This window comes from Rhineura floridana, chromosome 1 (assembly GCF_030035675.1).
Source record: "Rhineura floridana isolate rRhiFlo1 chromosome 1, rRhiFlo1.hap2, whole genome shotgun sequence".
NCBI classification, from domain to species: Eukaryota; Metazoa; Chordata; class Lepidosauria; order Squamata; family Rhineuridae; genus Rhineura; species Rhineura floridana.
The window spans coordinates 147,000,267-147,057,661 of record NC_084480.1 but is presented as its reverse complement, the minus strand read 5'-3'; the positions used below and the strand labels follow the sequence as shown (position 1 = coordinate 147,057,661).

The window sequence follows — 57,395 nt, the reverse complement described above, 5'->3', positions numbered from 1 at the left end:
GAGAGGAGCCTTCTAACAAGCTTCCTTGTCCTTTCCTGCTGAATGGAGTGAAAGGAGGTGAGTCAGCCACAGAGACGACTCTTCTCAGTAGCTAACACTTTCCCCTTTCATGCTGATTGACTCCTAGGGATGTCTCCTAGGATCTCATTCTCAACCCAGTAGCAAAAATGGGGGAAGGGGTGTTGCTGTGACTATAATGAAGGGACTCTGCACTTCTGGATTTGTGACTGGGTTTTGGCATGTGGCTGTGTGAAAGTTTTTGTCTAGGACAGTGATTCTCAAACGGTGCGCTGCGGCACACTGGTGCGCCACAAAAGGTGACTAGGTGTGCCGCGAATATTATGAAAGTATATTTTAAAAATGAGAAGAAACCCATTTGTATAGAGATTTATTACATCCATGATCAATTAATGTATTAATATATGTATATATTTTTAATTTTGTACACCAAGTGCGCCAGAAAATTTTTATATGTTTTACAGTGCGCCGCGAACCAAAAAAGTTTGAGAACCACTGGTCTAGGAAGTGGCAATCAGGTGGGATTGCAAAGAATTTCAGGGGTGAGATGATGTGAACTTCTGTTACCTGAGGATTAGCCACAACTATTTACGCACTTTAGTCACTCCCTATGCTGTTATCTAGCCTAGCAAGAAAGTCTTGTTCTGAAGCAACTTACTTGGAAAGGGTAATAGTGCCCTCTAGTGAATGTTGCTTGCCTCAAGTGAACTTATATTTGTCTGTAATGTTTTGGTTCACTCTTCGTGTATGGGAGCCAGTAGACTCTGTTCTCTGCCTTTATAAATAATATGGACAATTTTTCTGGAGGTGGGAAATAAGTGTAGTAACAAATATATAATATGTGACTGCCCACTCTTTTGAAATCAGCAGGAGACTCTCTTCTCTGTGCCTTACTGATCATGGAGGTCTGACTGGATGGGATGTGAGAGAGGACCTTCCCTGTGGTTGCACCACAGTTATCAAGCTTCCTGCCTTGTGGGGTAGGCCTGCTGGACCTATTCTCTCTTGATCTCCTTCAAATTGGGCTGCAATCCAGTACATGTCTACTCAGAAGTAAGCTCCATTGGGTTCAATGGGATCCCAAGTAAGTGTGTGTTGGATTTCAGCCTTAGTCAAAGCATTTTTTTCACAGCAGACATTTAGCCTGCCAGATTGATAGGTTTGTAGCAGACTGAACCCTTCTTTTTGGCTTATTTTAATATACTGCTACTGTTTCATGCTCATGTTGTATGATTGTATTGCTAATGTATTGTGAATGTATCCTGTACTTCATGTTTAAAATGTGTTGCCAGCTGCCCTGAGTATTGTAACTTGTTTTCATTTGTTTTTAAGGATGTACTTTAAATTGTTGTAACCTATTCTGGGACCTCATCAGGACAGGCTGCAAAGGGCGGCCAGGTGGGACCCTGGCTGAGGGCCCCTGGGGCTACTGGGGCCTCTGAGGGGCCCCTCCGCTCCCCTTCTGTGATTTGCAGCAGGATTGCTGCCACGGATCGCATGGTGAGAGCTCCAGAGCCCCCGCCATACCTTTCTCGGCTGTGGTGTGTGGTTGCGCACACAGCGCTGCCCTTAACCAATATGGCGGCCCTAAGGGGCTGAAGCCTCTGCCGCCATCTTGGCTGATGACATGCATGCGTACTACATGCGTGCATCCCTGAATCTAGACAGAAGATTTCTCTTTTTTTAAAGCTCAGATTCAATCATTTTGTGCTGTGATGCTTTCTTGTCCCAATAAAATCCTTGTTAAGAATATCATATTGGATATTTCTGCCCTTATCATAATATTGAGAGCTTCACATGACTTTGTCAGCAAATAGGTCTCCATGCTCTAGAATTATTCCTTCATATGAGAAACATTGTTGAATACTGTGTGGGGAGTAGCAGAAGACGCATGGGGAATGCCTTTGGAAGGGGAAGGAGAAATTGATATACTCGATCAGGGTCTGGGATTCTGGGGAGCTTGGACTACTTAATCTACTTCTCACATTTTTATTACTCACTTTTTACAGCACCTAATGTAATTAAACTTTGGCATGACTTGAATGTTTGAACTGCCCAAATGTTATTTTTTAACTGCCCACTTTTTTCTGTCTGCCTATTTTAGGGTCTCTCTCGCTGCTCTGCTCTGTGTAGCGTTACTTAGTGCTACCATAATCCTAAATTCTTCAAAAAGAAACTTAATAACAGATTTTGCAAAGGCCAATACAGAGAATAGGAGATACTGATCAAGGCTTTTTTATATGCTCTTCTTGACCAATGAGAGTTCTTGAACAACCAGTGGAAACCCCACTTCCTCTGTTGGGTGCAAGAAGCAAGCGCTTGAGTCGAGCAACCCTTCTCTCTCGCTGCTGGCTGTTATAATAAGGTAGCAATGTTGTTCACTGGCTGGAATGTGGCCATTTTTTGCGTTCTTCTTCTCTGTGATGTAGCTGGTAGTGCAACTGGTAAGATCAGAAAGTAACTTGAATACTCTCAGTATTTGCTTGTGTGTGTTAAGTATTATCAGGTGAGAGAGACCACTACTTTGTTTTACTAAAGTCCAGTATGTAGTCTGGCACTGGATGGATTTTGTGTGTGTTTTAATCAAGGGCTAAAATTCCTTTGTCAAAGAGAGGTTGTTGCAAGGGTTCTTAGTAGCAGTTAAGTCAAACCTGGGATTTTCAAATGTTTTATTTTAAAACGGGAATAGAGGTGCCACCTGCATTTACTGGCTTTGCTCCTTTGCAAACCCCCTGCAACAGAAATTTAGCAGGTGAATTTTCGCCACTGGCTTCACCTGCTAACTACCTGAATGTCAGTCTGCTCTTAAAGATTCTGGAGGAGGACTGAAAACATAATGCTGAGGTTCTTTGTTTATTGAGATGCGAACGCACAGAAAAAGCAAGTGGGGGTTCTCAAAAACTGCCTGCTGCTAGATAAAGTGAAATCTTTTTCTTTCCATTGTGGTTTATGTTCCGAGTGGTGAAGCAGCTAAGAGAAGATTTAACCCTGGGGGTGCTGGCGTTGTTTTAGGAGTTGAAATAATTAATATTAATCATTAAAATAGAGCTGTTTTTAATGTTTCTGGGAGGAGATGTACTGAAGCATATGGAGCTCTCTGATATTAATCCTAGTAATGAGATGCCAACCAAATGGCAGGGATTTTTGAAAATTTGTTCAGCTTGCCATTGAGAGAATGGAATTGTAAAACATACCCCCCCAAAAGGAGGAAACCATGGAAGAAGATTGACCTACAAAATGCTGCTATCACAATGGCCACTATGAATGAAGACACAATTAATCCTTGAGGGCTTCCCATAGTCTTCCATTTGGCTGTGATACGCTCTGAATGTGTGTTCATTTTCAAACCACTTCCTCTATTGCACTTCAGAATGTGTGTCTAGCCGTACTAGAGTTGTATGTAACATTCTGCTCTAACTGTGTGTTCAGTTTCAAACCACTTCCTCTATCTCACTTTAGAATGCATGTACGTATAGCCCTAGTAGACCTATACATATATTCTTAACTGTGATTATATATTTCATTCTAATTTAGGAAATGTTTCCTTAAAAAACACAATTTAAACGATTTAATAAATACAAATAATTTCAAATCCAGTGCAGATGCAGACAGGGATAAAAATCGCTTGAAAAGCTTGTTGAAAAAGATGGTGGTGTTCAGGCAGTATTGCTGCCATACAGCACAACATTAGAGTGGGGTTGTGCTGATGAGCAACCCCTGATGATGTGCACATTAGGTAGCCCTTCCTCCTGGCATTCATGCATACAGAGCAAACTTCTGCTGGGAGGAGGCTGTGCACATACAGCTGTACGTGTGAAGGCTGTATCCCTGCAGATGCACATGCCGTATGCACAGATGCCAGGGAGAGGGGGCTACACTGTGGTGTCAGGATGGAGCAGCGCTACTTAATGTGCCCCTAATTTGGTGTTGCTCTACATGGGGGCAATCGCAGCTGAATAGGGCTCAAGGCATTTTGTTTTCAGGGCCGGGAATATGTGTTCAAACTTCTTCCCATGATCACACAGTGAATGCCGTATTCACCCTAGGTCAGTGGTGGCTGGTGCCCACTGGGACTGGGAGGGCAGTAGGCAAGGAGACCAACAGCAGGTGGAGACAGAGCCAATTGCGAGCAGAGCTCTGATTGTAAGTAACACAGCAGACAGGTGTGGCCGGCTGAGAGCAGACAGAGGGCAAATGGAGCAATGCCCCACCAAACGAATAGACTAGCCTCTAATGCCCTAGCTCTGCACTGGCTGAGATACTTTTATTCTTTTCTGTTCTGTGTGTGTGTGTGTCTCTCCCAGGTGAAAGACCATGGGCTCCTCCAACTTATATTACTTTTGTTTGAGGTTATTCAGATTGCCTTCTCCTCCCTTCCCTTCAGTGCCCACGAGGCACTTCAGCTGGAGAACTATGGTCAGATTTGCTCTTACACTTGCTTGCAAACATCTTAAACATCACGATGTTTGAGCATTTGTGCATTTTTCTATATATACACACAAAACACGATTTTAACTTTCCAGTTTCTCTTCTTGCCACATGATCATATCCGGGCTGTATTGGATGAGGGTAGTGGGGATAGTAGTCCAAAGCATCTGGAGGACACCAGGTTGGACAAGGCTGATGTAGATAAACAGAAAAATAGATTAGTCCAAATCTCTCCACGCTGTTTCAAGTTTATGTGCCTGCTTCATGCTTGTCTTAGCTAAATAGTTAAATTGTTGCGTATAAGGTACTGTAGAAATTAGAAATCAAGTATGAGGAAGAGTGTGAGAGCTATTTCACACATGCATATATCCCTTGATTTCTCTAGCCTCAATAAATTTGTACTTGCAGTGATCATATGAATATGAATGTCTGAATCTACCCATGCTGCTCAAGAGATAACAACTACATAATTAATCTGTATAATTGCCTTTTCAATTACACAAGTGCAGAACCAGGACTTCACGGGCTTGCAGGGTGTCTGTCCAAGTCCTACAGTCCAGTCTGAAACCTGACCTGTTGTTTAAGTGCATTGCTATGTGAAGTTTTCATTCTGGAAAAGTTTGCCGTTTTGACACTTCCCAGTGTCCTGTGAGGCAACTTGTGATTGCAGAGTGACGTTAAACCACAGAATGAAAGGAAGAAGGGTCTGGTTCCTCCTCATGTGACAACAGCTTTGAATGCTAGTCAGTTTTTCATTCTAAATTCACCAAATAGCAAGCAACGTGTGTCTTTGATAAATTTAGGAGCGTAGATAGGTAGCACGTGATGTTGGTGCTGGGACTATTTCATATGAATGGCAAACTAACTTACAATGTGTCTGGCTCCTGATGACTTGTCCAAACTTTAATTGTGGTGAAATTTGCCCAACAGTTTCATTCATATGAAAAATAAAATTATTCCCCAGAGTAGGGAGGTGGGGGCATGGAGAGAAATTCCACTCTTGAGTGCTACGATCTGTAATATCTTAGCCACGCCAAAGCATATGCAGCATCAACATTAAGCCTTTACTAATTCAGCCCCATCCACAACATACAGTGAAAGCAGTATCATACCATTTGAAATAGTCATGGCTTCCCCAAAGAAACCTGGTAGAATACTGCTTTCAATGTGTAGTCCAGATGGGCCCTTTATTATATAGCTTGACTTCCTATGAGTCTTGGGTTATGTGACAAAATGCATTTCTGACCCCTGACCCAGAGTCTGGCGTACAGAGATCACAGAAGCTGGCTATCCCTTTTCTAGTTCTTTTATTAATCTCTTTCCAGCAGCTGAGTAGCTGAAATTTCCAGTTCTGAGACCAAGGCAGCTGTTATGCAAACATTTTGGTGTCCTGGCCCAGGCCCATTAATTGCCTGGCAGAGTAACTGAAAAGATTTCTAGGAGTCAATATATTCATCACCATTATCCTGAAATGATAAAGGCTAGCTGTCTCCCGGGTCATGGGTACATGCAGGTATTGGCTCTCACACTACTTCCTCCCTCTGGAATCTTCTGTGACATCACAGTGCGCTTTGGGCTGCAGTCTCGGGACCAAATTGAACAAGATATTAATTGTGTGAATTCAGTTATTATGCATTTCTTCAATACGTAATTGCAACAGTGAAGCTTCAAGCAGCAGACGTACTACAGGAGGTGGTAGGGAGATTAACCGCCCCTCCACACACACCTTGCCCCAAACATCGCTGAGTTCCAGTGAAAATTGCCTGCCTTAAGATGCCATTTGCATAGTGACAGAAGTCTCCAGTGGCATCAGTGTGGCTGCTATTAACATTTCTTTAAAACCTATATGCTAAATGCATTCAAACAATATCACGTTTTGTTTGGCTGCTGTGTAGTTTGTTTCATTTCTCTGATGTTGCGTCCCAAACTATGTCACAAAGCCCAGATCCCTTGCTATATGTCTGTAGGTCCTCAGGGGAACTTTAACTCTTTAAGTTTATCAATTGTGCCAAATGTAACGGTATATTGTTTTTATATTGTAAACCGCCTAGAGAGCTTCGGCTATGGGGCGGTATAAAAGTGAAATAAATAAATAAATAAAAAGTTTAATATTGTACTTTAAATTTCTGAAACATGCCCTAGGACCTAATGGTGACGGGCGGGTAGTAATAATAATAAGTTGTTCAAGCTCTTCCTGTGTTATTGCTTAGTCAGGAGCCTTGCTCTGTGCTGAGCTCGCTTTGGAGACAGCTACTGTCAGGAGAGTTGCGATCTGGAAATGTCTTAGAGCCCCAAAATCTCACCCCTGATCTGCCTTGTGCATTTGGATTGGTTTTTAAAATTTAATTTCTGCCTCCTTAAGATGAAGGTGAAGCTGGGAGAACGAAGATGGGTGTCAATGCATACAGGATTGGTCTAACCATGCAGGGGTTGCCAACATTTTTAGACCAGTGGGAATATTTCAATCAGCTGTGGGTGCCATTCACAACATGGCTGCTGTGGGGGCATGGCATAACACAACATGGCTGCCGTGGGGATGTGACATAATATAAAATTAGAAGTATAATTGCTGCTCCCAACCCCAGATAACCTCAAGTTTACCACCATTAACTTTTTATTAATGACTTGGATGAGAAGGTACAGAGTATGCTTATCAAATTTGCAGATGATACAAAATTGGGGGGCACAGCTCATACCATGGAAGACAGAAAGAAAATTCAAAGGGACCTTGATAGGCTGGAGCATTGAGCTAAAAACAACAGAATGAAATTCAACAGGAATAAATGCAAAGTTCTACACTTAGAAAAAAGAAACCAAATGCACAGTTATAAGATGGGGAATACTTGGCTCAGCAATATGACATGTGAGAAGGATCTTGGAATTGTCATTGATCACAAGCTGAATATGAGCCAACAGTGTGATCTGGCTGCAAAAAAGGCAAATGCTATATTAGGCTCCATTAACAGAAGTATAGTTTCCAAATCGCATGAAGTATTAGTTCCCCTCTATTCAGCACTGGTTGGGCCTCATCTTGAGTACTGCGTCCAGTTCTGGTCTCCGCACTTCAAGAAGGATGCAGACAAACTGGAACAGGTTCAGAGGAGAGCAACAAGGATGATCAGAGGACTGGAAACCAAGCCCTATGAGAAGAGACTGACGGAACTGGGCATGTTTAGCCTGGAGAAGAGAAGACTGAGGGGAGATATGATAGCACTCTTCAAGTACATCAAAGGTTGTCACACAGAGGATCTCTTCTCGATCGTCCCAGAGTGCAGGACACAGAATAATGGGCTGAAGTTGCAGGAAGCCAGATTTCGACTGGACATCAGGAAAAACTTCCTAACTGTTAGAGCCATATGACAATGGAACCAATTACCTAGGGAGGTAGTGGGCTCTCTGACACTGGAGGCATTCAAGAGGCAGCTGGACAGCCATCTGTCGGGAATGCTTTGATTTGGATTCTTGCATTGTGCAGGGGGTTGGACTTCATGGCCTTATAGGCCCCTTCCAACTCTGCTATTCTATGGAAAGTCAGCTATATCCTGCTGGTCTTGATTGTGGAGATCACACAGTATTGATTTCTCTCTCTCTCTCTCTCTCTCTTTCATGTTGTTGCTGTCTAATAGCAACAGGGAACATTCCCCGGTACCAGGAAAATATATGCATGGTGGCCACACCACATTCAGTCTCTTTCTCACATACACACATCTTCCTCTCTCTCACAGACCACACCTGGTTTAAAAGCTGTGTAGGGGGAAGGGAGAATTCCACCTTGTGGTTTTTCCCATTACAGTGTTGCAAGAACACCGGCACTTGGCTGACTTTCTCTTCTCCTAAAGATACAGGATCAGTCTCAGGCCCTGAACCTGGCAACCCTACTTCCCACCTACCACTTGTTTCAAACACATCCAGAAAAGTATGTCTCTTAAATTCTAGGTCTGACAGCACATTCCTTTCATAGGTAAAAATTAATCTGCAATCCTATATAGCTATTTAACTCAATGAGGCTTAATTTGGAGTAGACGTATATAGGACTGGACTCACACAAGAACACATTGCAGCATTTCAGGGGTTATACTTTATTAATGCTGTACACAGACACAGATCTGGCTGCCTGGCTCTTTGGTCTGTTTGGCTCCTCCTCTCATCCCCATCAGCTGCTGGGCAGGAAAAGAGAGGCATCGCCTGCTGGTGGATTGGCTGCAATATCAATTCCACATGAAAGTACTAGAGCTTGCTCCTCTCCCTCCCTTCACACCTATCAGCCCAAAGAAGCTCAGTTAAAAACCTCCTCCTTTAAACTTGGTTTTCAATGAATTGTGTAATATTGCAAAATAGCTTTTAAGTGGAAATATTATTCATTAAACGTTTGCTTTTACATTTGATTGCAAAACAGTAGTTTTTTGAAAACACCAATATGATACACTTACAGAAGCCAGAAGGAGGAAGTGCCCCAGTTCAGTACCGGAAGCAGGAATGAACTGTAAGAAAGGAGGAGGAGGCATGGACAGAGGGTGGATCCAACTTCAGTGCTGGAAATGCAACTCGCTATTAGAGGGGAAGGAGACAGGGGGCTTGGCATATGGTGGAGGAACACCCATGGACTGCCTATTGCAGGAAAGTCTGTGGCATTGCGTCGAAGCGCACAGATGTTAATGTGATTGATTATCCATACAGGAAAGCATATTGGTTTTTCGGTGGTATTTCTAATGCTGATTTGTGAATGCGAAAATCTTCTGGCAATGTCATATGAATTAATGAGAACACAAAGCAATAACATTGCAGATTATACAGTTGTATGGATGGGCCCACAGCTGATGGGTGAGACTTCTGGATCAGAGGTTGGATGGAGCCAGTAGGAGAAGATTTGGATAGATGGAGCTGAGGGAAGGTGTGGTGGACTTTGCAGGGTGATTGTGTGACACCACTACTTTTTGGAGACATCAGCCATCCCTGATCATTCTGCCCACTTGTGTGGCTTCTATCTGCATAAATAACCAGGTTGACAAGGGGTTGCTACAGAGAAATGGTTCCTTTGCCAGGCCATTAATTGGGTTTAAGATCTTAACTGATACACCACAAGGGTTATTTCCTTGTGTAACACGTGCTGTCACAGGACAACGTTTCTAAATAATTGTTCATTTGTGATTCGTACTTGTACAGGTAGGCAATTGCCTAATTCAACGATTAAACCTGGGTCTCCTATCCCTGTCAAAACCAATGATCCAGGAGTTCAGAGAGCTGCTAGATTTGGTGTTTACCGATACAACAACAGTTCAAACGACATCTTTCTATTCAAAGAATCTCATATAAACAAAGCCATGATGCAGGTAAGAACTGTCTGGCTGTTATGGCAACAAACGCAGCAATGAGGCAAAACCTGCCCTTTTTTTGTGCCAGTGCAAGATGGACTGTTGCTCAGGTTGTGTTATAATTCTAGTTGTTCTGATGGCCAGAGTGGTGAAGTGAGCTATTATTACTTGCATCTTGGGCCCCATCTGCACTATACATTTCAAGCAGTATCATGCCACTTTCAACAGTCATGGCTTTTCCCCAGAGAATCCTAGGAATTTTAGTTTGTTTAAGGGGGTTGAGAGTTGTTAGGAAACCCCTATTCCCTTCACAGAGCTACAGCCCTCAGCACCCTTAATAATCTAAAGTTCCCAGTATTCTTTCGGGGAAGCCATGACTTTCTAAAATGATGTGAATACTACTTTAAATTTATAGTGCAGATGTTCAGCTGCTCTTGCAGCTCTGCTGATGGCTAAATAAGCCCATGTGGAAGGTGTACATTTCTCCTGCAATCACTTCTGGATTGTGAAATGTGAAACCAAAAACTGATGTTCCATCCTTCACTCAAGATTTTTGAGAGCATGCTGGATGCAATTTGTCTCAGCTTTTTTTGTTCAATAGAGTAGCTGCCTGTTCTTGCTGTCAGGCACCCAGGTTGATGGCTCTTCCTCCCTTTATACTGGTAACTGATTTACCCTTGGGTAAGCCAAACTATATTTTTCTTTATTAGGGCAATCTTCCCCAACCTGATGCCCTCCAGATGTTTTGGACATCTCCCATCTTTCCTGTTGCCTGGGGCTGATGAGAGTTGTAGTCCACCACCATCTGAAGAGCACTAGACTGGGAAAAGTTGAGTTGGGGTGAGCAGAAGGAAGATCAGGATCTACTGATAGATCTCGGGGTGATCTGAAGGTCAACAAGGATTTCTAACTCCCATCTGTTTAAACCACAAAATGACTCCCCAAATCAGAGTGCATGCAGAAGAACTGTGAGTTCATCTCTGGTACTGAAAATGAATTCCTAGGGTCAGAATTCTTCTAACTCTTAAGTGTGTGCCTTTTGCCCGACTCTGGTTGGTGGATCTTGGGGTTCTAGTAAAAAATGAAATAGATCCTGCAAGCCCGAAGTCTGCCTTAAGTGCCCTGATTTAGAGTCTCACTAGGCCATAATCTGAAAGTCTCCAGTAAAATGTAGACCAAATCTCAACCCACAATATTTTTCAGGAAGGTGGTTTGATAGACTTTATCGCCCATTGTAGATATACTAATTTCTTTTATTTTTTCTTAAAGTAATATCTGGTCAGATAGGTTTAACAGTTCCCTCCCCCCTTCAAAACTGGTAACACAGGGATGAATATACAAACTACACACACCAATATCATGCTACTTTCAACCCTTTGGAAAAAAGACACAATACCCTTGAAAAAACCTAGGCTCCAGTATACAGTAAGCTCCCTCTGGTCTCTGTTTTGTCCTTATTATGTGGTGTTTAATGATAATGGAAACTGTTCTCTCTAGGTTGTGAGAGGGATGAAATACAGACTTGATGTTGATATCAGCCGGACAGTGTGCAGCAAAAGAATACATCCCAACTTGGACAGATGTGATTTCCAGAAGAAAAAGGCACTGATACAAGTAAAATGTGTTCAGATTTCTCCCTGATTTTCTTATCGACTAATTTTGAATTTTATAGGATCTGAGGCACTGTCCTTATTGGTATAATTTCACTGTGACTTTATTGCATAGCCTGTCAATGTCTATGAGTTTCGAAATGCCAAAGGTACAGTTAAATGTATGCAAAATAAGCCTGATGATCAATGCAAAATGCATTTGATAAGCCTGACTCTAGTCAACGAAAGCTTTTGCCAGCCTTCTCTAACCTGGGGGTCTTCAGTTGTTTTGGACTTCTTCTTGCGCCATCCCAGACCGTTGGCCATGTTGGCTGGGGCTGATGGGAGTTGTAGTCCAAACATATTATTATGCCATAATAATAAATGTGTTAGTCTTTGAGATGCCACAAGTTGGTTGCTTTTGCTGCAACAAACTAATATGTCTACCCCTCTGGGAGTTATAAATCAGGAGTGGAGGAACCTGTTGCCCTCCAGATGGTGATGGACTACAACTTCCTGCCCAGTGGCCATGCTGGCTAGGGCTGAAGTGAGTAAGAGTCCAACTAAATCTGGAAGACAACAGATTCCACATCCCTGTTATAAAACAAGCCCATTAGAAAAACTATGCACGATATAGACACAGTGGTGTGTAGAAAAATGTTTCATCTCTTCAGCAAACACTTTCCCATGCTGACTGGTCTACTGTAGAACCCATCCATATTGCAAAAGATGCTGGTGGGTTATGCCAGACAACATGCTCAGTTCATGCAGTGCACTGGCCAATCCAGTCTGTTGCCTTGCACCCTAGAACTCACCCAGGTGCTTCCTTGTGGCCACACTTTGTTAGGATAACCAGTAGTGGTGAACAAGCTGTCTCAGAGTAGCCTTGGGTGCATGGGATAATGTTCTGTTGCGCAAGGAGAAATCCTTGCCTTGATGGAGTGATTTGCTTAGCACTGTGTTGAATGCAACCTGATGATTATTAATTTTATGTATGGGAAGCTCAGAAAGGCTCTTCCTGAGGGTATGGGCAATCCTAATTTAAGACACAGTATTCTAGGACAGTGTAGTTTTCACACTGAGTTCTGGAGGACTCTGGGGTTCCTTACAAGCTTACTGGGGGTCCTCACTGAGAAGATAAGTAATGGAGAGGAAGTCCTATCACACTGCACTAGCGCAATTATTTAATGGAATACTGCCCAGAGTACTAACTACCGCTGAAGGACTGGAGGATAAAAATCCAAGCATTGTGTTCAACATACATTTCCTTTCCTAGCACTGGAAGTAGCTTTACCAAGTGAATCTAAATGTACCTGTTTAAAGGTTTTGTGTACATTATGCAGTATGAAGTGGCAGATCTCTGGGTGTTACTGTTTTAAAAGGCAGGTAGATGATGGTGGTTATATATGTATTTAATACTATTCCAGCTTAGGCTGGTTCTTTAGGGCAAATGGAGCACTGTCCCATGAACCTCATTTTGCCATCAGACAACCCCCACCTGCCTGCCTTCTTTATTTACAACCAGTCCAGGGGGTGGCAATGTCTATCGGCTTCCTCCTCTCTCGTCTCACTGTTGCCTGTGTTGAACTCAACAGAAAAGAGAATTAGATGGGGACAAAACTAAAATTAGTTGCCTTTGCCTATCATTGACTCTGGCTCCACCGCTGTTGGTCTCCCTGCCTTCCGCCCTGCCATTGCTAATTAGCATCAGCCACGACTGATACTCTGAGATAGAAAATGCTGTTCTCAAATAGTAGACATACAAAAATCACATTGGGGAGATCATAGAATCGTAGAATAGTAGAGTTGGAAGGGGCCTATAAGGCCATGAAGTTCAACCCCCTGCGCAATGCAGGAATCCAAATCAAAGCATTCCCGACAGATGGCTGTCCAGCTGCCTCTTGAATGCCTCCAGTGTTGGAGAGCCCACTACCTCTCTAGGTAATTGGTTCCATTGTCGTATGGCTCTAACAGTTAGGAAGTTTTTCCTGATGTCCAGTCGAAATCTGGCTTCCTGCAACTTCAGCCCATTATTCTGTGTCCTGCACTCTGGGACGATTGAGAAGAGATCCCGGCCCTCCTCTGTGTGACAACCTTTGATGTACTTGAAGAGTGCTATCATATTTCCCCTCAGTCTTCTCTTCTCCAGGCTAAACATGCCCAGTTCCATCAGTCTCTTCTCATAGGGCTTGGTTTCCAGTCCCCTGATCATCCTTGTTGCTCTCCTCTGAACCTGTTCCAGTTTGTCTGCATCCTTCTTGAAGTGCGGAGACCAGAACTGGACGCAGTACTCAAGATGAGGCCTAACCAGTGCTGAATAGTGGAGAACTAATACTTCATGCGATTTGGAAACTATACTTCTGTTAATGCAGCCTAATATAGCATTTGCCTTTTTTTGCAGCCACATCACACTGTTGGCTCATATTCAGCTTGTGATCAACGACAATTCCAAGATCCTTCTCACATGTTGTATGGCTGAGCCAAGTATTCCCCATCTTATAACTGTGCATTTGGTTTCTTTTTCTTAAGTGTAGAACTTTGCATTTATCCCTGTTGAATTTCATTCTGTTTTCAGCCCAATGCTCCAGCCTATCAAGGTCCCTTTGAATTTTCTTTCTGTCTTCCACGGTATGAGCTATGCCCCCAATTTTGTATCATCTGCAGATTTGATAAGAGTGCTCTGTTCCTCCTCATCCAAGTCATTAATAAAAATGTTGAAGAGCACTGGGCCCAGGATCGAGCCCTGTGGTACCCCACTCGTTACTTCCACCCAGTTTGGGAAGGAACCATTGATAAGCACTCTTTGAGTACGATTCTGGAGCCAGCTGTGGATCCACCTGATAGTTGTTCCATCCAGCCCACATTTAGCTAGCTTGCTAATCAGAATATCATGGGGCACTTTGTCAAAAGCTTTGCTGAAGTCAAGATATATTATGTCCACAGCATTCCCACAGTCTACAAGGGAGGTTTACCCGATCAAAAAATGAGATAAGATTAGTTTGGCAGGATTTGTTCTTCATAAATCCGTGTTGGCTCCTAGTAATCACTGCATTGTTTTCAAGGTGCTTACAGACTGACTGCTTTATAATCTGCTCCAGAGTTTTTCCAGGGATTGATGTTAGGCTGACTGGTCTGTAGTTCCCCTGTTCCTCCTTTTTGCCCTTTTTGAAGATAGGGACAACATTAGCTCTCCTCCAGTCATCCAGCACTTCACCAGTCTTTCACGATTTCGCGTCTGATCCAGTAGGGCTCTTCTGTTTTTAAGTGCCATGGATGGGACAGTGGAACAAATGGGGATAGCTGTGATTAAGTCTTATCTCTCCAACTCCCTGATGCTGCTAATTTATTACACCCTGGGAGCATTCGTGTCTAGGAGCTTTAAAATTCCCTCCCTGTTGCAATCTGGTAGTCTTAAAAACCTTCCTTCATAGAGTACCTTAGGTAATGTGAGGAGCATTTGGCAATGTGGAGGAATCAGCACTATGGCTTTTTCCTTTATCTACATTAGTTATGTTGTTCCCAGGCCTGGTGTTTGTACTTCTGGCAATTGCCCTGGAGCCCCTGCCTCTCTAGGCAGGAAGCGGCTGCAAATGGCCATTTTGAATTGCCCACAGTGCTCTAGAGTGACCATGCAGGGTGTTCAGGACACTGTGGAAAAACTGATTTCTGCTTGTGTACATACAAAGGGGAGTGAATCTTCCTTGCTGATGCAGAATCTTTTTGCATAGGTGATTCTTGTAATGTGTGGTCGTATCAGATAGAGAAAGCCCTGCAAGAAAGACTGCCGTTTCCTTAGTCAGAATATTGCATCAGGCCTTGGTTCTTTATCATGTTGGGCATGAGGCTAGCACAGGAGTTGCACATAAATGCTGCAGGAATTGTGAGATCTCCTTGCCTTAGGGTTGCAAAAGAGGAAGCTGGAACAACTGTATGTTCTCTTTTTGAAATACCTGGTCAGGTTACTGAACAAGCTCTTGGGTAATGACACAGGACTACTTTCTGGGTTTCACCTTTGAGCTGATTTTAATATTAATCTTTATTTCTTTCTCCCCCTCAGACATTCAGATGCTATTTTGAAGTCTGGATTACCCCCTGGCTGCACCAAGTCCAAGTGCCAATCTCCCTCTGTCAATGAATTATCCCCAATAAAAGCAATGGACTCTACATTTTTGGCTTTGTATTAGTTGTTCTAATTGTCAGTAAAGACACTGTTCTGTAAACAATTGTGTGGTTTTGTTTTCCCCCATGACTAATTCTGCACCCTGGAGGTGAAGTCAGGCAAGATGCTGGGGGGGTGGGGAGGGACAGTAAGGTGCAAAATGGCATAGCTGGATCAGGCTGCTAAGGAAGTATGTTCAGTGCAGCTAAGGGCAAACACACCAAACAGGACTTGAGGCAGATTCAGGGGAGGCGGTCAAGCACCACCCACAAGGAGATATAAGCAAGATCTGTTAACCATCCTCCCCGCAGCAGCCTCTTCCTTTTATAAGGACTGCTGGGAGCCTGGAGCCAATGTGATTCAATCAGTGTCTTCCTTGTGTCACTGGCTTTCTCCGCATGTCTCATTTTCTGACTCTCCTCTTAGTTCCACGTATTGTTAAGTAATCAGGGAAGCTTCTATTGCACCCAATCTATAGATATAATGGGAACAGATACAGACCAATTGTGAGAATTGCCTGGTTTTGAGTGAGAAACAGAGGACTGTCCTGCCCAATTATTTCTGGAAAGGAGGTGGACTCAACCCCAGAGTAGTTCTTGCTCTTAAACATACACACTAAGGCTGCAATCCTAACCCACTGAACTCAAGGGGTGGCATTCGACTAAATCCTTGCACTAGCACAATGGGATTTGCCTCTCTCTCCTGCCCCTGTGTGCAACCAGCACCATCCCCAGATCTGCTCCAGAGGGGTTGGGGTGGGGGAGAGGGGGATAATGTTCTGTAGTGCAAGGAGAAATCTTCTTAGCACTAGGCTGAATACAACCCAGTAGGGCTTACTTCTGAGTAAATTCAGATTGGCAACTTTATTAAAACTTTTGCGCAAAATGGTACCCCCCCCGATGATCAGAATGGCAGCTGACTCTCACTTCCACAATGACGACCAGACAAGTGTACCCTGTGGCATCTGAAGGCAGCAGACTGGTGCACACAAGCCATCCTGGTGCACATAAATCCAACACCTTGTTGCTGCTCCTTCAGCATCTACTGAGGTGGCCTCCTTCCTCTGCTGAATGGTAGGGCCAGCCCTCTTTTTGTAGCACTGTTAAGCACAGACTAACAAATAAAGCACTGGGTGCCTACACAGCATACATCTAAAACACATTTAAAGCACATGGCTTTCCCCAAAGGTTCCTGGGAACTATAATTTACCTCTCACGGTACTACAATTCCTAGCAGCTTTAAGAAATTACAATTCCCAGGTTTCTTGTACAGTGCGGACCCAATCCGCTACAATCCTTTTTTTTAAAAAGCCTTTATTTCCCCTCCTCTTTTTAGGTGCAAGAGTGGAATGCAATTCCAATTTTGATAATGGGCGTAAAGGAGGAGAAAGCATGCCCCAATTATCCGAAGTTTTCTTGTTAGTCCAATCCATGTAAGGATAGTTCCAGCCACAGGTTTCTACACGTGGAAGAGATCCCTAGGATTGTGTACAAAGTGGTCCCCTTTAATTGCAAAACAACAAGTATAGCAAAAAGCTGCATAACTAGCACTATGCTTGCAGAGCTTCCCTCAGCTGATAGTGCTGATCATTTGTCTTTGAAGCTCTGAATTGGAGTGAATTTGTGTGAAAGGATGCACTCTAAAAATATTCTATAGCAGGGGGCACCAACACCTTTTATTTTTTCCAGCTGAATTGTCTGTATCCACGAAATAGCCTGTTGCTTCCTTGTCCAGCGATCTCAGTTTCTGGTTGCTGTTAAAATGTGTGCAGAGGCTTATACTTAGCCAGGTTTTAGAGAACTGGTCGTCTTGTCAGTTAATTAGGATGGGCAGGGCAGTGCTTCTTCAGCATGGTAGTATCTCTTAAATAATAATTTAAAAATGTGTTTTTAAAGTTGTATATTTGTTTTTAATGTTTTTAATTGTTGTAAACTGCTCAGAGAGCTCCGGCTATGGGGCGGTATACAAATGCAATAAATAAATAAATAGAACTTTGACCAAAAATCCTCCAGTAGGAAGGGAGTTAACGGTCCAACAAGGAGCAAACCAGTTTACGCAAAAGGCGGAGTTTTCACACGCAGCTCCTCCCCCATTTCCCGGGCAGATTTTGTGCGGAGCCTTCGCTTTGAGTGGCTCCTCTCTGTGGCTGTTTACTGAGCGACTGACGACCTGGAGCCAACCAGAGCTGTGACCAGCCTAGCTGGGCGGAGCCCAAGATGAGCCGTCCCACCCTTGGCTCGCCCGGTGTGGGACCCAGAGGGGGAGGGGGGGATGCGGTGGCCGCGCCCGTGTTTCTCCGTCGCCGTAGCTGCCTTCCTTCCTGCTACTAGAGCCGCCGCCGCCGCCATGGCCCAACTCCGCGCTTCTTCTTCTTCTTCCTTCTCGTCGGCGGCCACAGCCTTTGACTACCTGGTGTTGGGGGGCGGCTCGGGCGGGCTGGCCAGCGCTCGGCGGGCGGCGGAGCTCGGAGCTCGGGTTGCTGTGGTCGAAAGAGGGCGGCTCGGGGGCACCTGCGTGAGTCGGGGAGAGGGAAGGCAGAGGCGTGTCCGTGTCTGGTTTCCTCGATGTGGCTGCCGTCCTCCTAGCGCTTATTGGGGAGCAAGTCCTGTAAAAACTTACTTGGACTTTGGTAAACCCAGGCTTGGGCTGCACATCTCTCTTTGGTGTTCACTTCGCCACTCCCCACGTAGGGCGACCCGGAGGGCTGGCGAGGTGTAGTAAGCTCATTTGTTATTTCCTTGAGCACGCACACAAAGTGACCTCGGAAGAAGGAAAAGAACACGTGGGCGTGCATTCCAGAGAGAGTGAAGTTCGCTGTGCGTAGCGGCACTAGATCTAGAAATGCCGAAATTATTGCTTAAACCTTAGGAAGTGCCATACTCCATCCTCATGCAGTAGCCCCAGTAGGAGGTGGGCCCTCCTACCTGCAGGGCCCTTACCAGAAAGCATCTCTAGGAGATTGCTTGCCTCCGTGGTTTTTGGGCTGTGGCCTCCCACAAGGGTCCGTTCAGTCTTCTGTACTGGTTAACATCTATATGAAACCGTTGGGAGCTGTCCCCTAGGGATTTGGAGCATGGTGTCCTCAGTATGATGATGACACGCAGCTCTCCCTCTCCGTTCCATCTGAATCAGGAGAGGCTGTGAAGGTGTTGGACAGGTATTCTGGAAGCAATGATGAGCTGGATGGGGGCCAATAAACTGAGGCTGAATCCTGGTAAGACAGAAGTGCTGTGGGTGAGTGGTTCCTGTGTCCTGGAATTAGGTGTATCACCTGTTCTGAGGGGTTGTCCTGAGGGAACAGGTTGGTAGTGTGGGAGTACTTCTGGATTCCAACTTGTCACTAAAATCCCAAGTGGCTTCTGTGGCTAGGAGTGCTTTTGCCCATTTGAGGCTGATTTACCAGCTATGTCCACTCCTGGACTGGGATAGCCTGGCCTTAATTGTCCATGCCCTGGTGACTTCCTGTCTGGACTGTTGTAATGCACTTTGTGTGGGGCTGCCCTTGAAGACGGTCTGGAGGTTGAAGCTAATGTAGAATGTGGCTGCTAGTCTGGTAAGTGGGGCAGCCTGTTGGGACCATATGTCGCCAGTCCTGAAAGCACTGAACTGGCTGCCAGTGAGCTACCGGGCCCAATTTGAGTAATAGTACTAGCATATAAATCCCTAAATGGTTTGGGACCCAAGTATCTAAAAGAGCGCCTTCCCCAGTATCAACCATCTTGGACCCTATGATCGGCAGTTGAGGCTTTGTTGGTGGTGCTGCCACAGAGCACTGCCCAGCTGGCACTGACCCATGATAAGGCCTTTTCAGTGGTGCCTCCCTGTTTGTGCAACCAACCCCCTCCCCGTAAGGTGTGTCTGTCTCTGTCACTGTTGACTTTCAGGAGGAATTTAAAAACATTACTGTTTAGCCAGGTATTTGGTGGCTGAAGGGGATTCCTGGCAACCTGAAGATCACTGTTGAAAGAATATTTTTAACTGTGTTTTGGAATGTTTTTAATTGTTTTTAGTTTGCTTTTCTTTTTCTTGTTAAATTGTTTTATGTTTGCTGCTCTGGCCTCCTCCAGGAGGAAGGGGAGGATATATTCTATTATTATTATTATCATCATCATCAACCACCACCACCACCACCACTTTGTTTCACATGGCTCATGGAAGAAGGTCCAAATATCTTCAAAGTTTGAATCTATTGGAAGAGCTCTTTCACTGTTTCCTAGATGCCAAACATCATTTCCCACCACCCTAAAAATAAGGAATGCTTCACAATTTTTGGGCCAAATGTCAGTCACTGCCTTTCAGCCTACCTTACTTTGCAGGGTTGTTGTAAGGATAAAATGGGGAGGAAGAAAACTATCCTTGAGCTCCTTGGAGGAAAGGCATGGTATAAATGTAATAAAAATGAAAATGGTGATGTGTGTGGAGGGATACATTGCCTTACCTTCTGGATTCTCTGTTTGTGAGGACAGGTTACCCACTGTGTAGGGTAGATTTTACTCTTACTGTACTGTGCCCAAGTGTCACTATTTTCCCTGTTGGAATTGAATGGCTACAACCATTTAATTATATGGAAGAAAGAAAAGGACCTGTATGGGGACACTACATAGTAGTGGAGTACTAAACTTGCTATCTTTCTCTAATGACCACTCCTGTTAAAAATCAGCTCCTTGGGAATCTGTTTCTTCATGCATAGCTCCCCATCCTGTGTTCTGTTTCTTGGTCACCTTAGAGTGTGACAGAATGTAAGGAACCCATCAATGCACTTCCACTTCCCAGGACCTTCCAACCTAATTTCAACCATGGAGGAGGCTACAGCTACAAATAATAATAGTGATACTTCATATTTATTGTAGGGTATGTTGAGTTTATTTCTTAAATGTATAGGCAGCTTTTTAGCCAAAGCTCTTGAAGTAATTAATTATTAAAACGTGCAAAGATGTAGTCCAGCATCTTGTTTGTTATTCTAAGAATTTTTACCTCACTTTTCAACTGCAAAGGCTCCCAGAGCAGCTGACAAAAAACAGTTGTATTTCCCACAGTGGCCAGAGGGATGCTTCTAGGAAGTCAACAAGCAAGGCATGAAAGCAAAAGTCTCTCCCATCCCACCCCCCAACTGTTGCCTTCCAGCAACTGGAATTCACTGGCATAAACATTAAAGTTCCTTTAGTTATCGTGGTTCATAGAGGAGGAGAAGTCTATAACAGCTATGAAATTGTCAAATCCAGGATATCCAACATGGTGCCCTCCAGATGTTGGTGGACTGCATTTCCCATTGGCCCAAGCAAGCATGGCCAGTGGTCAGGAATAATGGGAGTCTAACAACATCTGGAAGGCACCTTATTGACTACCCCTGCTCTAATCCCTCTATAAAGTCATCTGGGCTAGTGGCCATCACATCTTGCGGCAGTGAAAACCTAAATGGTTAGGATTGTAGTGCTAATCTTAGTCCCAAGTGGTCAAGGCTGCCTGGAAGCGTTGTCTCCTATGGCTGTGTTTACAGCGTGGACAAAACACTTAATATCATATCCAGCCTGTTAAAAGGTGACCTAAAGGGGCAGGAGACATCAACCAAATACAACCTTGTTTTAGAATGACATTACAAAGGGTTATTTTTGTGCATGGAGACCCAGTGTGGTGTAGTGGTTAAGGTGTTGGACTAGGACCTGGGAGACCAGGGTTTGAATCCCCACACAGCCATGAAGCTCACTGGGTGACCTTGGGCCAGTCACTACCTCTCAGCCTCAGAGGGAGGCAATGGTAAACCACCTCTGAATACTGCTTACCATGAAAACCCTATTCATAGGGTCCCCGTAACTCGGGATCGACTTGAAGGCAGTCCATTTCCATTAAGATCAAAATACTGGCTTAGTATATTTTACTTCCTGCCTTTTATTTTTATTTATTACATTTATAGCCCGCCTTTCTTTTCCCTATTAGAAATGCAAGCCAGCTTACATATGGTTCCCAAGCGGTCTCCCATCCAGGCACTGACCAGACCTGACCCTGCTTACCTTCAGCAGGGCGCTGTCCTTATGTGCCGTCAGACCATAGCTAAACCTGAGGAAAGGGGGGCTCTTGGGCCATCCTCCATCCAGGTGCTAACATCTGCTAACTTCCAAGTTGACACCTGCTAAGCAAGTATTAAGTTGGTGCAGCAAGTTACCTTTACAAAACTCAGTTTCCAATATTCTATCAAATGGTCCCATGACCAAGAAACTGTACCTAGGATGAGACAATGCAGATAGGGGCTGGCTTGGTTTTTAAGGACTACAGTCACCAATGCCAGAGGAGAGGTGAGGTTTAGCCCCAATCCCAATGGTGACCCTGAGTCCGTCCCTTTAGTTCTGTACAAGCGCCATTCATTCCAGTGGAAAATTTAAAGTGCTGCGCTCCCTGCTGGGGACAGGCACAGGCAGTAGACATGGAACACTAGGCTGTTTGAAAGCCCTTTTGCAAACAGCCCAGCACGGCTCTTTTTTGTTGGTTCAAAGAGCAGTGTGGGGCTGTTTGCAGAAGAGCTTTCAAAGAGTCCTGACAGTCACATTTGGGCCTCCAGAGGTGGGGAGATAAGGATCTGCCCACTGGCCAGAAAAGGTTCCCCACCCCTGCAGTAAAGAAAAGCTTGCCTTCCATCCTCAATCACAGTTATTCAGGGGTTTGCAACGGGTCTCTGTGCATCGTGCCCAGAGACAGAACACACCACCACCTGGCAAGGGACCTTACAATATGCAAGGTATCCATGCATTTATGTGTACCACCAGTCAGAATGATGAGCATTTGACTAGTGTAATAAATAATGTAAAAATCCATATCAAATAAACTTCTAATCTGGTTGTGCATGTTTGCTAAATATTTGCTTGTCCTCGAAATGCTGGCATTTGACACAGTTTCTTGCTCTTTTATAGGTGAATGTTGGATGTGTTCCTAAAAAGGTAAAAAAACAAACAACAATCTTTTAACATGTTGCTGTGATTTTGTCTTTTTTTTTTTTTAATTCTTGTTTGAAGTGAAAACTCAGTGACACCAAAAGCTAGAAACAGTCTAAAAATCTGTTTTTGGGGCTTTGCATATGTGTGTGTACCTACCCTGATTTGCTATGTAGAACAAGTGCAGAAGAAGACAATTGCCTTCTAATTCTGTGGATCGGTACAAGAAAATTACCAACGCCTTCCTGTTTGCTTACACGTACCTTTGTGTCACAGGCCCCTTTGCGCAGTGTGGTCTGGCATGGTGCTTCTCATCCTCTCCCGATGTTGATGATTGGAGGGATGCTAGGATGGCATATAGAGGACCCTACATGCCACTGTGCTTCACTGTCCTCTGGACCTGCTGGTGCTTATCCTACCAGTGGTGGGCAGCAAGCCCTGAAATGGGTTGGAGTGCCAGAGAATTGGGATCTGCTGGATTCTAAGCCTCACAGTTCCCTTGAGGGGCCCTCCCCAGCTATGCCCGCCTGGAGTAGGTGTAGCAAATAAAGAACAACTGTCCTTCCACTATGGTTGGTGCAAGCTGGCAGGGCTTTGTATGCTGCAGCGGATCTGTCGCTCTGCTGTTCCTCTGCCCCATTCAGGATTGCTCTGTTGCTCCTGCTATAAGTGGCTCGTTTCCCAAGGCTGTTCTAACCAATACTATTCTGAGGAGCTGAAATAATAACATTGCAATATATGAAGCAAGTGTTCTTTATTGTTAGAAAGAAAACATTATTAATTTCTCTCACCTTTTCCATTAATGTGCTAAAGTTGGCTCAAAATGTTCTGTTAACACAATCAAAATAGCCTAAAGCAATTACACTAAATTGATATTAAAAATGGTAAAAATAAAGATGGAAAAATCTTTGGATGATAGATCATAATTATTTAATAGAAAACTGAAGGCTGGTGCCTCCCATCTGCTGCTGACAATGGATGATTCTAAGCAGCTGTGGCAGGGGTGGCAAATGCAGGCTGCCCTTGGTCCAGTTGCCATTGTCTGGGTAAGTAGACACAATGGTCAATGAAGGGCTGACCTGGCTCCTCCTCCTCCTGTAGGTGGTACACTGAAGATACAGGTCTCCTTTCCCATCACTTGGGGGGGGGGAATCTTTCAAAATATTCTTGATAAAAGGTGGTAGTTACTGGCAGAGGGCCTGATTGAGACAAGGACTGAAGAAAGAAGAGTATGTCAAATGAAACTTGATACGGTGAAGACAGAATTGCTGATCTTTTCTCCTAAGCTGTCCTCACAATATACATTTTCCATCACTATTAACAACATCCTTCTGTTTCTTGTAGAGGAAGCACATCGTCTTGGTTTTACTTTTGACTTTATTTTGTTTCCAGCATTAAGGCTGTAGCAAAGTCCTGTCGTTTGTCCCTCTATAATATTGCTAGAATCGGACCTTTTTTTTTTTGTCTCTTCTGCAAAGGCGTTAGTTCATGCTTTAGTTATTTCTCACCTTGACTAGTGCAGTCCCCTTTTGACTGGTCTTTCATGAAGTCGTCTCAGTCCCTTGGTTTCCATTCAACACTCCGCTGCCAAGGTCATTTATTTAGCCTGTCTTTTTGACTGTTGCTCCACTTTTGAAGCCCCTTCACTGGCTCTCTATTTCAGGATTCAAGACAAGCTTCTTGTTTTAACTTTTAAAGCTTTACATGACCTGGCTCCTCCTCCTCTCTCATTTCTCCTTCTAGCCCTGCTCGGGATCTCTGCTCCTCAAGCTCTGTGCTTCTTACCCATCCCAGGGTTGTTCGGCCTTTAGTTTGACTTCACCCATTTTCTCCTGCAGCTCCATATTCCTGGGATTGTCTCCTGGACCACTTGCGGACTGCTCCCTCAATTTCCGTTTTTAAGTCTTTCTTTAAAAACTTCCTTTTTTCCAAAGCATTTGGGATTTCTGCTTAGGCTTTTCATTTTCTATAATTTGGATACCTCGAGTATGTGTATTTGAAGTCCTCATTTTGTCCTCTATTTGTGTCTCCTCCCTTCCTTTGTTTTCCTCATTTTATTTTATTTAGATTGTATTCCTTTGGGGGCAGGGACTTCTTTTTATTGTTTTATGTACAGTGCCATGTGCATCTGATGGCGCTATATAAATATATGATGATTAGAAGTAGTAGTACTTGGCAGGCTGCAGTACATGGCTAGTGAGTGTGGGCCTGATCTGTCCCAAGGTAAGATCCTTCATTCATTACGCCTCTCCTTCCACATACAAAAAGGTTTACCCACTGTGCTGTGTACCACTATAAATAGTGGTGTTTATTTTTTCCTTTATTTTTATATTAAACCATGGATGTTCTCCCCATCCCACCCCAAACAGGTGATGTGGAACACCGCTGTCCATTCAGAATTCATCCATGATCACGTGGATTATGGTTTTCAAGGAGCTGATGTGAAGTTCAATTGGCGGTAAGTCAGGGTGAAATTGTTTTCTAGGGTAAATCAGTGTGCACCATCTGTTAATAACAATCTAAACACTTGTGGGAGAAGTTACAATGTCAAGGAAAGAACCCTGGATGTAGCTTCTTGTCCCTTTTATGGTTCTGTGTATGATGCCTTGACTACCCAGAGGTCTCTGATTGGAGCTTCATTCTTGCCATCTTACAAGACCTTCTCTGGTTATAGAATCACCTGATTGGAGAGGGACTGAAATTATGAAAAATCAAAACCGTGTGTGTTAGTTTAAAAGCTGAAGTGGCTAAGAGGTTCTTCACAGTTTATGTGGCAAGTAATATTGGCCTTGTGATACTAGTGTGTCTTTGCAGTATGCTCTTAAAAGTATGGCATTTATAGATATACAGTGTATAGACACCCAGAGTGCAGTCAGAGCTCTGTAGTGCATGTACACTGGTGTATAGGAATGTGTATCTGCCACTTGTGTGTTAGCTATAGAAGACATTGGTTTAGTTGCAGCAATTTGGATTGCCACATAAAGTGTGAAATGGCCATAAGTCTAGTAATTAGAGTAGGTCTTTAAACGGTCAGATTTCCATGCAGTAAATATAGAAGTGGGACCCTGATCTCACTTCTCACTGTTTCCAGATTTGCTGGTCAGGAGCCGAGCCACTGAAATTCAAGGTTAAGAGACCTGGCTATAGCTGTGGATTTTCAGCATCATTAAGAGTCGGGGAATGGAGGAAAAACGTATCTGATGAGTGGGGTACAATCTGCTAGGAGAGTCTTATATGCTTGTCCCATTGAAATGAGTGGGAGATGTGCAAGACTGTCTTGTGACATCACAGCAGCTCAGCCAATGGTAATAGGAGGGCTCCACTTCCAAACAGTTTAGAGTTAATGAAGAAAAAGTCATGAAGCTGTTAAAATAAAAGGTTCATTTTCCAGTTTTACTGTATTGTGCCTGGCTTTATAAACAGTTCCATATACCTAATATACATCCCTCTTGCTTTGTATTGTATTTCTGACACAATATTTTACACTTCCCTGGGAATTTATTTGAAGTCTGGGATGTAAATTTCTATAATAATTCATGAGGGAATTTAAAAGGAGGCACAAGTTTTTGAACTATGGTTGTGTTAGTGCAAGAGAATTTTTTCACATAAATCTTCATTTCGTTACAGAGTAATTAAAGAAAAACGTGATGCTTATGTGAAGCGACTGAATGAAATCTATCAAAATAATTTGAATAAGGTTGGCAAATGTTTCTGTTTTGCATCTCAACCTATCTTAAGCCTCCAGAACTCCTTCCTCGTGTTGTAAATGAGGAGTTTCACAAAATAAAATAGGGGTCTCTCTGCTGGTTTATCATCTTATTCCTTTTGAGACAGCGAGCTTTGGCTTAGTTTCACAGCAAATCACTTTTGTAAAACTTCTCTCATCAGTCCCCAGCTGCTTTAAGATTTATAGTATTGTTTGGAGAGGATCAGAAAAGGATCTTGTGGTGATACACAGCAGTGATATGCAGCCCCTCCTCTGAGGATGTCTTAGCCCTATCTACACTGCAAACTTACATTGATTTTATACCATTTTTAAATTGTCACAGTGCTCAGTTCTGTCTGCTCTTCCATTTTAAAAAAATATTTGAATTGATGACAAAATATATTGGAGACCTTTGGGTGACCCAAATTGCTCAGTTATCTAAATTCATCAGACAGTTGACAAATGAGAGAAGTTGGTACACCAGCAATGTACCACTATGATGGCAGAGGAAATGGCTAAAATATCATATGAAATTTGTTCTCTTTCTAGTATTTGACTTGATTTATAGACTGACTGTTCAATCTGAACTTGACTTTACTAGGCCCGTGTAGAAACTATTCTTGGTCATGCATCGTTCACACCCGATTGCAAATCTACGATTGAAGTTGATGGTAAAAAATACACAGCACCCCATATCTTGATTGCTACTGGTGGGCAGCCTTTGATTCCCAGCGAAACTGAGGTAGCGGGTAAGACTTCTCATAGCCATAGTCAATTCTCAAAGCAGTTCGCATAAACTGTCTAAATACAACAACACAGTTGTGATACATTTTTAAAAATTACAATATCCCTACAGTGTAGCACTAAAATTCAACAATTAGAAGTTCTTTTAACATATATCAAAGTTTAAGCAAGCATAAAGTTCACCGATAGATCAAGTAACAATGTTCAGTAGTGGCCCCAAAGCTTATGACATTAGTACCTAGTGCCCCCCTCAAATCTATTATACGTCAGTTCAAAAGGCCAGACAGAAAGTCTCCTCAGAGTTCTTCTGAAGGCACCTAGGGCTGGAGGGTGGGGTAAAGCATGTAGAAAAGCTATCCCCAGATGGCAAATACAGAGTTTCTCTCCCCTCAATAGGGCTGTCTTGGTCCTGTGGTTTGGAAAGATCTCGGCTGAAAGATGAGTTGTCAGTTGAGCTTTTTGCCTTAGAATCTTCAAAAGATTTAGTACTACTTTTCCTTGCCTCATAACATAAATCCTGGGCAAATGCAATTGTCCTCATCATACTCATTTTGTTTGCTGATCTTTGGGGATTGCATGCATTTTTCTGGAATGTTACTTTTCCTGTTTGCAGTAGAAACTGGATTTGTCCAGTGCTGATTGGCTGAGCCAGTCATGAAGCCGCTTCTACCCTTCTTCAGGCAGCACTGTTTGGCTTGCCCTTCTGTCCTATTGATGCCTATTAGGCTTGGTTTCTCATATTGTCACTAAATCTAGGGCCATTCCACCTATTACATACTAGGAAACTTAGGTTTACCACCAAGTCTACAATAGATGAGGAGCTGATGCCAATCCTGTCTCTCTGATGAATGTTATAAGTTTTGTCTCATTTATATTTTTTTTTAGGTATGTACTTCAATATATAATGTATGAAGTGGGCCTGTATTAGTGAATGATCTGTAAGAAAAGTTGAACATTTTCATAATTGAAATCTATTTATGTGTATATCTAATGAACCTTAATATTCAGGGTAGTGTCTCATTGCTTTGCAGGAGCCAGCTTGGGAATGACAAGTGATGGGTTTTTCGAACTTGAAGAATTGCCCAAGTAAGTTGCCAATCTAGTGTGAACCTGTTCTCGATTTCCACATTACAATGGAGATAATTTGATAAGTAGAGTGTGTTGATAATGGGTTACTGTCTGATATAGATGCACAAATGTCAAGTATGCAAGTGCAGGGGAAAAGTTAATGAGTGAATGCCACAGTTACTGTTGCAAGTTGCCGACTTGCTAAAGATGTTCCATATGACATCTGGTAAATCCTGATGTGCATTTTAAGTATTGGCCAACATCTGAGCTAGAATCAGAGCATTGTTTGCTCCTTTTGTTGCTTGAGAAAACCCATAGGCAAAATCCAGCCAAATTAAAGGGCTAACTAATTTTAATAGAAAGCAATTTAGGAAGTATGTACCATTGAATTAAATGGGGATTACTTCAACAAGGTAAGTAGGTATAAGATTGCCGTCAAAGTTTCCAATTGAAAACAGCGGGATTTACAAGTGCTTCACAGTGGCTGGATTGTGCCTAGGTTATTTGTCCCAATGTGCATCATTTTAGACTTACTTATGCTTACTTACTGTCAGACATTGGTCCATCAATCCTGGTACAGATCATTTGGACTCATGATGGCTCTCCAAGGTCCGAGTCAAAAGTCTTGCCATTTCTGCTGAGAATTTTTACTGGCGGGCTAGAGTTTTTACACTATGGGATATGCCTGTGTGTGTATATATAGACAGATACTAGCAGCATTGTATTTGGCATTGCTTGGAAATTACAGGAAATGAGAAAGGTCAGTGCAGTTTTGGAAGTTTCAGTCTTCTATCATAATTCAGAATTGGATACAATTGACCAGTTGTATCCAAATCGTAGGCAAAAACTGCTCCTTGATCTCAGGAACCATGCAAAATTTGGTGACAATATCTCCAGAGGTGTCCAAATGCAGCAAACAACTTTCCAAAATATATAGTAGGGGTGTGTGTGTGTGTGTGTGTGTACACACATATAACACAAACACTCTATTTTTTAAAGGAAGCTGCAAATTCAGGGAAAGGGCCTGAATATCCCTGAGGTGACCCCCCTCAACTGTGGCTTTATTAATTTATTTAATATATTAGAAATGAACCAGCCCTTCTGCTACAGTATGGTGGCTTGAGGGAAAGCCTAGTTCAGAGTGCAATATATTTCCAATAATAACTTCATATGGGGGTGTGTGTGATATGCCTCACAATCCATTATTCTTTCAGGCGCAGTGTTGTTGTTGGTGCTGGATACATAGCTGTGGAGCTAGCTGGCATCCTTTCAGCCTTGGGCTCGAAGACATCCTTGCTGATACGTTATGATGAGGTAAAGCACATGCTCTTTTGCACTGTCCTGACTGCTCTGCTGTGTATTAGGCAGTGAGTGATGACAAAAGCAGGGCTAGGTTTTGTCAGGCACACTTTAGTTCTTGGTACTAACTGGTTGGGCAAGGTAGCAAATTGTTGACCCCGTTTCCTGCCGTTACCGTGTCTCATTTCTTGCTAGCACCAAAGGAGCAACTATCCAAGCAGACTTTTAGCGGGGTTCCACTGCAGTGTGTATCAACAATAACTGCTCGTGGAAAGCAGTAGGAAATGCGTTTATATTAACACCGAAAGAGAGTAACCCAGAGGCGGCATTATACACACCTTTCTTGTTTCTTGAAACCTAGAGACTTTAAAGAGATTTGTCTTTTTTTAAAGTGGGGTCTAGCATCTGGCAAAGCTTAAAATGTACTAAATTTGTTTTTGCCATAGGCTAGAACCGAACTTTAATTCTTTGGAGGGAATGTGAGATTTAAAAAATAATCAGTAAAATGAGTTGCTCCACTCCAAATACCCCACCTAATATCCCCGCAACCCTCCTACATTTTATGATACCATCCTTTAGTTACTGTTTTAGAAGGTTATACCAGGGAAGGTTTTATACCAGGGAAGGAGGGCAGGGAAATTCACCAAGAAGCAGCCAGAGTAGATGATTTGAGGCAGGCCATGGCAGCTCAGAGTGCAAACTCCAAGCCCAACAGTTATAAAAAGGGTCTGAGAGAGGGAGAAATCATGAGTGCCCTGTCCGTTCTCACAGCATCTCAAAGCAGTGTTTGAACCTCAGAACAATACTGTGAGGCGAGTTGACCTGTGGGAAAACTAATTGCTGAAGGCAGTGGGATAGCGAGTTAAATCGTCTTCTGCAGAACCAAGCTTAACAAAGTTGATGGGATAGAGGCGAGTGCCTGGAGCCGTCCCCCCCCCCCCAAAAAAAATTTAAACTGCTTTCAAGAGCAGCTGCCTGCTTACTTACCTGGTGGCTCTTCTCCATCAACATGATGCTGCCTGCTTCTGAACCACCAATGCCTGTGCACCCATGCCCCCTTGTTACGGCATCTCTCACTGTATTGGATATTTAGAGTCTTTGTGGTCCTCCACATGCTGGGGGAGGAACCCCATGGGTCTGCAGCCCCTGCTAGATGTTGAGGAGGAAGATGATAGCCCATGGAGACAGGTTGTCCTCATGAATGCACATCAGCTTCCATCAGAGTTGAGGGGAAAATGGGAAACAGGAACTTTCTGCTTGTCAGCACGGGCCATTGTCCTGCCTTTCTTCCCATCCCTCTTTTTTGCTGCTTCTGTGTGCTAAAAGAGGCAGCACTGCTGATCTCTCAGGGGTTTTTTTTTTTTTTGCTTGTACTTTAAAATGTATGGCTCCAAGCAGCAGTTTTGCTAAGAAATCAGCAAAAGCACAGGTAACCACACTAGATTCAGTCAGGGAGAGCAGAAAGCCAGGGTGTGTTTTTCACATTCTTCCCACACCACCACCCTTGAGCGGGAGGGCCCCAGACATAATGCCCAAATTCTGGCTGTACCGGTGCAACTGAAAGTAGCTGGACAGTTGAGGATGTATGTCTGAAAACCCAGGTTTTAAATCCCCACTCGGCCATGAAGGTCACCAGGCAGCCTTGGACGACCCAGTTTTTTAGCCTCACCTCCTTCAAAGGATAAACACAGAGAGCTACATGTGTGTGATTTTCCCATTTTCCATATAAGTTACCAGAAGTATTTGGGCATTTTAGAGGAGATCAGCAAGAGACTGTTATCTCCTCTAGTACTTTGGCTTTTTCCTGTAAGTATAATAATTATATACAGCTAGCTGAGTGAATGAGTAGATATAATTACTAGGACTGAAGAAACTTTCGTTGGCTGGCCAATAAAATTTGAATAGAAACAACTCTTAGATATGTAATGAAATTGGACATTTTAAAATATTTCAGGCATGTTTTCCAGAAAAGTTAAATAATAAGAACAAATGGCTTAGATCATAAGTTGCTCCTTGGTTCATGTGAGAGGAAAGTGATTTCCATCAACTCCCCCCTGCATCTGCAGTGGCCTGTGCCATATACCATTCCAAAGGCTCTCTCAGCCCACAGGGACAGCTTTGCAGAGGGTTGGGGAAGGCAGCAACCCCCCGTTATGTATACTGTGTTCCATTCACGGAAAGAAGGTTAGGATTCAAGCCAGGGTATATTAGGTCTTTAGAGCATTTAGGACATTAAACAGTAACAAAAAAAGAAGAGAAGACAGGGTCACAGCAATTAACTTTTATTTTGCGGCCAGGGTTTCAAATAGAGAAAAACAAATTAAATGATGCAATGCTTGAAGGTGTATTGGTTTGTACAGAGTTGTCGTTTTTCATTTTTCCTTGAGAGCAACAGGGGACTCTTGGAGGTATAGTGCCTCTGTACATGGAGATTCTATCAGACCTTTCATTACCATAAGCTACTGTAGAATACCCTCATGCAGGAAGAGACACACTGACCTGGCTGCTGAGTTGAGCCTCTCTAGCCTTTCTCCTCTCCCAGGAAACTCACTTGATCCTCCAAACTGCAAGCAGGATCCCCTCCTGAAATCCCTGCCAGCAGATTGAATGTGAACCCCTCTCCCAATTCCATATGAGACATCCAGGAACCATCTGCTGCACGTCATGATACCTCCTAGCACTGGCTAGTCAGACCCTGTTGCTTTAACTTTCCTGCTGTTGCCCTGCTCAGGCAACAGATGCTGCCTCAGTGGTACATTCACTGGTTAGAGAACACTTTCACATTGCAGTCAGCTGCTGTGATCTTTTGCTGTGTAAAGCGGAGAGCTGCAAGTGCTTAACATTCAGTCAGTCATCTTAGTGGATGATGTGGGGGCAATTCCCAATAAATCAGATTCACTATTTTAAAGGGGGGAAAGTTTTAATTGATATGGATTGACTAATCAATTAATGTTGCACCCCTACTCATTTCTTGTGAAAGTGGTGTGGGTTGTGATCTGAAATGCTAACCTTTGGCTAGGTTCCTTTTAGCAAAGAAATGTGTTAAAAAAACCTTTTTTTTAAAAAACCAGAACAACATCCAATTATTGCTGAACCATGATTTACTACAGCTTGCTTAGAAGTGCAACAGAAAATAGTATTTAGATAGTGCTGCTAAGTGTACAAAGTGCTTCACATATGTTCTCAATAGTCCTTACAACACCTCTGTAAAGTAGACCAGTATTGTTATCTACATGTTGATGATTTGGGTTGGAGAGGCTAAGAGAGTTGTGGCTTTGTGAGTAGTAGTGCCCTTACAGGGTTTACTGTCACCATTATTTAATGAAGGTATTTATATACTGCTTTTCAGGTGGACCTCACAACGTAGTTTATAGATTATTATAATTGGTGGTTATGTGCCTTCAATATGTGCCTTCAAGTCGATCACGACTTACGGCAACCCTACAAATCGGCGACCTCCAATAGCATCTGTCATGAACCACCCTGTTCAGATCTTGTAAGTTCAGGTCTGTGGCTTCCATGATGGAATCAATCCATCTCTTGTTTGGCCTTCCTCTTTTTCTACACCCTTCTGTTTTTCCCAGCATTATGGTCTTTTCTAGTAAATCATGTCTTCTCATGATGTGTCCAAAGTATGGTAACCTCAGTTTCATCATTTTAGCTTCTAGTGATGGTTCTGGTTTAATTTGTTCAAACACCCAATTGTTTGTCTTTTTTACAGTCCATGGTATGCACAAAGCTCTCCTCCAACACCACATTTCAAATGAGTTGATTTTTCTCTTATCTGCTTTTTTCACTGTCCAACTTTCACATCCATACATAGAGATTGGGAATACCATGGTCTGAATGATCCTGACTTTAGTATTCAGTGATACATCTTTGCATTTGAGGACCTTTTCTAGTTCTCTCATAGCTGCCTTCCTCAGTCCTAGCTTTCTTCTGATTTCTTGACAATTGTCTCCATTTTGATTAATGACTGTGCCAAGGTATTGCTAATCTTTGACAAGTTCAATGTCCACATCAGCTTTAAAGTTACATAACTCTTCTGTTGTCATTACTTTAGTCTTCTTGATGTTCAGCTGTAGTCCTGCTTTTGTGCTTTCCTCTTTAACTTTCATCAGCATTCGTTTCAAATCATTACTGGTTTCTGCTAGTAGTCTGGTATCGTCTGCGTATCTTAAATTATTGATATTTCTCCCTCCAATTTCCATACCTCCTTCATCTTGGTCCAATCCCGCTTTCCGTATGGTATGTTCTGCATATAGATTAAACAAATAGGGTGATAAAATACACCTGTCTCACACCGTTTCCGATTGGGAACCAATCGATTTCTCCATATTCTGTCCTTATAATAGCCTCTTGTCCAGAGTATAGGTTTGCCCATTAGGACAACCAGATGCTGTGGCACTCCCATTTCTTTTAAAGCATTCCATGGTTTTTCATGATCTACACAATCAAAGGCTTTTCTGTAATTTAAAAACACAGGGTGATTTCCTTCTGAAATTCCTTGGTCCATTCCATTATCCAATGTATCTTTGCATTATGATCTCTGGTACCTCTTCCCTTTCTGAATCCAGCTTGGACATCTGGCATTTCTCACTCCATATATGGTAGGAGCTTTTGTTGTACAACCTTGAGCATTACTTTACTAGCTTGGGATATTAAAGCAATAGTTCGATAATTACTGCATTTCCTGCGATCTCCTTTGTTTGGAATTGGGATGTATATTGAACGCTTCCAGTCTGTGGGCCATTGTTTAGTTTTCCATATTTGTTGACAGATTTTTGTCAAAACTGGACAGATTCAGTCTCAGTAGCTTGTAGCAACTCTATTGGTATGCCATCTGTTCCTGGTGTTTTGTTTCTTCCAAGTATTTTAAGAGCAGCTTTCACCTCACATTCTAAAATTTCTGGTTCTTCATCATACGGTTCCTCCATGAATGAATCTGTCATCCTTGCATCTCTTTTATAGAGTTCTTCAGTGTATTGCTTCCATCTTCCTTTTATTTCATGTTGGTCAGTCAGTGTGTTCTCCTGTTGATTATTCAACATCCCCACCTTTGGTTTCCATTTCCCTTTAATTTCTCTAATCTTTTGGAACAGGGCTCTTGTTCTACCCTGTTTGTTGTCCTCTTCTATTTCTATACAATAACTATTGTAATAGTTCTCTTTGTCTTCGTCCCTACATACAGGGACTATTACAATAAGCATCAAAGATACAATAAAACGGCAAAGACAAATGTTTAGACAAAGCTGTAAAAGCTACACTAGCTCTAATGAATAACAGGGTGAGAGGTCTTAACTTTCACATGGATGTGCAGTCTGCAATCTGATTAAATGTTTTTCTATATAGGTGCTGAGAAATTTTGATTCAATGATCAGCTCAAACTGCACTCAGGAACTAGAGCATGGCGACGTAGAAGTCTGGAAACATTCTCAGGTATTGCCTACCACTTCATCATCCCTGTGTGCCTAGCTTTAATGGTTTTTTAATTATAATAACTGTGTATATTTATATTTTAGTGGTCCTGAATGATTCTAGTTTCTGTTGGGGTATAGAAGGCAGGAGCATTCCCACCTTGTTTGCTTTTACAGAACAATATTTTTGTAACACACCAGTTTATGAGATTGTATATGAATCATACTCAGTGCTTTATGAGAGAAAATAGGAGACACGTAATACCTCCCCTCCTCGTGTAATGAAGGCTCAGGGATTCCGGGAGGTGCATGCTGAACCCAGACAAGCACATCAGAGTTTTTAGAAAAAAACCCAATTACTTTATTATTAAACAAACCCTTCACAAATATTGGGACCTCAAAAGCAACTGAGCCCTGAATAAAGTCCTGTTGCTTAGCTGAGTTTCTCTGCTACAGGGTCCTGTCTGTTCCATGGATAAATGAGATGAATATGTCTCTTCCTCAACAGACTGCTGGTTTCCCTGCTCCTCATAGCCATTCTGTCACATGTGGGCTCTCTTTCTATCTTCCTTCCTAGATTTTCCTTCCTCCATCTCCTCCTCACAGAGCAGCTCCAACTCCCTTTTTTCAATTATCACCTCCCTCCTTTCCTTCTTCCCCCAACATTCTATTCCTCATGGCAACTGTTGCAATGGGGGTGACACTCCTTTTCTTCAAGCATTGCCCATGTGGCTTTTATTATCAGTACATTTATAGGGCAACTAGCCCATATTTGGGGCCCCACTGTAGTGATTTCTGTGGCTGTCCTCCAAGGGAATAAGAAGCATAGAGCTGCTATTACACTCTGGTTATTACCTATTGGGAAAGCTGCCAGTTCTCCTTAAATCAAGGCCGTGTATGAATGCCAGTTATACATTCTGTACTAAGAAAGCGTGAATTCTGCAACTTGCATTAAGTATAATAAATAATTTGAAGTTCCTAAAAACAACTGAGGCACTGTTCAGAAAACAGAAAGATAGACAGGCCCTGCCCAATGGACTTACATTTTAAGTTAGATATAAAACTGGAGAAGGCCGAGGACATAGGCTAGAAGGAATACAGTTGTTAAGGGAGAAAAGCTAGTTGGCGAACTGGACAGTTGTTTTGCACAACATGTTTTTTACCCATTCAATTCTGCCTAATTTATTTCATAGTAGTTCCTATTTTGCATAACTTACTCTGCTTGTTAAAAGCCGTGGAGCAATGCAGGGCGCTCAAGCCCCATCTTCTGATCACCAGAAAACATATTTGGCCACTCCTCTGACATCTTCAGATTTCAGGAGCCAATGCCACGTACTTCCTGTTTTTCTTCAAATGAAACAAGAGATTCTAAAGAAGCCAGCTGACTTCTTTCCAGTACAACATAACTGTGTTGTTCCATCAGAACTGCGGCTAACACATAGTATGCCTGTAACTTGAAATGGAAAAATGGACTACCTTCAAGTCAATCATGACTTATGGCGACCCTATGAATAGGGTTTTCATGGTAAGCAGTATTCAGAGGTGGTTTTCCATTGCCTTCTGCTGAGGCTGAGAGGCAGTGACTGGCTCAGGGTCACCCAGTGAGCTTCATGGCTGTGTGGGGATTCAAACCCTGGTCTCCCAGGTTGTAGTCCAACACTCAAATCACTACACCACACTGGCTCTTACACCACACTTGACAGAATGTCAAATCTAATAGATTTTTAGATCTTATAATAAATTGTGAAATAAACAGAACAAGGAAGTGTTAAAATTCACTTTACTTTCAACTAGTCTTGACAGTCAGTATGTGTACTCTCTTGATGTTTGTCCTCAGTCTCCTGTTTCTTAACAGGTCAAATCGGTCACAAGATCACCTTCGGGACTGCTGACTGTAACTGTAACATCCTCTCTTCCTAGTCAGAAACCCACTTTTAACACTATTGAGGATGTTGATTGTCTCTTGTGGGCCATTGGCAGAAAGCCAAATACAGAGGAGCTAAATCTTGACCAACAGGTGAGCAGGAATTATTTTATTTCTTAGAGACAATGTGGAATATTGATATGTTACATACATAATCAGGATTATATTATAGTTGGTGTAATGTAGTAATGAGTAGAGCTGCAACGTTTAGTCAATTAAAACATTTTGTTCCATTAAAAAGCTGTTCTGACATGTTATGTAGCATGTTAAAAATAATTAATAGAAACACATAACAACAGCAGATCACCATCTTAAGAAGTATTCCTCCTTAGCCTATTGGCAAATATATGGTGCTAAGCTACTTTTTTTTTTAGGATTGAGATAATATATGCAAAGCTTGGAACACTGAAAATGCTATTTAAATGTTATGAAAACATTATTCCATAAAGCTCCTGATACTAAGCATACAGTGCTTGCCTGACAATGGTCTGAGATAGTTCTCTGCTTTTTGTGCTGTTTGTGTTGTGTACTGGATCTATGTGGAAAGAAAAAGACCTGCCTTTAATTTGCTTTCATTCATACAGTAGGGCCCCGCTTTACAGCTCTTGGCTAATGTGGCGGTCTCAATTAGACGCAATTAGACTAAAGCCCCACTCATATGGTGCTTGTTCTGCTTTTACGGTGGTTTTCGGGCATTGCGCACCATTCTACGCAATGAGTTCTGCTTTTCAGCGAGGGTCCAGAACATAACCCGCCGTATGAATGGGGCCCTACTGTGTAATGTTCCTGGCCAGTTATATAGCTTCGATGCCAAAGATTTGCCAGTGCTGTTTGTCTTAGATACTGTTTCCCAGGATGTCAGCTTTGCCTTTAACTGTCCCTCCCATTATTAGGATATTAAGGTCGACTCTGGAGGTCACATTATTGTTGATGAGTTCCAAAATACCAGCAGGAAGGGGATCTATGCTCTGGGAGATGTATGTGGAAAAGCACTACTTACCCCAGGTAACATTAGCATGATTTCTTAAAAATAAAAGATTGTGTAGGATATACTTTAATTGTCCTAACTGTTGCTATAACCTGTAATGCAAAGAAAATTTAAATAAAAACATGGTTTAAAAAAGGATTGTATGATGTTTGGGAACCTGTGTATTTGGCACCAAAATAATGTGGGAAAGGAGGGAGGAAGATATGGGAGTAATGCGGTTATTGCCCAGGGATCTTTTCCTGCTCATTGCCTTAGTTGTGTGCTGTTATGTGTGACTACCGTCAGTCTGCTGCATCAGTAATGAGATTTTAATGTGACCTCTACCATATCTCTTATCATTGAGCTCTGAAACACCAGCAGAAAAGTCTACAATTACACTATAGCATGACTTGTTCAAGTCTATCAGATGTCCCTTTAGATGTTTGTCACTAAGTAAGCAATACCTAAACCTTTTAGTTCTCCAGCATATGGAGGAAAACTGAGACACATACTGGTGATAAGATGCAGTTCTAGGCCAGGAATAGGGAACCTGCAGCCCTCCATATGTTGCTGGACTTCAACTCCAGCCATCACGGCCAATGCTCAGAAATAATAGGATTTGTAACCCATCAGCAGCTGGAGAGCCAAAAGTTTCCAATCCCTGTTCTGGGCCTTACTGACAAATTAAAAATCAACAAATAGCTACCCAAGAGTTCTTAAGCTTAAGTGTGAAATTGCTTAACTTATAACAAGAAAGTGTGACATCCCTAGCATTCCAGTAGTAGAGGACCAGAAACTGGCTAATGTAATCCCAATTTTTAAAAAGGGATCTAGGAAACTACAGTTTGGTTAACTTAATGTCTGTTCTGGGTAAATTGGTGGAAATTGTTAAAGCATGTAGGGACAGGGGTGCTTATTTGTGGCCCTCCAGCTTCATCAGCCCCAGTTAGCATACCCAAATGCTAGGGATGATGGGAGCTACATTCATGTCCTACTTGTGAGCTTCCCATAGGCATCTGATTGGTTACTGTGGGAAACAGGATGCTGAACTAGAGAGGCCTTTGGTCTGATCCGGCTAAACTCCCATGGAAGGATCTCGTATTGGTATAGCTTCTTGGCTATTATATTGCCTCTTGTTTATACTTTCCCAGTTAAAATGTATCCTTCTGGGAGTGGGATTTTTGTGCTACTCCATGGGCTAAAGGTGGGTTACAAATATACCCAAGGGTTTGCTCATCTTCATTGTGGAGCTGTCCCATGACTAGCATCTCTCCAGCTTAACCCACTTTTCACTGGGGTGGGTAGTGCATTTTATCCTTCCTATCTGCCCAGTGTATATGTTTGCCATTCCCATATGAAGTGATTCTATGAATGCAGGTGGATGAAGTAGTGCATGAATTGATTGGTCCTTTTTGATTCATGTAACCATAATGGTACATTCTGTAGTATAGTTTAATGAAATATATGCAGGAGAGTGGCTATGGACATGGCTATATAAGGCGATATATGTCTTAATTTCATTCTTACAGTTGCAATAGCAGCTGGAAGAAAACTGGCACACAGGCTTTTTGAAAGTAAAGAAGATTCGAAACTTGACTACACTAATATTCCTACTGTGGTCTTCAGTCACCCACCTATTGGAACGGTGGGACTAACAGAAGGTAGGATTGTAGACCTTGTCATCTCATTGCTCAGATGGTTCAGTGAACAAAAGAAACTGTGCCGTAACAATCCTTGGTGTCTGTGACATGAGATAGCATTTTATTCATCATGCTAGGACAAGGGATTGTGCCGACAATAATACTTCCCCAATGCTAATCGGGGTTTAGGGATGGGCTGTAGGATCATCTACTCCATCCCCCATTTCTCATTTATGAATTCTCGTTTCCCTTTACTGTGGTTGAAGGTACTCCTAAACAGAAAACATGGACTTATTTTAATTTGTTCAAATCATTTAAAATATCAAAACTATCACTGTATAAAAGTGGGACTATTAAACTCTAGCTGCAAAATTTGAAATTGAGGCCCTCTAAAAAGGGATGGGGAACCTGTGGCCCTCTAAATGTTGTTGGACTCCCAGCTTCCCTAGGGATTATGAAAGTTGTTGGATTAGAGCAACAGCCACCAACCTTTTTGGGCCAGTGGGCACATTTGGAATTTTGAGAGTACTGCAAGGACATGGTGTAACACAAAATGCCCTCTGCACGAGGGAAAAAAGGAGCCTACATGAGCCATTGCTCTTTCTACATCTTTTTTCAAAACGGGAGGGCGGATGTCCAATCCTGCCATCCATTGAAATGTGGGCATGTTTAAGAGGTGCCTCAATGCAGAAAATGCTAAGCCAGTACAAACAGGAACTGAGCAGGAAGAGCAAACAGTGCTGTGCATTGTGATATTTTTAGTGAGGCCTTTTCCAGGTGCCACAGAAGATATTGATGGGTTCACTGACACAGGGTCCCCATGCCTGCTGTGGAAAATCTGTGCTTAGGGACATGTCAGGTGCTCCCAAACTTTATCCTAGCAATTCTGTCATATTTCTGGACTGTATTCAAAGCAGCGCCAGCAGAGTTTCACTGGCACAGCAGCACTTCCACTCCCAATCCTCCCCCTTTGTGCCTCTAAAATCTTCTCTGGAGGCTTTCCTAGCTCTTGAAGTAATTTTGAGGGTGCACTGAGGACTGCAAGGGAGAGGAGAAAGTTCTGTTCCAGTAAGAGGAGCATTGAGGTATTGCCCAAGGTTGCCTTAACCTGTATAGCTGTTTTAAATCAGTACAGTTTGGTTCCTCTTCCTTGACTAAATGAAATACGAATACTTTCCTTTGTTTTAATATTTATCTGTTCCAGCGGAAGCTATAGCTACATATGGAAGTGAGAATGTGAAAACCTATACAACTTCTTTTATCCCACTGTACCATGCTGTAACTAAAAGGAAAACAAAATGTGTGATGAAACTGGTGTGTGCTACGAAACAGGAGAAGGTGAGCAAAGCCAAGAAGAAAAGATTCTATGAGGCAGTATTTTATTTATTTTTCTAGATACCATTCACGTCAAGAGTTTGTGCAGAAGTGGCAAATATTAGAGAGTGAGAACACTGTGCAGAAAGCTGGGAGCAAGGGACACGTTTGGTTTTATATCAGTGCTTAGTACTACAATGACCAAGCCTTGGTTAAAATTCTTTTGTTTGTTTTGTTTTGAAGGTGATAGGACTTCATATGCAAGGGTTGGGATGTGATGAAATGCTTCAAGGCTTTGCAGTGGCTGTCAAAATGGGAGCAACAAAGGCAGACTTTGATCAGACTGTGGCCATTCACCCAACATCAGCAGAAGAGCTTGTTACACTTCGCTGAAAATTTTTGTAAGAAAGCAAAGGTCTGATTTTCACAGAATCATGTTCATCCCTTTAACTCAAGACAAGATTAAACAATTTTTTACTGCTACTGAACTGTGAGTGAAATACTCATCTACCAACAAGCCCTGGACAAGCAGTGGTAGAATTGAGGCATACATACTTGGACAAAATAATAGTAAAAAATAACGTTACCTTAAATCCGTGATTCTTGTTAACACTGTAGGATGGAATTATCATTCCGTCCCTAGACAAGGTTGCTTTTAAGTAAGTACCTATTGTGCAATAAGTTACATCCCCTTTACATTTAACCAAATTGGAGGGGGGACAAACTACAGCTATAGAAGAGCTTGGTATATGAGGGGTACCAACTATGATGAAAAACAGGTAAAGCTGTGTTCATCCACATTCTGTTAAGTTAAATCTGCAATGTGAATTTGAGAAAATATTTTCTACTTTTACATAACTTGTTCTGTTTATAAGGGGATAAAATGTTAGGTATGCAGGCCACCAAATTCTTTCTTCCATTTAAGTCTTACACAGCAACTCTTCTGCCCTGTGATTCTAGCACACATCATGCTAAAATATGATTTCTAAAAACATTAGCTGCACATGTTGAGTATGAGGAAATCATAACTAGAAGAAACTTAGCTATTGCCTTCATGTTACTATGAAATGAAGTATGAGCACAAATAGACTCTTGCTACATTTTTGGCTCTGGCCCTAGACCCAAGTGTGCAGTTACTAGGTATTTAATGTAAACAAGCCATGAGGCAGCATTCTGACAACTGATAAATCTCACAATGAATGAGGAGAGAGAAATTATTCCATTTCAGTGTACCCATCTGATTGGAGTAATGATCTGCAAGTTTATTTGCTCAAATACATCAAATAAAATGCAAGCACTTTGACAAATATACAGAAAAAAAGGATCAGTACAGAACAGTAATCTAGTTTAAATGGAGGGAAAGCTTATGACAACATACTCCCAAGAGGAACTTTTTTCCTGCAGTTAAGTTACTTATGTCAATAAAATAGAAGGAGATAGGCATAAGAGGGAAGTTAGTTTGTGCATTTTTCTTAAACTTCAAAATGTTAATACATGCCAGTTAAACACTACAACTAAAATTTACAATTAAGCATGAAAGGGAGATGAATTTGTTAGTTACCTTTCCTCTTTGAATAGTCCCAGAAGAAAACAATTACTAGTTTTACAGCAGGCAAACTGGCTGTTGTACTGGTTGATAAAGGATCAATTAGTGTGTTGAAATCCATCTTGTGCTCAAAAGCTCATCATCCTCATTATGGCATAGTTTGGTCCATGAAGAGGCTTTATGCCGAGACAGACCTCAACTTATCACAAATTGTAGCTTTTCAAAAATTGCCAGGTGTATTATTACTGATCAAGACCAGGTTGAAGAAGAGATGTTTTATAGGAAGTAGTCTGGAGTACGCCGAGTAACATGAGGCTCTCCACGGCGAGGTGCTGGATCAAACTGAAGACTGTTGAAGGGAAAGGACTGATTAAGCGCATTTTCTGCAACTGTTGCATTTTTATTAGTTAAAACCTACACACGTCTGTCACACACACACCCTTTCATGAGTGTTATATTTAATCCTATTGCAGGATGTCAAGCCAACAAAGATAATTCAGGTTTGTCAAAACTATGAGCATAATATCCCAAAGTTGAGGATTTCAACAGGACTTAAGTGTTTATGCTTGTTTGACTCCAGCAGACAATTCCCTGTATTTCCAAAGATTTTATGCAGCTAGGGCAGAAACACTACAGGTAGAAGCTGCTTTGAATGGCAACACTGAGTTGTAAAAATGGAAAGGGTATATTGTATTAACTGCAACAAAAGTTATTATTTTAGTCAGCATTTCCCATTCCTCTCACCCTCTAGTAGTGCTTGAGTGGAAAGAGTTTAACTGAAAAAAAGAACTCAGCATAGTTTTAGATGATGATTTGTTTAGAATATTGTCCCAATGTTATTTCACAAACCATAACTAATATTACTCACAGTTTCTTTATCCTTTGCAAAACACTAAGGCCTGGGTTTGCACTAAACACCAACCCTAACCGTGGCTTAGTGTGAATGTGTAAGCTCTGGGAGAAAGACCACAGCTGTTTTATTTCGCCCTGGACATTCTGCTACTGAGCTAAGCCATGGCTTGTCATGTCATCCAAACCTGGACTTGTGAGTTAGCTTTCTCCATACTAACCACAAGCTGTAACAAAGGTTTGCCCCTACAAGTTATAGCTCCTGATTTGCTCAGATAAACTAAACCATAGACAACATATCAAGCCAATCTTGGTCTGGGTTAGTGCAGAAGCAAAACCACTGGGGAGGAGCAAAGAGGCTGTGATCTCCTCTCTGCAAGTCCACCCATTTGTCCTAAGCTATGGCTTGGCTTAGCATGACATGTGAACTAGACCTATCATGTATTCCATACTGCAAAACTGATTTACTTTCTACCTACAGAATATAGCAGTGCTTAACACAAGTGAGGAAAGAATTGTACTCTTTGAACAAACTAATTTCTTACAAGGAATATTTTAAAGTGTCATCTAGTTCCATGATAGCAGCCTGGTTCCCACAGCGATAACAGTAATTGGGTGCACTGAAAATGGTGACCACATTCCGATCATGACACCAGTTGTAACCCTGCAGTAAGAAAAGAGAATGGTTTCAGTGAAAAGTCCCAACCATTTTTTTAAAGCATAACTAGCTTAAAAGACACAAGGCCAGTGATCCAGGGGTCACAGAACGCATCTGATCTGATGGCGGAGAGCAAACTCTGATGTCAAATTCTCCCTCCTCATCCCTGAAGCTTCCACAACTCTTGCCCAACTGATGTCAGGGGTGGACCAGAAGGCTTGGATCCTTTTCAGTCCCCTGTGATGCGCCTACACAAGGGACTAAACTACAGCAGCTCAGGAGCTGTATAGTTTATTCCCTTTTATTTACCTCCCATTGGTGCCAATACTCCTCCTGCCCTCACTTCCACCATGCTGGCCAGAGACCACTGGGGCTTTGAGTGGACAGTTCAACCATCTTCAGCACCCCCTCCTCCCCATGCTGCAAACCACCTTAGGATTGTAGCCTAACTTGCTTTATCCCTTGTAAATATTTTCACTAGTGTGGAACAAACTATTTCAGAATTAGATCATACATGCTTTACAATAACCCAAATAATATATTAATCGTATGCTCTAATGCTCACTTAGGGATGACATGATGAATACAGGTACCACTTTAAATTTTTTGTGTCTTCCTAAACATTCTCTATAACCCTCGTAACTAACTTAATCATCTTTTGCCATATGTTTACATTATCAAACACTAACCACTGGCAATTTCCATTAATTGAAAGAAGAAAGATGCTTCATTACCTCACTTAAGGCTAGATATGTACCTTAAAATTAATTGAGGATCAGTCACAGAAGCATATGTGTTGCAGGACTATTTGACTCATTAGCAAAACTAATGAAACCACATACTGTTGTGACACATGCAGACATTTTTACTTACTTTGAATAATGACCTAATAGCTCTTGACAAATATTATGCTAATTTAAATTTGCTGATATATAGAACATTTTTGTGGTCTACTACACAGAAATCAAGTCAAGCTGCTAAGACTTTTAGAAAAGGGATTGTGTAAAGACAGAGCCTTTCACATTTAAGCCTCAGGTGGGAAGATAAACAGAACAGTACCTCCATTACAAGTTGATGAGCACGAGACACCAATGTAAGTCCATTGGCATGGTTAAATGTTTCAGAAATATCTTGACCAAATGTATAGCCAGCACCCCGTGGAGAAATCCCCCAGCCACCACGATCATCTGGATCTGACCATAAGAGATCACACATTGGGCCCTGTTCAAAGAAAAGGTATGCATATATGATCCATTACATAAGAAAACCCTAAATATTGTAAAAAGCAATCTAAAAAGCGTGTAGCTCTTAAATCTCCCAAGTCTACAGCATACTGAATATAATATAAAAGCCTTTTACGATATTAGATAAATGGGGAAAGCTGTTTGTTGCAGTCTCCAGGAATTTGATCATGATAATGAAACAGAAGTCTTTATCCAGAGATATAATCAGCGTGTGAACTAAGAAGGGGGCAGTATCAGTAGAAAGCATGCCCGGAAATATATATTCTTAAAAGATGAGTACCTTAGAAAATGAATTTGGCAATTAAGCAGGTATATTAAAAAACAAAAACATACATTCCAAGCAGAAGAGGATAAAATAGTAATACAACAACAATCAGATACAAATGAGGCAGACAAACTAAAAGCAGAAAGTAAAGCAAGATTATTTTAACTGAGTAGACTGGATAACATGAGACTAGAAAAACCAGGAAAATATAATTGAATCTCATCAGTATGTGGATAATACTCTACACCAACCAAGCAAGACAGTGGGATTTACACACATACATATGGCATAAGATCAAGCTGAACAGAAAAGCAGCATTGCTGTTCAGAGAGAACAAAAAGTAGAAGCACAGTTTCAGTTGAAAACTAGGTTGAAAAGATCAAAAAGGCAGTTAAGACACCGAGAAAAACCAATGCATTCAAAATGGAAGAACAGAAACCGGATGATAAACAAAAAAGTAGAATCTCAAGAGAACAGCTGAGGCATGCCAGGATCCTGCAAGACCAGCTCTTGCATGCAAAGTAACTAGGCATAATTTCAGCTTCAGGCATACAAATGCAATGTTTTAGTTAAAGGGTCTACACCCTTCCAGTGCGGAAGGTATGCATAATCTTGGAACTAACTCATCCAGTAAGCTTTGGATGACTCCATCAGTTTATAATGCACCTTCTTCCAAACAATATACTCCAAAGTAATTAATACAACTATTTTCAGCATATAGACATCTTAATTATCATTTACAAATAGGCAGAATGATTTCTACAAGATAATAGCCCCATTCAGCCATTACGTCTCAATAGTGAATGCTTATGTGAGTAGGAATGTGGGGTCACGTCCACTCCCAAAGTCACTGCATATGCCAGTCATACCCGCTCTTGCTAACCCAATTTATTCAAGTACATTTAGAAGCCACCTTCAGATCTTGCTGCTCAATTTGAGAAAGCCAGGTTTGGGGGGGGGGTAAGATGTTGGGGACTGGGCTAGTGCATGTATCCTGAACTCTCAACCTCCTCAAAAAAGTAGTCTTGCTCTTTCTATCTATACATACATTTTTGCAAGTCATCACACAGTGTGATGGCAGCATTCTGGGGAGGGAGGTGTAGCAGCATGAGGTGAGCAAAGATAGCAGACAAGCAGGCAATGTGGGAAAGCAAGGTGGCCCAGGCAAACCACGGAGGAACAGTTAGAACAGCCCAGAGGAGCTCCTCATCAACCATCACGCTGTGCTGTTGCTGCCCTTCCACCTCACCGACAGCCTCAGTGGTGGAAGGCGAGGAGGGAAGGACAGTTGCTGAGGCACTACCTCAGCCACTGCTCACTGTTCCTATGTTGCTCGCCTTGGCCAGCCACCTCCCTCCTCCTCACAGAAGGTCTAAAGGAGAGGAGAGGAGGAAGCTTAGCAACCTGTTTCTTTTGGGGGGCGAGTGATCTGCCCATGAGTGTGTGGCCCCTGGGTGTGTACGTGTTTGGAGTCCCATGTATGCGTGTGTCTGGGAGTCCGGTGGGGTGGGGGGTGGGAGCCTCTCTGGCATTTTTGGGAGACCCTGTTGGGCAAGCAATGGGCAGAAGTGGCGAGCGGAGCTGCAGCAACATACCAACCACTTCAACTCTTGTTGTTACAGAAGTGAGGTTATCCAAGTGCGTTCTGTGTTGACTAAAATCCAGTACGATTAAATGAATCAAGTATTATAGCCATAAGTATACAAAAGCAGCCTTTTGGGGAATGTTTGCATTAAAAGGTGTTACACACATATGGCCTGTGGCCTTCTCTATGGTGACACCCTGACTATGAAAGGCACTACCCCTGGAAATATGCCATCCCCCAACACTTTTGACATTCCAGCACCAGACCAAGATCTGTCTTTGTACCCAGGCATTTATGGATATTCACTGCTATGTTTCACACTGTAATTTTTAATTTGCATTTTATCTACTCTTATTTATTTAATTGGATATATTATTGTTTTAAATATTATAACCCACTCTTGAGAATTTTGGATTTAGGGCAAGCTAAAATTATTCTTAAACAAAATACCTAGACCACCAATCCAGAGCTTAATACAACATCAAATTTATTTATTTATTGCATTTGTATACCGCCCCATACCTGAAGCTCTCTGGGCGGTTTACAACAATTAGAAACATTAAAAACATGTATACAGATCTAAATTTATTTTTTTTAAAAAAAAGCAATTTAAAAACACATGCTAAAATGCCTGGGAGAACAGTTGCAAATGTTTTGTTCTTTCAGACCTACAATGATAAACTCTAAAGTAAAAGTTCTGATCCGTTTATTTTTTAGTCCTCCAATTAAAGAAATCTTAGTCAATTAAGTTTAGTTTAATCAACTAATTAATTAAGGGTAGTTTCAATGCAAGTCCTACTAAGAACAGACCCATTGACGTTAATGGACATGACTAACTTAGGTTCATTAATTTCAGTGGGTCTACTCCAAGTAGGACTTATTTACACATGAGAAAAATACTACTGTAGAAAAAAACCTTTTAGTTTTTAGATAATAACATTGAAGGCAAAATCTTAAGAGGCATTTATGCAGGAGGAAATGCCTCTTACTGTACAACCCTATACATGTCTACCCAGAAATAAGCCCCACTGAGCTCAATGGGACTTACTCTCAGGTATATGCATACAGGATTGCAGCCTTAAGATGATACTTGTCATCTGCCATTTTTGTAAGTACTAGTATAAAAAACAATTTAAAAATTTAAAAATCTGCTGACTAATAGGCAAAGTGTTCTTAATTAATCTAACTGATCAATCAACTACATAATGCAACCCTCTTGTCTAGCTATTATATTTGCCCACTTCAGTTTTAAGATATGATACTGTACCTTATTATTCTACATTTATGTATTCTACGAAGTATACACTTCTGCAAAGTGAAAAGATCCAAACCTAACAACATGTCTATTGAGTCATAATGCATTTACATTGATGTTACCTCGTGTGGAACTTCCTGCAGACGATCAAGAGCTCTGATATGATCCAGTGTATCTATAGATGGAGAAAGGCCTCCATGGAGACAGAATATCTAAACATGAATGAGAAATGGGATAAAATTATTATGTGCATTACTGAGAGGTGGTAATTCTTCCTTGAGAAATTGTTGGTATCAAGACCCAATTTTCATGCTATTATCTCAGTTTGTACTTGACAACAAGCCTTGTGTGTTTCTCTCTGTTTTTTCACAGAGAAAGGGCAGAAATTTTTACCGAAGATTAAAATCACCAGCATGTATGATCTGAAACAGGTTTTCATTGGGCTGGTGTTTGGACACAACACTAAAACCACTGTTTAGTGTTACAAGAACAAGCTGCAGTAAAGCATCAAGCTTGCATGCTCCCCCTTTCTCTTTGACTGTGAGAGTCTACAAGCTCTGCTCATTTAAACTGCAGTTTGCATTAAGCCTGCACAAGCTGTGGTCAATCTTAACTGTGGTTTGTTGAAACACGCCAACAACAAACCAGATTATGAAGCTGCCTTGTTTCAATTAAGCATAGTTAAGATTAACCACAATATGTTGGCACCCACAAAATCACAATTACCCCACAGTATGTCAACAAACCCAATCAAGGTTCACAAAGAAAATCAAATTTACTATAACTGAATATTAAAAAAATTAGCATATATGCATTTCTAAAGAATTTTTGGCTGCATTCGGACATAAAGACAAATACGTCTAAACTTAGGTCGGGTTACAAAATGTGTTTACCAAGCCAGGACTTCAAACCATGGTTTGAAGGTGGTTTATGAACTATTGACAAGCACTTGTTATGGTCACTGCTCTGCCTCAGGAAGCTGCTACAGCATGGAAACGAGTGAATTAATGAAGCTGAGCAGAAAGAAAACAAAGCAAATCAAAAAGCTCTAAAACAAAGTTTGATATTTCAAAGATACAACAGGCAGACTATGGTGTGAGTTCTTAGATATAATTAACACAAACCATGGTTTGGTATGTCTGAATTGAACTGTTATTGGGAGAATCATACAGTTTTCTTACAAATCCTGTGTATCCAATGAATTTCCTATGGAAAATATTTCTGTGTAGAAGAGATCGTATAACAAAGGCTGCATATGCGAGTGTACTATCATGTGCCTTATTTTGTTTATACCCAATTGGTAAGTATTCACCATCTACACATGTAGCATAATGTGTATGTCAGATGTTATGCCCATATGGGATATGTACACCACATGCATGTTTAACAGTAGTATAATAACTCTACAGATTATTACACACACACACCGCTACAGAGTATTTTTTCCAATCAAGGGTACAGGAAGTATAGAACACAGAACTTCATACAGAATATAACAGTGTCAAATCCTTTAAATGGCCAATTCCAAAATATGGGGGAGTGTAAGGGTGATATCCAGTGTTAAGCATACTCATGATTTGTTATTTGTCCACTGATTTCTATAGGCCTACTCTGGGCATGATCAACACTGAATATCACTTACACATTCAGAAGAGCCAGTGTGGCATAATGGTTTGAGTGTTGGACTGCAACCTGGGAGACCAGGGTTGGAATCCCCACACAGCCATGAAGCTCACTGGGTGACCTTGGGCCAGTCACTGCCTCTCAGCCTCAGAGGGAGGCAATGGTAAACCACCTCTGAATACCGCTTACCATGAAAACCCTATTCATAGGGTTGCCATAAGTCAGAATCGACCTAAAGGCAGTCCATTTCATTTTTCATTTTACACATTCAGAATATAATTTAAAAGCATTAATGGTAGATTTTATTTATTTCTATCCTGCCTTTTAAGTGCAAGTCCTCACAAAGCATCTTACAATACAAACTTAGTTATCAACTCATTAAATCTGGGGGGGGGGAATAAAGGAGGAAATGCTCAAGGAATTTGATACAACTTTCAAATTTAGAATATTGCATGCATATTTTATTTTGATACTGACCATTTCATGAATTTGAAATAGGATATACTTATGAGGTGGGTTTGATTGTTCATATTGTTATAAGGCAGTGTTATGAACACAATAATTATGACATTATACCTAAATGGAGCTTTTAAGAATCCATTTTTAAAAATGGGATAGTCTGTACACATATGGCTTGAGTTGCTTCTATTATTTTTATTTATGTATTAAATTTGTATCCTGCCCTTCCTCCCAGTAGGAGCCCAGGGCAGCAAACAGATTTTACCATCATAAAAACAGACTTGAAAATACATTAAAACAAAAACATCCTTAACATATTAAAACAAAGCATCTTTAAAAACATTTTTTAAAAAAGGTTTAAAAACATCTTTTTTTAAAAAAAAAAAAAGTTTAAAAACATCTTAAAAAGCAATTCCAACACAGACTGGGATACGGTCTCTGCTTAAAAGGCTTGCTGAAAGAGGAAAGTCTTCAGTAGGTGCCGAAAAGATAACAGGGATTGCTCTTGTCTAATATTTAAGGGGAGGGAATTCCAAAGGGTAGGTGCGTTTTTAAAATCTATTCACTAATACGCAAAAAACCTTGCGGTTCAAGAATGTACTTATAGCCCACAGATATTTCTACCAAACTTTAAAAAGCAGGGAAATTGGGCAGCTATAGTGAATGCACTAGGGGAGCAGGAGACCTGACCTCCTTCTTGTACTGCCCTACAAAGCTGTCAAAATGCAAACACAATTTGGGTGAAATTGGATAGGTGAAACTGACCACAGGGGATGGGGAAGGGAGGAGGGGAGGACTGGGATGGGAGCAGGCAGGAGGGGGAGGGGAGAAGAAGGACAGATGCGGTCATTTGCATGTTTATTGAGTTCAGTGGGATTTACTCCCATGCAATCATGCTTAGGATAGGTAAAACTGACCATGGGGAGGGAAGCCTGAAGTGGACAGGGGAGGAGGCAGAAGGAAGAGGGCAGGGGAGGAGAAAGGGAGAGGAAAGGGGAAGGAGGGAAAAGGTAGTTCTGATCATTTGTATGATTACTGAGTTGAATCGAATATACTCCTATGCAATCATGATTAGGATAGGTAAAACTGACCAGGCTGGGCGTGGCAACCAAAACGTCTTCTGTATCTTTCAAAGTTGGGCAGGGGGAAGGGAGAATTCTACCTTGTGGTTTTTCCCATTACAATGTTGCAAGAACACCAGCACTTCGCTGACTTTCTCTTCTACTAAAGATACAGGATCAGTCTCAGGCCCTGAACCTGGCAACCCTACCTCCCACCCAAATTTAAAACAAAGCTGTCCCGGGCCACATCCAAAGCAGGCCTCTATTACACTTTGGACAATCATTATTTATTTATCTATTTATTTAGTGTATTTATATACCACCCCATAGCCGAAGCGCTCTGGGCGGTTTACAATAACTAAAAACATTAAAAACAAATATACAAATTTAAAAACAAATCTTTTAAAAACAATTTAAAAGAATTTATCATGGCTTCTCTCAAAGAATCCTGGGAAGTGTAGTTAGTGAAGGGTGCTGAGAGTTGCTAGGAGACACCCTGTTCCTCTCACAGACCTTCAATCAGAGTGGCTAACTGTTAACCATTCTCTCAGGGGAATAGGAGTCTCCTCTCAGCACCCTTCACAAACTACACTTCCCAGGATTCTTTGAGGGAAGCCATGACTGTCTCAAGTGAATCAAGTCTGGTGAGGGTGTGGCCCTCTGATTAGCCAAGCCCAGCAGCTGTGAGGCTTTTAGAACACTGACAGTTGGTCCTTACTGAGCATGCCCCGCATTATAATAGGCTTCCAGCCAAAACTTCTTAAATTAATTAAAAATCAACCAGGCATTTTTTTAACTTTTAAACTGCAGTAGATGAAGGTCAGAGTATGGGGCAAGGTCAGTATTAGGATTACAGGTACTCTGTGAACATGGCTGATTTTTAATGAATTTCAACAGATTATGAGAACTCTGGCAGAAAAAAGTCCAAAAGGGCTCTGAGGTTTTTCTCTCTCTTTTTAGACTTTGAACTCTCGATTCTCTCTGACTGTTTTGTGTGTCGCCATGAAAACTGACAGGGTTGTTAAGCAAGCGTTTCTGAGTTCAGGACTATAAGTTTTGTAAGGTTTTGTTTTGAAATGAGCTTATGGGAAGCAGCAGAATGGCATGCGGGGGTATTTTCCATTTAACATTGCGGAATGTGAAAAATCTATGCTGGCTATAGTACACAGCCACTCTCGTGGCTGTATAATTAATTATGATTTTAAAAGGGCTTGTAAATGCTTACATTATCTACATGAATCACTATGCAAATAACAGGTTGTATCCAAAGCAACTCTTCTGTGAAAGGGCTGATCCAACGGAGGCCTTGACTCATGGAAGGAGGGGAGGCAATATCACCTATTCCCACAACCCTCAGGAGTAGATTCTTGGTGGTACCAGTAGAACTGGCAGAAATCACTTTCCACCCCCATGAGAGGAAGCATTCCATGCGCAGAACTCTGCTAATGATCTTCAGATCCAACCCAATGTTTGTACAACATGCTATATTTTATTTATAAGGTATTATATTTTATAGATTCTGTCCCTGGGGATGTGCATCACCTTGGACCACATAGTATCTGCAGCTTTTTGGTTTATTTCTATGATTTCTGCTGCTGCAGGGACAACCCTTGTTTTTATTCCTAAAAGTTTTTCCAGGCCATCCATAAAACTATAGTTTGGCACACACATTTCCTAAGACATCATGAGGAATAGAAGAGTCTGAAAAGGGAACAGTTTTATACCTAACAGTTCAAACTAAAGGCATGATATTTAAGTCAGTAATATAGGGCAGTACTATAAACACCAATCATGCAAAAAAAAAAAAACACATATGGGATGGAATACCATTACCCCTTCTCACCCCTGCATCATTCTTTGTGAAGATTTCCAGGTTTAATGAACGTAAGCGTCTTTTACTAGTATCTACTGATATCACTGAAATGATAGGGAATTTATTACCTGTCCGTCTACTAGCGCTGTAAGTGGAAGATAATCAAACAGATCTGTGAAATACTTCCAAACATTGGCATTTCCATATTTCCGTAGACATTCATCATAGAAGCCATATACTTGTGTAATTTGTCTGCTTTCATGGTTGCCTCTCAGAATTGTAATGCGTTCGGGGTAGCGCACCTAGCCATAAAGAACACACACACACAGTGACAATCGATCAGGTGGTTATAGCCATTATGCTCCACGGGACATGCAGCTTATAATGTACACTAAGTGTATTTTAATCTAAAACTACAGTATGGTTTAGCTTCCCCAAACCTTCATTTCAGAACCTACGAATCTTACCTTTAATGCCACAAGAAGAGTCACAGTTTCCACTGAGTAATAGCCTCTGTCAACATAATCTCCCATGAAGAGATAGTTTGTGTCTGGTGATTTGCCACCAATTCTAAAGAGCTCCATAAGGTCATGAAATTGACCATGAACATCTCCACAAACTGTAACAGGACAACGTACTTCCTGAACATTTGATTCTTTTGTAAGTATCTCTTTTGCCTAATGAGAAAAAACAGTTGATCAATTTGAAAGGAAATATTCAGTTTTAAGTCATGCAAATGTACAGGAAAACTGCAACAGAGAGTACAGTGATTTCATGAAGGTCTGCATGAGATCTACATTCAAATCCTTGCTCAGACAGCCATGAATTCATCAGGCTGAACTCAACAACTTATACTTGCTCAACCTCACTTTCTCACCTGGAATTATGACAACCTTTGATGTGAGTACTATGGAATCTTTCTGTACCAAATCAAAACAGTTTGGCACATGAAGGTTGCATCATAGTCACTGATTTTGTTCTTTAGATTTTGCAGTCATTATGCATACTGAAATACATCTACAGCCAAAATGTTAACAAGTATCTCCTTACTGTGGGCATAGCCATGCCTCTCCGAAAATTTGTTTTATCATCTCATTTCCTGTAAAACATGTGCCCACTCGTTATATGCATTCTACCTACAACAGTCATTAAGAGTTCATTTTGAAGGTCAAAATCTTTCAAAATAGGACCAGTTATGTGCCAAAATTAGCAAAAATACAGCAGTTGACAGCAAAACACAGTGGAAGCTGACCCATTAGGGTGAAAGGGGCACTGCCCCACCAACCTGTCTGCTCCTACCTGGCTGTCTTCTTACTTACAGCTAGTCCAGTTGGTGGTCCTGGCTGCCAGCTTCCTCCTCAATTTCATTGCTGCCCTTGCTGAACTTAGCAGGGAGGAGGATGGGGGACAAAACTAGAATTTGTTGGGTCCGCCTGTCATTAATTCTGGCCCTACCTACTTTTGCCTCCCTTTCTTCTGCCCTACCTACCCCAATGGGCACCAGCCATCACTGGCAAAACATTTAGGAAAATTCCAAACATTTTGCAATTTCCTGTTGGCTCCTGTTTGGAAGTAGATAACAAACTTATCAATTCGTCTGCTAGTGATCAAATAGCACATTTCTGAATAATACTCTCATGCACATTTTAGGCCGCCAGATTTCTGGGGGAAAATGCAAAAAAGACTAAAACAAAGCCAACCACCCCCTTCAACATCTGGAAGGCCCTGCAATGTTGAAAATGCACTTGTTTGGCAGATTAGGATGTGTTTAGCAACTCACATGAAAAATTGTCTTGATAGTCCAAATCAATATTCTTAAAATGATTTTTATTATATGCTGACAATAGGTGCACCCTACTTCCAAAACCATCAAATCATACTAATTACCAGGTGCTAACATTATAAAGAAGTTTGATTATGTATTATACTGTGGATTAAATAGTATGAATCACATTTCAATTCTATACATCATGCAAATCATTTGTTTCTGTATAAGTTAAAGTGGTAAAAGTGCCAAAAATGTGAATGGCAGGACATCATTCCTTTAAGGTTACTGCCCAAATGCATATAACTTTTGGATTAAAAATATATTTATTTAGCCCTGTAATTTTAAAAGTTCTGATTTCAAAAAGTGCATCACTGAACTAAAACACGATCAACCTCAAGAAATAAGCCCCAAACTATAGGATGCACAGCCTTCTGTTCCAAGAAGGTTTCACCATCTATGGCTGCTTCTTAATTGTAACCACACTCACTCCTCTGTTGGTGGCTGGGCAACTACGCCTATGGAGGTAAGTGTAATGGATGATGAATATTTAGTTTAATTATGGCAGTAATTATGCTTCTAATTATGCCAAGTACTGCTGTAATTTACATTACTGAAATATGATGAAGGAAGCATGTAGAGCTTTGTTTTCCCAATAAAAAGAAAACTGAAAACATCCTGTGTACTGTTTAAGTAGCTTTAGGCTGCAATCCTTTACACACTTACCTGGGAGTAAGCCCCATTAAGCTCAATGGGGCTTACTTCAAAATAGAAAGATATAGGATCACACAGATAACCCTATATTCTGATTTGCCAGATAAAGCCATAAAACAGCATTTAGGTAGCCTTCTGACAGGGAAGCTGTCCAGAACTTCTGTCATGAATATCTGAGAGAAGCCAAATTCCATCAGATTTTTTTTATATTCAACCTTGCAAGGAGGAGAAAGACAAGCAACCCAGTTCTGACAAAGAAACTAGAACGTGCCATAAAATTTCAGGATCTGGGTGTGCAGAACCACATCATCTGGGAGTAAAATAATTAACAGGCACTACATAGAGCTGTATCATGAATCAAATTCCTTATCAAAGTGACCAGTTCAACAAAGCAGTGCTATCTCGCACAAAGGTCTAAAAAGTGTCTATGATATATATACATAGTGACAAAAAGGTTGCATCATCCTCTGAGTGGCTGGTGTAATACTCTAGAATGATTATAACAGAATTCAATGCCATGGAAGTGTACTCTGTGGGTTAGCTTGTAAGTGATAAGTATCACAATCGTATTGCAGAAAATCTGGTAATAAGAACATTATGGATTTTGAAAACAGCAGTACAGTTATGGTTTCTTTCCACCACCACCCATTCCACAACACTTAAGTCTCTTTATGCATGCATGCATGCCTAGCAACCAACAAAGCAAATATAATTTATTTAGCAAGAGAATTCTATGTTAGCCTTTACCAGTAACAGTTGATTTCAAACCAGGCTCTAGGCACTGAGATGTAACAGTTCTAAGAAAGGTAAGGATGGAGAGAACTCTCAGGAAGGCAATACCGACTGTCGAAGTACTAAGACATTTAAAGCATGGGCAATAAAAGCATTGCCTTAAAATAGCTAGTAGCCTTCATTCTTAGACTGCTAGCTACACTTTTAATTATTTGTATGTTATACATACAAAGGTATTTCTTTACACTTCTATACAGCAATAGATAGAACCTTCCTAAGAATTTTCTCCATCCTCAGCATTCTCAGAACTGTCACCTTGGCTTTCAGTGCTTTAAAATCCAACCGCGTTACTGGTAAAGGGAGAAGTCAGACCATTTAATGAAGTAATTTTCAGCACCTCTCTCCCTTTTGTCATTCTCTCAGATCCATATACATTTTTGGTGCGACAGCCTGCTATGATCCAGCGCCTACTCGAGTGCAGCCCTGTTTCCAGTCCCTCTCCCCTTTCACGTCACCCACCTTCTCGCAGAGGCTCCGTACTTGGCTCTCGCTCAGTTGCTTGCATTCATTGAGCTGCTCGATCCATTGGTCCAGCTCCTTGGTGAAGCTCTTGTCCTCCATTCTGGCCCGCCGCCGGCTCAGTGTTGAGAGAAGGGAACGCTGGGCGGCGCGGCCAGGGCGGCGTGTTCCGGGCTGGACCGGCAAAAAGAAAAGAAAGCCAAGCGTACCGCGGGGGACGGGGAGGAGGGGAGGCTCACTAGCCCAACGGCCCGGTGAAAGAGAGCGCGCACGAGAGGCCCAAGCCTCACCCTCAGCCCCTCACCCTCTCTTTCTCTCCCTCCGGCACCGTGTAATGGCGGCGGCACTGCGCACTTCCGCTCACAACTCACGTCAAGCCATTTCCGGCAAAAAGGGCTACAGCGCCACCTTTTCCCCGGAGGGTAGAACTCCTTCCTATTCATCCTTTAAACTGAAGGAAGTTCTCACAATTTAAGACGAACCTCCAGTCTGTTCCGTTCGCAACGAGAGGAAAAGGTCCCAAAATCAGTGTCTGAAGAATGCATTTTGAAAAGCGTTCCCTACGCAAGTGCCTTTTTTCTATCTTCGTTCCCACGTTAATAAATCCTTTCACAAGTGTCGAGCCGGGCGCGCGCGCTCCTCAAAAAACTCCGTTGCGGCAGAAATACCTCAGCGGAAGAGGAATCAATTGTTACAATCTTGTGCACAGGATTGCAGTCATTGATGCCACCTACGTGGAGGCAAATCTCATTGAAATCAATGGAAACTTCCGCGAAGATGGGCATAAAATGATTATGAA

At 41.8% G+C, this 57,395-nt stretch overlaps 3 protein-coding genes across 4 annotated transcripts; 2 read left to right on the top strand and 1 right to left on the bottom strand.

Moving 5' to 3' along the window:
* The first annotated feature begins 2,266 nt into the window (after window positions 1-2,266).
* LOC133383315 (cystatin-F-like) lies at window positions 2,267-15,570 on the top strand. Its single transcript, XM_061623824.1, has 4 exons — window positions 2,267-2,462; window positions 9,610-9,776; window positions 11,256-11,372; window positions 15,405-15,570. The coding sequence occupies exons 1-4, from the start codon at window positions 2,390-2,392 to the stop codon at window positions 15,480-15,482; spliced, it is 435 nt and encodes a 144-aa protein (XP_061479808.1). The 5' UTR covers window positions 2,267-2,389; the 3' UTR covers window positions 15,483-15,570.
* A 2,029-nt stretch (window positions 15,571-17,599) lies between these two features.
* On the top strand, window positions 17,600-40,996 carry GSR (glutathione-disulfide reductase). Of its 2 annotated transcripts, none has more exons than XM_061635994.1 (13): window positions 17,600-18,020; window positions 22,409-22,435; window positions 24,799-24,887; window positions 26,057-26,126; window positions 26,737-26,884; window positions 27,911-27,965; window positions 29,162-29,261; window positions 34,599-34,685; window positions 36,519-36,680; window positions 37,481-37,592; window positions 39,084-39,215; window positions 40,399-40,532; window positions 40,752-40,996. In XM_061635994.1, exons 1-13 carry the CDS (start codon window positions 17,778-17,780, stop codon window positions 40,899-40,901), a joined length of 1,509 nt encoding a protein of 502 aa, XP_061491978.1. In that variant the 5' UTR covers window positions 17,600-17,777; the 3' UTR covers window positions 40,902-40,996. The 2 variants fall into 2 exon arrangements, with proteins under 2 accessions (XP_061491978.1, XP_061491988.1); XM_061636004.1 differs by lacking the exon at window positions 17,600-18,020 and adding an exon at window positions 18,589-18,740.
* A 753-nt stretch (window positions 40,997-41,749) lies between these two features.
* Window positions 41,750-56,965, bottom strand: PPP2CB (protein phosphatase 2 catalytic subunit beta). The gene is made up of 7 exons (XM_061636019.1): window positions 56,597-56,965; window positions 53,334-53,543; window positions 52,995-53,168; window positions 48,033-48,122; window positions 44,621-44,782; window positions 43,449-43,567; window positions 41,750-42,403 (listed from the first exon to the last, which is right to left on the bottom strand). Exons 1-7 carry the CDS (start codon window positions 56,696-56,698, stop codon window positions 42,331-42,333), a joined length of 930 nt encoding a protein of 309 aa, XP_061492003.1. The 5' UTR covers window positions 56,699-56,965; the 3' UTR covers window positions 41,750-42,330.
* Window positions 56,966-57,395: the final 430 nt, after the last annotated feature.

Bases quoted from the DNA above. Each gene is read 5' to 3' on its own strand.
- PPP2CB (XM_061636019.1), bottom strand. From the start codon at position 56,698: ATGGAGGACAAGAGCTTCACCAAGGAGCTGGACCAATGGATCGAGCAG. The intron at 48,123-52,994 runs GTAATAAATTCC...ATTCATGTTTAG, and splicing joins CAGCGCTAGTAGACGGACAG to ATATTCTGTCTCCATGGAGG. The intron at 42,404-43,448 runs GTAAGAAATTAG...TCCCTTCAACAG, and splicing joins GACACTTTAAAATATTCCTT to TCTTCAGTTTGATCCAGCAC.
- GSR (XM_061635994.1), top strand. From the start codon at position 17,778: ATGCGGTGGCCGCGCCCGTGTTTCTCCGTCGCCGTAGCTGCCTTCCTT. The intron at 27,966-29,161 runs GTAAGTTGCCAA...TTATTCTTTCAG, and splicing joins GAACTTGAAGAATTGCCCAA to GCGCAGTGTTGTTGTTGGTG. The intron at 39,216-40,398 runs GTAGGATTGTAG...TATCTGTTCCAG, and splicing joins AACGGTGGGACTAACAGAAG to CGGAAGCTATAGCTACATAT.
- LOC133383315 (XM_061623824.1), top strand. From the start codon at position 2,390: ATGTTGTTCACTGGCTGGAATGTGGCCATTTTTTGCGTTCTTCTTCTC. The intron at 9,777-11,255 runs GTAAGAACTGTC...TGTTCTCTCTAG, and splicing joins TAAACAAAGCCATGATGCAG to GTTGTGAGAGGGATGAAATA. The intron at 11,373-15,404 runs GTAAAATGTGTT...TCTCCCCCTCAG, and splicing joins AGAAAAAGGCACTGATACAA to ACATTCAGATGCTATTTTGA.